The 72,089-nt window shown below is 34.8% G+C and overlaps 1 protein-coding gene across 1 annotated transcript; it reads left to right on the top strand.

The window, feature by feature from the left end:
• The first annotated feature begins 13,624 nt into the window (after window positions 1–13,624).
• On the top strand, window positions 13,625–49,343 carry LOC129227770 (flavin-containing monooxygenase 5-like). Its single transcript, XM_054862377.1, has 4 exons — window positions 13,625–14,399; window positions 44,955–45,228; window positions 46,990–47,271; window positions 48,845–49,343. The coding sequence occupies exons 1-4, from the start codon at window positions 13,773–13,775 to the stop codon at window positions 49,267–49,269; spliced, it is 1,608 nt and encodes a 535-aa protein (XP_054718352.1). The 5' UTR covers window positions 13,625–13,772; the 3' UTR covers window positions 49,270–49,343.
• Window positions 49,344–72,089: the final 22,746 nt, after the last annotated feature.

The raw sequence follows: 72,089 nt of genomic DNA, 5'->3' as shown, positions 1-72,089 counted from the left end.
GACCCTGCAGTTTCGCGCTTTTTGCACCCATCAGCCCGGAATTGGAATCGCAAGTGCTGGAAGCGAAAAATCTCTTAAGAAAGCCAAACAAAGGCAGAAATACTAAAAAAACACCGCCAGCTCGAGTTAATTCCATCCGAGGACTGTAGTTTCGCGCTTTTTGCACTCATCAGCCCGGAATTGGAATCGCAAGTGCTGAAGGCGAAAAATCTCTTAAGAGAGCCAAATAAAGGCAGAAATACTAAAAAAACACCGCCAGCTCAGTTATTCCATCCGAGGACTGTAGTTTCGCGCTTTTTGCACTCATCAGCCCGGAATTGGAATCGCAAGTGCTGGAGGCGAAAAATCTCTTAAGAGAGCCAAACAAACTGGTAGCTAATGCAGAATTAGCAAACCAGATCAGCGACCGCAGCAATGGTGCGGTTCAACTCAAAGATTGATGGCAAAGCTAAGGTGAAATACACAGCCAGCTCAGTCATTTCCAGCCGAGGACTGCAGTTTCGTGCTTATTGGCACTCATCAGCCCGGAATAGGAAATTGACTGAGCTGGAGATGGAAAAACCACTAAAGGAAGCCAAGAGTGCGAAACAAACTGGTAGCTAACGCACCCAATAAGCACGTGCCAATAAGCACGAAACTGCAGTCCTCGACTGGAAATGACTGAGCTGGCTGTGTATTTCACGTATTTCTGCTTTAGCCCTGGCTAATTGGCGGTAATTTACTGAATAAAGCTAAGGTATTTTGTAGTAAGTTACCGCCCTAAAGCCATGGCTAAGGCAGAAATACTTAAAATACACCGCCAGCTCAGTTATTCCATCCGAGGACTGCATTTCGTGCTTTTTAGCACTCATCAGCCCGGAATAGGAATCAAACTTACCGGGCTGCTGCTGGAGCGTAACTGGAGTTTTGTAACTTACTACAAAATACCTTAGCTTTGCCATCAATCTTTGAGTTGAACCGCACCATTGCTGTGATCGCTCATCTGGTTTGCTAATTCTGCATTAGCTACCAGTTTGTTTGGCTCTCTTGGCTCCCTTAAGAGATTTTTTGCCTCCAGCTCTTGTGATTCCTATTCCGGGCTAATGAGTGCTATAAAGCACGAAACTGCAGTCCTCGAATGGAATATCTGAGCTGGCGGTGTGTTTTAAGAACTTAAGAATTAATTTAGAATACTTTCATGGCCCAACATTTTTCTAAAGTCTTTTCACAGTCAAAGGTCCTGTCCACCTACGAAGCAACATGTATAGAACTCGGTCTTATAGTGGACGATAAACCTCGGAAATCTGAAGTTCAAACGTACAACTATGCAATACGTAGTACAACGTTACATACAGAAAGATTGTATTGTTCATTGAGAATTACGTGTTGATATCTCTTGATCAGAAAATGAGGTAAATCAATTTTTTTTTTCAAAAGTCATAAAAGCGAAACAAAATGCATGTATGTTGCTTACTACTAAATTTAAAATTAAAAAGTACCTGCATAATATTTATTCAAGATATACGGGTCAATCAATAAATAACGAGGTAGAGGCTGTAAAACGACTCTATTCGATATTCTTCAAAAATAGTGACTGAAATTGTTTAAACACTTATCCCTCTCGAAAATTAGTCGCATATTTTCGTGCCCATGAAAGTATTTCGGCTGCTGCTGGAGCCAATTACGCAAGCACTTCTGTTGTACTTCATCGTCCGAATGAAATCGTTGTCCGAAAAGTGCCATCTTGAGTTTCCCAAAGATGTGGGATCATATGGGGATAGATCTGGAATAAAAGGGGGGTGGTTTAAGACTTCCGACTTAAATTTCTGAAAAAGTTCCTCAGTTGCACTCTGTCTGTGGTCTAGCTATCGTGCAAGAAGATGACAGCACGTGAAAGTTTACTGAAACCACACACAGCCAATGCAGAAAAGGAACTTTTTCGGAAATTTAAGTGGAGAAATCTTGAATCCCCCCCCTTATAGTCCAGATATATCCCCATATGATCCCACATCTTTGAGGAATTCAAGAAGGCACTACGGGGACGACGATTTCATTCGGACGATGAAGTTAAGGAGTGCGTGCGTATTGGCTCTAACAGCCGCCAAAAGACTTTTATGAGCACAGAATTATGCGACTAATGTTCGAGAGGGATAAGTGTTTAAACAATTTCGGTTAGTATTTTTGATGAATGTCGAATAAAATCTGTTTTATAGCCTCTGCTTCGTTATTTATTGACTGACTCTAATAGAGAGTTTCTCAACCCGAGCAAAGTAGGAACGATCCGCTAGTAATAATAATTTTTACTAATAATAAAGCTGAAACTCTCTGTCTGTCAGGATCTCTGTGATGCGCATAGCGCCTAGACCGTTCTGCCGATTTTCACGAAATTTGGCATAAAGTTAGTTTGTAGCATGGGGGTGTGCACCTCGAAGCGATTTTTCGAGAATTCGATTTTGTTCTTTTTCTATTCCAATTTCAAGAATATTTTCCCGAGCAAAATTATCATAAGATGGACGAGTAAATTTCCAAGTTATCATAACGTGGAACCGTAACATGGGCAAGCCAATTGGCGAGAAAATTCACCATACATTATTTGTAAATATACAGGCGAACCAAAAGACCTTTTAATTTTCTATTACGGGCAAAGCCGTGCGGGTACCACTAGTAATAAATAAACTAAAAACATGCTACCTGCATGTTGCTGGTTGCTTATGTAAAAACATGCTACCTGCATGCTACACATGAATGGACAGAAATGTAATTCATTTTCATCGCCCGGTACTGAAAACATCTTTTTGCATTCTTCTCATTCGTTTATTCAGTGTACCCTATTCATGTTTTTGAAACCAAATTTTGGCAGCAAATAATGATTTTAGTCCTGTCTGATTTGTCAAAAAATATGCTTTCAAACTTACAGTAAGTACCAAAAAGTCATATTACGAGGGGATTTCAAAAAGATAGGCAACAAAAGCTCTGTGTGCGGATTATCTGTATGAATAAAACTAACACTGAAGAAAACGAAGAAGACTAGATGAGCTGCGCAAAGCCTTCGCTCTTTAATGCGGTAATTCAAAACTACGCTTCTTCTGAAGGCAGTTTTTCGAAAAACAGTAACAATGTGAATTAGTTGCTTATTTTTCGTCGATAGCGGTGAAAAAAAAATAAAATGATACCTTTCTTTTGTAATTTAAGAATTATTGAAGAAAACTAAAGCCCCCCCCCCCCCCCCGCCCAAAAAAAAACTTTAAAAAAAAGAAGCAACCAGCAACCTTTAGATATATTATTCATGACACTGCGATTTACCATGATAAAATAAACGGGCTTCAAATCTGCGAGGCAATAATTTCAGTCCGTTTCCATGACCTCATGCTGCCATCTAGTGATGAAACAACAAGTTAATTTTTAATTTATTATAGTAGAATGCAAAATTAGCGGAAAAAATATTGACTGGAATTTTGTTGAAACTACTTTTCGAGTACAAAAGTAGTCAATTAAGGAAGAAAGCTTCGTCTTTTTTTTTCAGCGAAGAGAGGAGACGGTATGTTAGTTTCAATCCGATTCCGCGACAAAAACTCGTGCTGTTGTTATCTGGTAGAACAACTTGTATTTTATTATAGTTGATTGCAAAATTGACGAAAAAATTATTTACTGAAACATTTTTTTTTTTTACAGCGAAAAAATGAGGACTTCTGTTAAAATCTAAAAAATTTGTTAGCTGATGTTTAAGCTCGTTCGAGATTTTTATAAATCATTACAAAATTAATGCTCAATTGTGACACAAGGATATTTATAAAACAAAGAATATAAATTTATGTACGTGTGTATATATGTATGTATGTTTCCTATACACAGGACGTGATTATTGCTGAAGGTCATGGCCTATGGCCCCCGTTCTTTAGGGGCTCCAAATGGCCCGAGAAGGAATGTAGGTGGGTTAGGGGGGGTTACAAACGCCAGAAACGATACTGATTAAATTTTAACTTTAGGATCGGAAAAGGGCGTTTTTCTTTTATATGAGGGAGAAAAAATGCTCGCAGAAACTAAAATAAAATATCCACAGAAACCACTCTAATTTTCTGCATCAAATTAAATTTGTTTCAATGTTCTAAGGTAATTGGAACATGAATTGTTATTATTATTATTTTTTTCAAGCCTGGCTTGTTAAACACGCGTCACTTGATGTAACTTTTATTTTCGAGGTAGACCGTGCAAAGTTGGGTGACGCAGCTAGGAAATACAAATCATTTTTAGAACCCGAAAGAGGTATTATCGATGAAATATAGCTTGTAATCCAAATGTCGTTGCTTTTCAGTGGGGGAGGGGCATTACCAAAATTTAAAATTAATGAAAATGGAAAATGAACACTTTTATTTTTCACTTTTCACTTTCTTGCACAATGAACAAATTTAGAAATAAATCATTAGAATGAAAACAATTACATTTTAGATTGTTCGTAGCTATGAAAAATATCAAACGTTGTAAAATGATCAACAAAAATTCATAACACAAAAATAATTTATTTCATGATAATTTAAAATTTTCTCTCAACATTAATTAAAAATAATATTAATAACACTACAAGGAAGATGCAGTGGAAATATAAAAACAAATAAGTTTTACTAAAAAGCATAGCTTTTAATAATGTAAATATCATAAAAAATATAAAGTTGGAATTTTTTCCTGAAAGTAAAAATGAAAATTAATTAATAAATAAGTATAAAATGATAAATTTGCAAAACCTCCTAGATCCGTGTTTTGAAGTCGTGAAGAAGTCTTTCTTTTTAATACAGAAAAGATGTGAGCAGAGACAATCGACTGCGGTGGAGTTTTTAAATCCGCAAGCTCACATCTTTTTTGAAAGGAAAAAGGGGTTCCTTGTAACTCCGAAACACGTTTTAACACACTTTCCTTTATTTAATTTTGGCTGTACATCGCGGTTTCACCCGCGTTAATAAGACAACAATATATTAAAAAACTATTTTAAGTATGTCATGCTATGACATAAAGTTACACCCTTGTCCATCGATATTTTCCGACAAATAAGAAAACCGAAAAACAAATTTCAATTAAAAATAATTGAAAACCCTTGATTTAAAAATTTACATGATATTATCGGTAACTTTAATAAAACAGAACGCTGGAACTCTCCCTGTCGATACCCGGATGCGAACCCGAGATAATTGCATCGTTGGCCAAGCGCCTAACAGATTGAGCTACAATCGTACATTAGATACAGCTTCATCAAGCAATAAGTAATGCATCATAAAATATTATCGATTTTATTTCCATTTATTGCTGCTCCACTCCTATTACTCATAGCGTGATGTTATATAACCTATAGCCTTCCTCAATAAATTGGATTTCAACACAAAAATAATTTTTCAATCCGAACCAGTAGTTCCTGAGATTAGCGCATTCAAACTAACAAACTCTACAGCCTTATATTATTGGTGTGACGATATTTACATTTTTAAAAGCTATGCTTTGCAGTAAAACGTATTTATTCATTTATATTTCTGCCGTGTGTGTGTGCATAATATTAATTTTCAATAGTCTAATGAGATAATTTTGAATTCTCATGAAAGAAATTCTTGTTGTTTATGGATTTTTGTTAATCATTTTACAACGTTTGATATTTTCCATTGCAGTATCATTGTTTCAACTTTACGAACAATCTAAAGTGTAATTGTTTCCATTTTGATGATATATTTCGATAATTGAACTTGTTAACGTATCGCTAGATGGCAGCCCTGGCGACGCGGAAAGAGACTGAAAATAAAGGTCCGTTTAGTATGGATTTTAATGCAGCAGTACAATTGTGGCTCAAAATACTGCCCCCCCCCCCCCCAACCACTATTCTTAGAAACTAGAAAATCGCCGTCAAGATATGACGGGTTAAAACTGCTTCTTCATTTGAACGAAGCCATTGCCTATTTGGTGATATTTTGATTGTTGAAATTGTAACTCTAACTCCAGTGGATCGCCCCTAAACTCTAGTAGGTAAAGTAGCGTTTATTGTTGACCATTTTTTCTTACTTCATTTCCCTGAAATAACAGTCTTACCAGTAAAACAGTTAAGTGACCGGATCGAGTTCAGCCTTGTCGCAATAAAGCCTTTCCCTGCATGTTAAACATCACCAAAACATATTGTCAAATTATCGTGCCGTGGCACGAGTTTCAATTGTTGACACACGCGGGTTACTCGATCATTGGCTGTTATATATATGAGGAATTGGATCAAAATTATTCCGAGAAAAAAAATCATTAAAAACGACAAAACCGATGTTGGGTTTTATCGAACCCACGATATTCGCGTTTTCAGCACGACGTTCTAACCGATCTAGCTGGTATCGTCTTTTATTAAAGCGATGCGTATTAAAAGACTATTTTTTTTCGAAAATCCGCCACAATGTGAGTGTCCTATATTTTTCGCCGAAAGCGATGAAAAAATTCTTAAAAATGAAACCTTACTTTTGAAATTAGTTTTATGTTCATGAAGTTATGGCGTTTTCACAAAACCCCAACAGGATTACAGAAGTCAGTTGATCCTGACCTCGCATCAACTGACTTCCATCTCTTTGGACCTTAAAAGAAACGCTTAGGAGATCAGCAGTTCAGAACCGATGTTGCAGTTCAGCAAGCCATCTTGATGTGGTTTCACATTCTTGACGATGATTTCCTCCAAGCCGGACCTCCTAGTGTTTGTTTAAAGATTAAAAAGGATGGAAATCACTTGGTGCGAGATCGGGACTGTAAGGAGGATGGTTCAATACAGCTCGACGGAAATACGTTATCACACTTCTTGTTTCATTGGCCGGACATGTGTCAGCATAGCCATCTTCTAACTCACATTTTGTTCAGTTAGCGGGTACCCAACTCCATCTGCAGGTACCCTTTGAAAGCTCTAATTGTCTTCGTTATCTTTAGCGTAATTTTTATTCATACTGGGAATTCGCACACCCGTCAGCGTTTGTGTTACCTTACTTTTTGAAATCCCTGCGTAAAAACGCTTCAATTAAATATTACTTGTTATTTGTAGCTAGTAAAGAAATGCCGCTATTTTACCTTACCAAATACCTGTTTTACGGAGTTGCAAAATAGCAAAAAGTATCGGTATTCTTTGGCTTGCTAAATTTCTGAAATGTTCAACCGGGGGACCGGAATACTCCCCCCTCCCCCCGCCAGCATAACGAATATTCAAAAAAGTACACACCCTCTGGTTGGTTTTTTAGAGCGTTTTAACGTTATTCTCTATGCTATGAATAAATGGTTACTAATTATGAGCCTAAACCAGGGGAAATAAATAATACATGACGCGAACAGATACATTTAAAAAAAAAATTCCCTACTTGTTATTATTTTTAAGTTACTTCACTAAGATGAAAAATTTTGAATAAGGAATTATCTTTGAAAAATAAAGATTGACAATTGGTTTTGCTTTGCTGTGTCTTTTATTGCTGGTTTTTTTTTTTTTTTTTTGAGCAAACACGATTGCGTATTGTCCTCACTTGACCGTCTTTGGCGTCCGGTTCCTTTTTCATCTTGAACCAGAGGCCTCTGCAGCACCACCGTCCACAGTCCTCTGCAGGTGCGGTTCCTCCGGTCCCGAGCTATTCGCTTCTCCTGGCCGGAGGCGTCCATGTACTATAACACACGCACGCTCACACACTCACACATATACTCACACAAGACTTCACACACATACACTCACACACCCCTACGTGCATACACACAGGTCTACGCATACACGCAAGCCTACACACAAACACAACTATGCACACGTAACCGCCCAGGAGGAGGGGCAGGCTTGGAGGGACAGGAGTCGTTTCTAGAAACAATATAACTCCAATGAGTACGGTCCTGTCGCAGTTCGTGATTGCGAAAAACATAATTTGAATTCAAAATTTCAGAATTCAATTTTTTTTTTTTTTTTTTTTTTGTTTCTGTGATTGGCACATGGCGAGTTGCGTCCTGCCTAAACGAGGACGTAAGGTTCGTTACCAAATGATTCAAAAAAGAAATGTTCTATCGAAGGAAGATCCCGTTTATGAAACAGTTATAGAACAGATTTAAATGATTTTAATGAATTTAAATTTTATAGAATGTTTTACGGTTTCATTTTTCTTCTTTGAAATGAATAGCATTTTTATTAATTTATTCATTTTTTTTTTAAATGTAAGACTTTTTTTCGTGATATCTTTTACTTACAACTAGAAAATCACCCGTCAAGATATGACGGGTGAAAATTTCTTCTACATTTGAGCGAAGACATTGCCTATTTGGTGATATTTTGATAGTTGAAATGGTAACCCCCAACTCCAGTGGATTAACCCTAAACTCCAGTAGGTAGCGTCCATTGTTGACAGTTTTTTCGTTTCTTCATTCCCCTGAAGTGACAGTCTCACCAGTAAAACAGTTAAGTGACCGGATCCAGTTCAACCTTGTCACAATAAAGCCTTTTCCTGCATGTTAAACATTACCAAAACATGTTATTAAATTTTCTTGCCGTGGCGCAAGTTTCATTGTTGAAACACGCGCGTTATTCGATCATCGGCTATCATATATATGAGGATTGCTTACATAATTTATACTTTTACGACTATCCCATATAATATGGTATAATATTTTTAAAAAATGCTATATATTAGTGTTCTTTTTGTATGGTATTGAGGACAAAACAGAAATTTTAAATGAAGGACCGAAACTGATGTAAAACAGTGGTGCTCAATCTTTTTTACCACCTAATATTAAAATAGTTCTCACGCGTGCGGGCCATAACACATATAAAATTTCAAATTGAAAAAAAAAAAAAAAAAAACTAAGGAAAGAAAATGACAAATCCAGAATTCTTGTTTTAAGTACTAGATGCTTATTTTATTACTGTCAACTAGCGATAACATGAAACCCTATAACTCGAATGTTTTTTATCTCAAAGTTTTCATTGGATCCAAAATTCTTGCAGCTGATCTTCCCACAAATCAAACTAAAGCTTGATCACGGAGAGATAGCGCCTTCAAGCGGAAACATCATTTGTGTCATTTGCAATAGGTTGTTCATTATTATTTTGTAATTGATAAGATCAGTGTGAACTACTCTTAGTATTTGCTTAGAGCAGGAATCAAAATGGTGGGAACAAGTCCATTCATTGGTTTAGCAAAAGCTAACCTAAAGACCCCAAGTCACGTGACTCAACAACGACAAATGGTTGGCATGTTTTGCGTGAAACTAGCGAAAGAAACTTGATTTCTTCCAATGCTTTGCTTTGAAATATATCACGTGACTTGGGGTCTTGGTTTCATGAATGAAAGTCTTCACTCCCTCCATTTTATCTCTTCTCAACGAGTATTTGGTGCTTTCTGCAGATTCTACTTGTAAGACATGGTACAAATCAAATTATGTTTTCTCTTCAAAGTTATTAGCCATCTCTCCGTGGTAAAACTTTACCAATAATTCAAATGCTTTTACTGGTCTCTTGAGATTTATCGAAGGTTTGACTGCATTTCCATTTTTTTTCCAGAACTCAGTATCTGAATATTAGGCTTCAAGTTTGGGACACTGGATATGATTGCGGTTTTCGATTTTCAACATTAAACAAAACAAAAGGCATTTTTCATGGGCTGCATGTAGACCACCACGGGCCGTAGTCTGGCCAATACTGATGTAAAATTATAACTTTTAGAAATTTGGAACTATCAACTACAGGGCATAGAAATTCGAAAAGAAGTAAAAAAAAGTTTCGGAACCTAGTTGCAATCTTTCATTCCAAAAGCTGAAACTACATAGTTATTTATTTTTTATTTATGTTTCAATGAGTTTTCATTAATAGCTTACATTTTTGAGCAATCACATTGCTTATTGTTCTCATTTGACTGTTTTTGGCGTTCCTATCATTTTATTTTCCCGCCAGCATCCTCTGCAGCATCACTGTCGACCGGTTTTTCACGATGCTGCTCCTCTAGCGAAAACCGTCTCCAGGTTGCATTCAAATCCTACACACACACACATACATAAAAACATACACACAAACCTACATACATACACACAAACACCTACACACATACACACACATACTCACACACACATACTCACACACACATACCCACACACTCATGCCTGCACACAGGCACCTACACACACACACACGCATGCATACACACCTATACACACATGTGTATGCATACCCACACACTCATGCCTGCACACAGATAGAAACACACACGCCTATATATACACACACACGCACACTCGTGATTGCGAAAAACATAATTTGAATTCCAAACGTCAAAATTCAAATTAATTTTAATTTTTTTCTTGCCTTTTTTCTTTTATTTTTCTTCTTTTCTCCGTGCATTTTAAGTCACGGTAAGTAAGGATATCAGATTTCGAAAACTTTTTCATTTTTCGGTACGTTGTAAACAGTTTTAGTTTTATGTGTAGTTACAGTACTTATACAAATATTTTTAACACAGTAACTATTTACTATAATAAAACTATAAAATCTCTCGGCAAGGTATGACGGGTGAAAATTGCTTCTACATTTGAACGAAGCAATTGCCTGTTAGGAGATATTTTACAGGGGAAATTTTACCCTAACTCCAGTGGATAAACCCTTAACTCCAGTTAGTAGCTTTTATTCTTGACTGCTTTTTCGTTTCTTCACTCTCCTAAAATGAGTTTTACCAGTAAAACAGTTAAGTGACCGGATCCAGTTCAGCCTTGTCAAAATAAAGCATTTTCATGCCATGTGAAACATTGACAAAAAAAATATTATCAAATTATTATGCTGTGGCGCGAGTTTCATTGCTGGTGGCGTCAGGAGCGTTACTCGGTCATTCGCTATCACATATATATATATATATATATATATATATATATATATATATATATATATATATATATATATATATATATATATATACTAGCAAAAATACCCAGCGTTGCCTAGGTCAGAAATAAATGTAAGAAACAATCGCTACTTCCTTTCGTTTTCTGTTTTAACTGAAAGAACTCAAAACATATCACTTTGACGTGATTAAAAGTCGAGCTTCTTCCTTACCCATTAAAGTAAAATAGCAAAAAGTATAAAGAACGAATGAATATTCATTTAGAAACGAAAGCACGAATTTAAGCATATAAAAATTTGAAGAATTTCCAAAATATGAACTAACAAAAACAAAGATCACTGAAAAAACCGTGCGCTTTATTTAATTAAATAGTACACACTCAAAAGAAGAAAAAAAAGCTTTCTACTATGTTTCTTTAAGGATGCAAAAAGTAGTGTTTCCAAATGTTTAAACGACTTTAAACTCATGTCTACTCCGGAGAAGCCTTGATTAAAAAATTTCATTATGATTACTTTTATTATTGCTGTTGTTAGGCAACGAATTTTTGTAACAATGGGTTTTATATTCGCAACTTCAAAGCTCGAAAACGCCACCTTGCGGTGATTACCAATACTAAAGAAAAAGGTAAAACATTCCATTCCACGAGTTTTCTTTGGGGTAAATTTCCGACTTCAAGCAGTTTGAGGTGTAATGTAATTTCAGAAGAATAAAAAAGAAAGCTTCGCACAAATACGATGAAAAAGTACTGTCATTCACTAAACGTCAAAGCAAGTTATAAGTTATGGCATTTGTTTGTTTCATCTTTTTTCATCCGCCATTAGACAGTGGCTGCTGCGCCCCCTATAATTTATTGGAATTGTGAATTTAATTATTTAATGGGGAAATGATATGAAATTTACTGTTTTCCACCATAACTTTTTATAACTAAGTTTTTAAGGAATAAATTACAGCCTATGTTGATCCCTCATAATGTATCTATCTATGGTGAAAAAATGGTTAAAATCCGTCCAGTAGTTTTGAAGTTTACCCCAGACATCCGGACAGAGATTAGCCCTTAATGTATAAAGATGAGGATGCAATTCCTAAGAAAGCAATGTCATGCTTGCTCCAGAGAGGCCTTGATTCAAAATTTACATTATGATTACTTTTAATATTGCTGTTGTTAGGCAACAAATTTTCGAAACAATGGGTTTAATCTTTAATCATTTGATGTGGAAATTACATGACATTTACTGTTTTCGATCACGACGTTTTTCGACTAAGTTTTTTAGTGATAAATTATAGCCTAAGTTGTTCCCCGATTATGTAGCTATCTATGGTGAAAAAATGGTTAAAATCCCTCCAGTAGTTTTGAAGTTTACCCCGAACATCCGGACAGAGATTAGCCCTTTATGTATAAAGATAAGGATTCATGTCGCTTAGTTTTTCATAAAGCAGCTTTTGGATTTCCTTCAGTATCTAATTCTCCAAAGTTGAAGATCAATTAACGTCAACGGAATAAGACTGTATAACCAAACAGAAAACTTTCATCATGTAACAAAAGAATGAACTCTGAAATCTAATATATGAAGAAGAAAAAAAATTAAAGATGTAGTTTTTTAGTTCTTTTAGTATGCGGTGGGGAGTGAGGAGGGGTTGTAATGTTGATCCAATTTCTTGAGATAAAAGTGGTAAGCATTTTAGAAAAATTCACTTTGATTTTAATTTTACCTTATTTTTTCTTATTTCTATTGTTCTTAAATTAGTTTAAAAAAATAATCATGTTTAAATGAAATAAAACATTCAAAAAGGAAGAAAAGAAAAAATAAAGTTCTTCAATTGTTTTTTTTTTTTTTTCTTATCATCAAAATAGGGTTGACAAAATATGTTTGAATAACTACGAATAGCAAAGTAAATTGTGAACACTTTCATAACAAGAAAAAACTACTTTTTAAGTATCTAGTAAATTGATGTTAAACATCAATTCAGTGGGGAAAAAAATGTTTGACAATATTCCATGTTCTTCAAACTTTTTCTAATACAGGACATATTTTCGTTGTAAAACGTGTCGCAGTAATCAAGTTACGTTTCGATTCAATTTTTTTTTTTTTAAATAACAAGCATTTTACAATTTTAAAATCCAAAAGCATTTATTTAACATTAGAAAAATATTTGTTGAAAGTCCTTAACTAAGCCACTATCTTGTTGATAATTCACATTAAAAGTACGCTAGATTAAATTTTCTAAAAGAATTTGAGTCGCCAATAAAAGCGAAAGTCAGTAAATAAAAATTTAACTACAATACAATCACATATTTTTAATTCTATGAGCAGTACATCATATAGATGAAATTTTAAAGCTGAACGTGTAAAAAATTTGCACACAATTTAATTACAGTAAAATAATTAAATAACAACCAAAAAAAAAGAAAAAATTATTATTGTTTTAATTTTAACCGATCCTGTTATAAATTTGCATAAACGTTGCTACATTATTCAAATTCGTTTTTTATAGATGTTCCTGCATTATTTTGGGAAAACTTTCCTTCCATATTTCAATAGATTTCATTTGTTAGAAATAATAATAATTTTTCCCTTTTCCTTTGTTTATTCAGACGCATGACACAATTGTAATTTCAAGCATCCTTTGTTGTCTGCCTCACGTCACGCAGAAACATTTGGCGATAGTTCTTGGCGCGATGTTTTTCCCACCTGTTCTTCCAAGCAACCCTTCCACCTGAGGCACCAGTTTTAAATCCGGAGGATGATCAAAGCGAAATCTTTCACAGTTCGCATCGTTTGAGGAACACGCAAAGAATCTTCTCTAGTTTGCGCATGATGTTCTTATAGTTCCGTTTTTTTTTAATGAACGGAATATCATACCAGGATTAAGCTTGACTACTTCTACAATTAAAATCTGTACTGAGTGTTTTATTTTTAGAAAATTAAGACAGAAATATCGTCTGCTGCAATGAGCAAGAGGATATGCATCGTAGGGGGTGGTGCCAGCGGACTTACTGCCATTAAAGCATGTATAGAACAAGGTCTAACACCTGTTTGCTACGAATGGACAAAAAATGTTGGTGGGTTATGGCGTTATCGCGAAGAAGACATTGAAGGTTTAGCCTCTGTGATGCGGTCCACCATCATTAACAGCAGTAAAGAACTTAGCGCCTTTAGTGACTTCCCACCCCCAACGGAATACCCAAATTACATGCATAATTCCAAAATGATAAAGTACCTGGAAATGTACGCGAAGAATTTCGACCTTGTTCGATACATTCATTTCGAACATAAAGTAGACAATATCGAGCAGTCCCCGGACTTCGACTATTCCGGAAGGTGGGTAGTGTCCGTCCAGAAAGCTGGAGCTCAGGAAACATTCCAGGAAATGTTCGATGGAGTGATGGTGTGTGCAGGTCATCATGTGTTCCCCATAGTCCCGAAGTTCCCGGGACAGGATTTGTTCCAAGGTCGGATTATCCACACGCATTCGTACAAGAAGCCCAACGGCTATGACGATAAAAAAGTTCTGGTGGTTGGTGTTGGAAATTCAGGTGGTGATGTCGCAGTGGAATTGAGCAATATTGCTTCACAGGTAAGCATAGTTTATATTGGCTTTTACCATTATTGACTCAGAAGCTTTTCTTTAAAATGTAAATTTTGATGTCAGTTTTCAACCCCTTCATTTGAAGTTATGAAAAAATTAACCAAAAATGTTTATTGGGTAAGAAAGTGTACTATGGTTAAGAGAATTTAATACACAAAATTTCAAGTTTGTGGGCGAAAAATTACGAGCTATGATATGTCACATTTTCCGGACGTACATTTTTTAAATTAAAATTTCAGGTTAAAAACCGATGAAACCTAAATCTTCATTGTAAAATATTCTCCAAACAATAATGAAACATAATGTAAGCATTTGAAATGATTCATTTGATTTTTTCTTCAAAAAAAAAAAAAAGAAAAACCCTCGCCTTTATGATGAGAATCTATGGTTGGAAAAACCCCAGTCCCAATATCTTGATCTCTATTTGTTAGTGTTGTTAATCTCAAAACGGAAAAATTCTTCCACAGATAATAAGCAGAACGTAAAGAGTTGATTACAAAAAAAAAGAAAAAAAAAGTTTAGTGTCGTAGTTCGTTTAAAGTAGATAAAAGATAAGGAGCTGTTTAAATTTCATATCCGGTAAATTGAACACCAGGTCTGAGGTGGTTCATCGAGTGTACATAACTTCAAGCAAAAACTGAACTATTTACACGTAACTACTATTTAGTTAGTTGCCTTAACTAGCAAACGTTTTGCCAAACATGGACAAAACCATAAATTTAGTGTGGAAAAAATAACTATGGATTTAGTACATTTTCTTTCAACAGTCTCACAAAAAAATCTTCCCAAGATTTGACGCACATTCTACAGCTCTTTAAAGCTTTAAAAGGAACCTCGCGCATTTCAGTGTTTATGGAGTTAAACTCTTAATATTTTGTGACGTGATTTGGCAGAAAGCTTACCTAAAATTTTAACGAGAAAACATATTACAGTTAAACAGCAGGATTTCAACAAAGTAAACCAGTTAATTCAGTAAATCCAAAAACTGGTTTAGGCAAAAATATCGAAGAGATTAATGCAGTTTCTTTAACGCGGAGAGATCTTCAGACGGAAAAACAATTCTCTCTTCGTACGAGTATATTCTGCTGGAAAATTACGTAGCAGCTGAGAGATGGTTACATATCATTTTTCCATGAATGGAAATTGTTCTTTGTCTCCAGAATTTTCTAAAACTCAATCCGTAGAAGTTTTCTTTTAGCAATTCCAAAATGGATAATTCAATTTTTCAGTTTCGTAAAAGGGATATTTTGAATGAAGTGATTTTTCTTCTGAATAAAGGGGGGGATGGCTATCAAACTTTTAACTCCTCGAACCATTCTAAATCATATCTAATTTTGAAATCATTAAAATTTATGGAATTTTTAAGACAAATGTGAAAGAGGAAAATTGTTTGCTATTTCTAGACGGTCATATGCTGAAAAACCGGCCTTACAATACAAATTGCCATAACCACGCGCTTAAACCTTAAGTGGTGAGAGGATTTTTTGTGTGTGTAACGCAAGTGGTGGGGTGCATGCAACTATGATGTGGTGCACTGTGATTTGGTGCCGAAACGAGATTCCAAGGTTGCTTTTCTGGAAAAATCAATTTTCCTTTCGCATTAAATTGATCGCGATTTAGAATTCAATTGGCCTTTTTTATGTTACAAAATTTAAAATAACTCCCATATAAATTCATATATGCAACTCTAAAAAAGTTTTTAAATACAAAATTCCCATTCGTCTGGGATGTAAGATCTCGGCAGTTAAATGTTACGGCTGTGAGCTCCAAGGACAGGGGCGCCTCGATGGAAGGTCACGGGAGGCGACTGTGACCTCTCAAAATAAATTTGCCTAATTTGGAAAATTTTGCTGACGATTCAGCAAATTTTGAGACAACTTGCAATATTGCGATTATATTTTTAATGCCTGATGTTTTTTCTCATATGTAATGTAGATGTGGTACGTGTGCATGATCATATTTTATCATTCGGTAGAATACAAAATTTCTTTCGGTAAATTGGAAATTTCCCCTTCCCAAAAATGCAAGCACTAGAAAGAATTCAAATTCAAGGAAGACCCCTATTCAGAAGTCTTCTCTTTAATGTAGTGTTTTCGAAACTCTCTTGAGCAAGTTAAGGATGTTCTGTTGTTGGGTTCTGTTTCTCTCTCTAATTCTAGAATAGTTAATTCTCCTCCTCATTTGCGTATACTAAGAGAATCGGGTAATTTGTTCGTTGTTGATTAAGCAAAGCTAAATTTCCCAAGTTGATTTGTAACCTGCCACAAGAAACCTTCTCTACCAGTATATTAAGATGTATGTAAACCACAATCCTAGTTCCGTCAACTAGAAGATTTTGGTAGTCTTAACTGAAGAACTTTTAGGCAACTCTCCACAACGTTTTTAAGTATAAACTGCTTATGGTATATAACTTAAGATTAGCGGTGCCCAACTTTTTTTTACTACTCATATGCAAATTATTCTCGCGTGCCAAAATATAGAAAAATTCAAAATATTTTTAAATTTTATTTAAATAACATGTAAAACATAAGAGAACACATTACAAACCAATAATTGTTATCAGTATCCATACTTATTTTGTTAATCGACGACAAATTTCTGAATATTAGTCTCCAAATTTGACATTGTGACTAATCGTGTTTCAATATTTGTAACATTGAGCCGAAGAGACTACATGTAGCCCGTTAGCCGTAGGTTGGACACCACTTCTTTAGATAACGGAACGTGATTTAAGCTTAAAGTTACATACTTTACGTTTCGTAATTTAGCATACCGAATCTAATGACTTGACATCTTAATTTCATGTCCTGAGCTGAAGTAATTTAACATTTAAATTTTAACTAAAAATGTTTATATTGTTCTGATTGCGAATTAAGAATGCATTATCTAAATTCATTCTTGTAGGTAATGAAAGTGTTTTACAGCACTTGACACGGGCAATTTAAAAATTCGTCAATTTTCAGATTAATCTTCGTTCTGTCTAAGCGAAAATACCAAATGACTATTGGAAAATTTGCGAATTCGCCCCTGTATTAAGTCATGGATACAAACATTAAAAATGTTTTAATGCATAATTCCAATTCCGTGTGAGATCCAGAGACAGGGGAGCCCTTCATGGGAGGTCACTGCGACCTTTCAAAGCATTTCCTTATTCTTCAAATTTGGAAAGGGTACCAAAACATTAAGATTAATATATATATATACAGTGACCGCCGCTTATTAAAATCACATTCGTTCTCAGGACATTTGATTTTATAAAGTGGCTGATTTTATAAGCCGGCATACCTACATTTAAAAAAAATGAAATTTTGAAAACGAAATGAATTACGTCATTTGTTTTTGTTTGAAGTATTTCAAAATACAGTTGTCATTTTAACTAAACATGAGTTTTTTTTTTTTAAAACAAGAGTCTCAAAATATTGGCGTATTGCAGTTTGTTTAACACAATTGGAGAATAAAGATTCAATATCGTTTGAGAATTTACTAAATGTCTTGTAACATACAACATTATATTTTCTTCTTTGCTCTAAAGAGCATCATATATCATCAAGCGCTTTTCTCACATCCATTGAAGAGGCAAATTTGGCGCTGAGATTTCCTAATCTTCTGAGACCATAATTTCTTCACTTCTTGGAGTTTCTTTATCAACGTTTGATGTCCAAAATTTTGAATTTATAAAACGGCCATGGTGATTTTATTAAACGATGGTTTTAACATGTTTTGGTATTGCAATGATTCTGTTCTTCCAGCTTTGATTTTTAAAAGCGGCTGATTTTATAATCCAGTGATTTTATTAGTGGCGGGTACTATAGTGTTTCTTAATGATGGTCTAATGCCCTATTTTGCCTGTTTCTATACTAGATCATAAAAGAAGCAATGAAACCCCGTTTTTAACTTCCTTAAATCTATTTCTCATGTACGAGGCCAGGGAAAGGGGAGTTGACAAACTAAGACCCTTGGCCAAGCTTAGTATGTAAAATCTTAAAGGACAATGACGCACATGTGTTCCCGAAGTTTAAATTCTATTTTTTAAATAATGGAACACAAATAATTTAAATTGCTAATTTAATTGTTATTGAAGCAACATAATCTTTACTATTCATTAAAAAGTATGTATTTTTAAAAATCTTACTATAATTTTAGTTGAAAAATCTCGCAAATGAAATACGTAGATTGAAAACATGGCATGGTGTACTGTCATGTTTCTTTTATTCAAGATTGCTTTTTAATGGAAGATTAAATGAAAATAATCCTTTTAAATCGTCCTTACTACAGTCAATTCGCAACTACTAGCGCAATCTAGCGGGACCGAAGAAAATCTTAGACTTATCGGAAGGTCGACTTGCCGTTGGTTTCGGTTTACAAAGTTTTGGTAAGGAAGAGATAATACATTAAAAGTGCAGATAATCGATAATTTCAGGGCGTATAAATTATTTCGTAAGCAGAAAATGTCCCAATTTAGTTTAAAACATTATGAACAAAAATCAAAATACTTTCAATTCGTATTTCATTTTTCAACACTAATTCGCAATTTGAAGTTGCAATTAACATTTTTTTGTGATTCATTCAACAGAAAACTTTCACATATCATCCTCATCAGCCTGTTCTCCGTTTTATACAAACTCTTAGTTACAATACACGCTGCTTTAATGAAATTTTATTAAGTCGGAGTAAGTGCATTTTCTTTCATAAACTTCCTTAGTAGTTATTTCAATTTCAATAATTTCAGACCAGTTGTGTGTTTCATTGAAAAAGTTTCGTAGTTTTGCAAACAGTTTCGTACTGATGCTTCATTTTCGTCACTACGTGCAAACGAAAGAACTCATAAGCCACTTTTATTGAGAACTACTTCAAAAGGTGTCCTTTTAGCTTTAGGAGTGGATTGTGCAGGAATTGGAAGAGAAAGTAAAAAAAAATGTTGTCATGTTTACTTTTAATTTCTGATATTTTAGCTATCAAATTTCTAGTCATCTTTTGAAAAAGAAACTTTGAGTACATACTTTAGCATCATTGAGATATGACGGACAATTAACATGAGATTGAAGGCAAAAGGGTCGGGACCTAATTAAAAAAAATAGTAAGATTCAAGTTATCGGACTGCATCGGATTCTATTTTTGTGTTGAATAATAACATTTTGGAAAACTGTAGTAGCTTTGCTTCTGTAATGTACCATAAAGATACATGTCCTGTCCATTTACACAATCTACTGAACACTCTTTCACAAAACTTGACATTTACTTCGCCATTTAATATTTCGATGGACAAAAAATGTCCATGCTTTAGGCTCTTTAGGGCAGCGTTTCTTACATTGTGTTCCGCAGAGCTCCAGGGTTCCATGAAGTCAATGAAGGGTTCCGCATTCTTTTAGTCAACATATTCATTTAAATATTCAATTGAAATAAGTTCTGAAGGAGGCAATCAATCAGTATTTTTCGAATAAGCAGCAGTGAAAACATCAAAATGCATCGGGGCTATAGAGAACACAATTCTTGTGACTGACCTGTAATATATTAGTACAAGTACAAGAATAAATTTTCATTAAAATGACATTTAGTTAAAATTTAGAAATGTTACTTTTTGATGAAAAGCATTTGGAATATTTTTAGTTTTTATAGCAAGCAAGTAAGCCATTTTCGAATGCTGCGTTCGAACTGTACTATTGAAGATTAACTAGGGGTTCTGTGAAAAAAGTGAATATTAAAGGGTTTTACTTATCGAAGAAATTAAGAAACGCTGCTCTACGGTAAGGCTTATGATTTCTCAATATTGTTAATATATGAGATGCAAGAATCGTAATGATCAACCACTGTTTTCGTCGGAGAAAACTCTGGTAGAGCTGGTGCCGGAAGCGGTTTACCAAATATGGATATGTTACGATAAATTATGCTGATTGTAAACGCGCAGTTGACGATTAAAATTTTAAATAATTATTTCCTGAAATGTTAATACTAAATTAGCATATTCTTTCAGACCCGGTGATCTAGCTTTCAATGAAATAAATAAAGATAGGGAACAAAGATTCGGAAGCAAAACGTAAACAAGTTTTGAAAATAATTATACTATGCTTTGACAGAATGGGATAATAAAAATAAGTGCCCATCTGTTCATTAATTATGAACGTCTTTGTAGGGGTGGGGAAAGGAGATGAAAATTTATATTTCATGAACGAGGTCTGCATATATTTTAACTTCGTATTCGTGCAATAAAAAATTTTAGCCCATTTTATTTTTTTCGCGGTACCATATTTTAATATTTCGCTATAGCATCCAAATACAAAGTTAAAAGACAATTAGTCATCTAAATCAACACTATAATTCAAAGTATTCGCTTTGAAAAAAGATTTTAGAATTTGCAAAATAAGCATAATTTGAAACTAAAAATAATCCTTTGACACTCAGCGAAAGGGTAAATTATTTTCACTGAAAATTTGAGTCGGGGTTGCATTGGGTTTCTTATTTAGTCCCCTCAAAGGTAATTTCAATTTAAGGCAGAGTGCAGTTAAATCAGTTTCTTGGGGGGGGGGGAGGTAATTTGTGAAAATTGACAAAACGTCATTTATGCTACCGCTTTGTTTAACCCTCTTTTGGTGCATGATCTCAGAAGTAGAGAAACAAAGTTTACGCTGTTTTAGAAACAAAATTACAAGATTTTTTAAAAAAATAACTTTGTTTTTCCAAAACTAAAAATATAATATTTATAAAATTTCAAAAAGGGAATTTTTTTAAATTTGTATTTGATAATTCAATAAATGAAATTAAACTCGGGAATGATTATGTCCCGTACTGGTTCTTAAAAGTTAATGTAATTTTATCTTTTTTAAGTTAATTTTGAGAACTTAAAATAGAAAATGATCCTTATGAGACAAATTTGATAATTTGTATCTCAATACACTTAAAGTTGCCTCAAAACTCAGCAGTGAGTTGCAACACCCACTTTGTAAAAAGTTGCAAGAAGTTACATTTGGCTAAAGTTACCTCGACTAATGTTTGGTTATATTTATTTTGTTTTTCTTAAACATTATGTATATTTTCAATCAAGTCATCTGTTGTTCCGGGTTTCTTAGTTGGATGGCGTTGGAAAATCACTTCACATCTCCCACCAAAACCGAGAAGGTCTTGTTAATATTCGAGGTAGAAGTGGAGGAGTTGTCTTCAGTAGTCTTAAACATTATGTAATATCAGTCCTTGTTCAATTAGTGTTGTAATGCTGTAGTTGCCTTTTCCAACTGCGTCGGAAATCACACTAGTGGTCCATTAATCCTCGCGTACGAAGTTCTATCCTTAACCTCCAACGAGGTCTTGGCTGTGGCCATAAAAATGCGGATGTTCATTACTTCGCGTCAAGGCTAAAAAAAGAAGAAAAAAAACCATTGCGATTGAATATTTACGATTCAGCTACGAAGTCAGTTCTGGGACGTCAGTGTTTTCCATTGTGTACCTCAATTTTACGGGAAATTAACCATGGAGGATTGGAGAGTGGATTTCAACTAGCGTTAATCGAGTTAAGAGAAATGACTAAGTTGAATGCATGGGGTGGATTTCTTTCGTTGAAATAGACTTCGACTTGTGGCTATGTCATCTAGAATTTTTTTGTTTCAAATGGCGAGGAAAGGACCACAGAAGTCGGCGGGAACTGAAAAACCGAAACAGAAAATAAAGAAAAAATGACGTCGCTTAGTCAATCTTATGTCTGGTGATTTGCCATACTTTCGACAACGAAAGAAAGGCAGGGAGACAACGAAAGAAGCATGGCGTGGTCATGTCCATTTCCTTATTAGGCACACAAAAGACAAAAGGATCAGGTGCCAAAGTTAATTTGGAGCTTCTTTCGAAGACAATCGTGCGCAGACAAGAGTCATTGTATTGTTACCGATTTTATTTGCTACACATGTCATTTAAACTAGAGTTGAAATTTTTACCTATCCGTGTGAAAACATTTACCTCGTTCAAGAAGGACATTTTATAGATGCCCGTCATGTGAATTTTTCCCAGGAGTGGGAGTAAAGGGTTTTTATACGCAATGCATATTCAATCCATAAAACAATTCAAACCACTCCCACAAATATTTAAATACACCGATGAAGCCAGGCAGGTTCAATTATCCTGATAATCCCCCCTAAATGAATGTCCTGATTACTCTAAGTTAATTTTGTGAGTACTTTTGTTATTTGCTGATTTTTCTCACAGGTTTATTTGCTTATCTAATGTATAATGCTCATATATATAATAGCCAATGATCGAGTAACGCTCCTGACGTCATCGACAATGAAACTCGCGCCACGACATGATAATTTGATAATGTTTTGGTAATTTTTGACATGTAAGGAGAGGCTTTGTTGGGACAAGGCCGAACTGGATCCGGTCACTTAACTGTTTTAATGGTAAGACTGTGTCATTTCAGGGGAATAAAGAAAGGGAAAAAGGGATCAATAATGAACGCTATCTACTGGAGTTTAGGGTTAAAATTTCAGCTATCAAAACATCACCAAACAGGCAATTGCTTCGTTCAAATGTAGAAGCAATTTTCGCCCGTCATATCTTGACTGTCGATTTTCTAGTAATTACAGTAGTTAACTTTAACTTTGACTATTTTAAGTAATTACTAGATTTTACAACTTTCTTCTGATCCTTGAATATAGTTTTTGTATAAACACTACCGATTGGCAACCTTTTTTTTGACTGGGGCCACAGGTCAAAAGGCCCTTGAGAAACGATGGATTCACAGTCGCTTCGAACTTAAATTTTTGAGACGGGGAAGTCTGTTTACCGCATAACATTTCAAATTTTACCGAATGATAAAATACGAGCAATCACACATACTTGACATCCAATGTCAAGATGCATTAGGCATCGTAAAAAACAAAACATAAAAAGAAACAATATTCCAACAGTCTCCAAATTTGCCGAGTGAGAGTTTCTGGGTGCCCCTGGATGGATTACAAAATTATTTGCAAAATATTATATTTGCCAAAAAGCAATAACTTCGCCAATTTCGATCAGTTTCTGATTCGAATCCTTGAGTCGCAAAGCACGTTCAGCACACCCCATCTCCCTCTTCGCCACGTTCAGAAGAGCTTTCGGCCCCAAGTGACCCACATCTTCTCGGGGAACACTTTCTGACCCATTTACTCCCGGGGCACGAGCGCGGATGCTTCTACTGTTTCGTCATAGGTTTGTTTTTGCTGGAATCCGTTTTGGTTCGTTAGAACTCGGCACGCTGGCTTTTGTTTGGAAATTACTTTTCTTCTAAATGAAATCGACGACGTTTGTCTACTTGCGCGTTTTGAGCCCCCTCCCCTTTTATTTTTAAAGTTAAAAGCAGAGTAATTGCATTTTTCAAGAAGTTTGGAAACTGAAAATGAACTAGTTTGTTTGAAAAACACTTCTGTAACATTTTATTAAAAGTACTAACTATTTGTAATTTTTTTCCGGAACTTACCAAAAACTTAAATTGCTAATCGGAAAACAAATCATGTAACTTAATAGAACACACTAACTTATTACAGAATTAGAATTTTTAATGTACATGCTTTAAAAACGGTTTTCTTTCTATGAAGAAGTCAAGAAATTAGGGAATATTTGAAGATTTTTTTATCTCTGAATTGCTTTTTATTTTTCTGTAGTCTCTGTTTTATGACTAGTCTTGATTGATGCAAGCTGTAGTTTTTATTTATGCAACTAAAACGAGATATGTCTGACTTGACTTTAAGGATTCGGTTCAAATAAAATTTCCAAGAAATTGGAGATTAAAGACAAATGAAAATATCAATATCAAAACGACTTTCTACAAATTATCTTCGTTGTGCTATATCTTTGTTAGTTTTTGTGAGTTTCATATTTCATTTCAAGGAAGAGACAAATGAATTTTGCATTAACTCATAGTTACTTCTTGAAATTACGCCAGAATTCTCAAGTCATTTAGCAGGAACGAAAACAAAATGAAACAATCAAATGTTTTTAATTTTTCTTCATATCTGAAGCGGTATTCTTTTAATAAAAAAAATCTCTAAAAATGATTGCCAGGTTAATTTCCAGAGTGTTTCAAAAGAATATGTGACATGGTTTCCAACCAACCTATTTCGTGAACTGTTAGTAAAAAAAAAATATTTAAAATTAATATCATTTTTTTCTTAAGTTGCGTCATACTCTGCAAGTTTTTATTACCGATGCACTATGCATGTATCAACTACAAGCTAATTCAACTCTTAACATGGACAGACTGGGTCCCGCAAGAGGGCGCCGGCCTTGGCCTCTAAAGGGCGCAAAAAAGGTGGGAAAAAAGTGCAGAAGTTAAAAAAAAAAGGTGTAATAAAAAGGGGGAAACAAAGAAAAAGTAAAGGGAAAACGATGGTACAAACGTTTAAGAGTAAAAAAAATTTTGAAAAAAAAAAAATAGAACCGACTTCAAAATTGCTCTAAAAAGTGAAAAATAATTTTATTCTTTAAACACCATCGATAATACTTTTAAACATAATTTTTGAAGTTGGCGCAAAAACGATCGATAAAATCATTCACAGCCATAACTCAACTACAAGTATAAATTTAACCAGGTCCAGTTTCTTCACTACCAAATGCATTACGCATTGATGACAGCATATTTGAGTAACGATTAAATGTTTCGTTCCTAACTTTGGATGATTTTTTGATAAAAATATGAGCGAAGCATGGTTACAATGGATTTTACTTTTTGTTTTTGCGCCAACTTCAAAAATTATGTTTAAAAGTATTATCGATGGTGTTTAAAGAATAAAATTATTTTTCACTTTTTAGAGCAATTTTGAAGTCGGTTCTATTTTTTTTTCAAAATTTTTTTATTTCATTCTTTTTAGTGTAAATGTAGATATTTCAGTAAAAGTAAGAAGTTACTTAGTAAGAAGTTCGGCCCTATATCACTACATTGCTTTAGAAAAGCCTTTATTCAAAATTATCATTACAATTACTATTAATGTTACTCTTAGATGGCACCAAACTTTTATAACAATGAGTTTCATATTGTCGCGTAGATGAAGATAGCGAAGACAATGTGATAGCCAAATGACGCGAATACTCAAGCGTTAGTCTCAACTCGAGATCTTTATTCTGAACCACGAAGGAACGTTACATCTCCTTATATACAACTTGAGAAAGTGCTGGAACTTTCCAGACTTGGAAAGATACAGAAATTAATAGAACATTCGAGAAAATACGGGAAACAGTAGAAACGAAATTTTAGTAAAATTCACTTTGGGTCGGGATTTGAACCCGGGGCGCTCGTGTGGGAGGCGAGAATTCTACCACTGAGCCGCCGTTATCCACGAATGAAAAGTGCGAACTTCACTACAATATTATAGGGAAATTGCATAAAATTTACTGTTTTTTGCCCATAACTTTTTTCTAAAGAACAAATATGGTCAAACAAAGTAATGGGACCTAAGTTGAGCCATCCCCTATCCATCAAAAAAAGAATCATCAAAATCGGTTCACTAGGTGAGACGCTATGAGTGGACAAACAAAAAAAAACATACATACGGTATGAACTGATAACCGCCTCCTTTTTGAAGTCGGTTAAAAAGAAAATAAAGGGGAGTCGCAGAGGTTTGTGACAGCAAAAAAAATAATAAACAAGGAAGTTGCTCCAAAAAATAAGGTAAATAAAATTTTAAAAATAAGGAAATTTGCACCAAAGAATTTTAAAAATACGATATTTTTTAACAAATTGAAAAAAAAAACGAGAGGCTTAAGCTTGAGGGCGCAAGAGCGCATTGCCGGGAGGGTGCATCGGCAGGCGGGCCCGTCTGCCCCTGACTCTTAATAACCCTCTTTAGCCCCTGAAGAGGTTTAAAATGGACCTAACAAAACCTTTTACCTCCTTTTTCTGATTCCTTATAACAGTGAAGTTAAACGATGTCCATGACTTTAGATTCCAAAATAGTTCACTAGAAAAGTCTTCAAGAACATCTCGCTTGTCCTTGTCTGAAAGCGGCTTGGATATTAATGTTTGATCTTGTTGGTTGATTCGAAGGTTGAACAGTTGGGTTGGGGAGGGGAGGTTAATGTTGACGGGTGTAAGTTATTAAGGACTTGTGGATTCAAAATTATCTGGATAGTGTCGGTTGGTCTTAGTGACCGAACAGACTTTGAAAATTTTAAAACGCAACTTTAGGTTATTTTTAGAGACGTTATGGTGAGAGGTGTATTTTAGAAATTTACCTCTTGGAAATTTCGAAATTGAAATAACATAATTTCCAGTTATATTTGATGGTAACTTTTGAAAATGCGCGAGGCTCAGGGTCCCTCCCCCAGAAGTATTTTGAAATCGAAGTCTTAAAAGCGCATTTTAGACAATCTTTGACGCTAAAGGAAGGACCAGAGCTTGGGGGATGTCCCCAGGAACTATTTGATGTTGAAGTTTCAAAAGCGCAATTTTAGATTATAGCTTAAGACGTTATGGGAGGTAAGAAAATCACCAAAATTGAAAGCCTAATATGCTTTACTAGGCTTTTTGGTGACGTTAGCTGAAGGGAGATGGTTCTGTTTACGCAACGGAAATTTTTCTTCTTTGAGGAAATTTTAAGCTATCGTTTACAAATTTTGGAAAAGGGCAGGATATTCGCGAGCTCTCCCTGCGAAAAACATTTTAAAGCTATATTAGTCTATGTTGTTAGGCGATGGAAAGGTGGGAAGTTTCCTACTAGAAGTTGTTTGAAATTGAATTCCTCAAAAAAGCCATCAACTATAGCAGTAGGACTCGCTTTAGAATCTGGGACTTGCCCCATGAAATATTCCGAAATTAAAGGCCAATAAGCGCAATTTTAGGCTCTTTCGTCTCGTCAAGAAGGGTTATAAGATGCTTTTGGATCAGCGCTTAGGCACCTTGACTTGGCCGAACATTTCGGGATGGGTCCGGCACAGTGGCCCCTTCTTCAGGCTACACCACTGCACCCGAGAGAATTAAATCACGCTCCGAAAGGTACCTAGGTGCTCGCCCACGGAAATTTTTAGAAACGAGAAAAGCATTTTAAAGTGTATGAAGTACGAAATTAAAAGCCTAACAGCGTAACGTTTGTTTTTATGAGCTAATGGGGGTACAGTGCGCAACAGTGGCGCACTCAGAAATTTCTCAAGAGGGGTCCAGGATCGTAGGTCTACCATTGTCATATACTTCAACTCGCATCCAAACATTCTTTTGATTTTGTCGAAACAAAAAACATTAAAACAAAATTATTCAATAATTACTTAGAATTAGTTAATAAATAAATATATGAATAATAAATACTTAATTAAAAATAACAAAGTACGAAAATGAATGTGTTTACTCTTTTCGTAGTTAAAAATAAATCAACGAAGCAAAACCATCCTTCTAGAAAAATTTATATGTTCATATATACGGTTCGAATTTGTAAGGAAAGAAAATAAATTTTATTTAATCTGAAATTGTTTCCTTAGCTTGGAATAATTTTACGTACTATATAGTCGAATAAAAAAAAGACCTAATTGACTATATAGGATTATATTCAATTAAAAAACTCAAGGGCAATGGGAGGGGTGAACCCCTGGGCCCTCCCTTTGAGCGCGCCACTGGTGAGCACGCCAATGGCTTATTTTAAACAGCGCAGTGCTCACGTTTGCGTCTGTAGTAAGATAGTTTAAAAGCTTTCGAACGCAAACTCCACCTTTTCCTTCCGTACACTGTTAAAACTACAGGTTGCATTCGGCACCTTTCAGGGGCGAAACGCTTGTTCACCAGCGGCACCCAATACGGAGCCGAAATTTCACCTCTAACTAGGGTGAAAAACAGGCACCTTTCAAAAAGTAGGCAGCCGGGGTGAAAAGAATGAACCTTCGGAGAGAGAAATGGCACCTTTACTGTAGATCCTCCCCCCCCCTCCCCCGTATTGTGTGCGTTTTTGAATACAGTTGTGTATTTTTCTTTTTTTAATAGTTTTGTTTTGATTCATGATAGTCTACGTTTTGCACACTTTTCACATTGCATGAATTCAGTACTGGAAATGATTAAAACTTGTAATTACAGCATTTGACCATATTTCAGAGTTTTCAACATAGTTAAGAAGTGCTCATTGCTTTAATTCATCTGATCATTCTCTACATCAGTGTTTCTCAACCTCTTTTGACCCACGGGTCGGTAAAAACAAATGAAAAACATTGCGGACCTGTGAAATTTTTATCCTTTTCTTAAAAATAAATAAAATAATAATAATTATAATAACTCTCGGGGCGGTAAAAAACTTGTGAAAAAATTCTGCGTACTGATGAGTTTTTTTTTTTTTTTGTTTTACAAAGTAATATTAAAGATGAATAAAACAATAAATATCTACAGACTTTATTTGGTATCAAAGAGTTGTCACAAATATATTTAAAGTTAAAGACGAGTAATTATTTGAATAATCATAGTTAAGTTAATGATCATTTGTGAGAAATAACCGCACCGAAAGTAAAGTGTAGGTGTACTTATGAATTATTTACATGAACAGCCAAAAATATTCTGGGATATTAAAGTTACGATAAAACAAAATCGTTTCTCAAAGGTTCAACATTTCAATCAAAATAACAATAAAATAAAATGCGCATAAAAATTTTTCGACAGTTAAAAATTTAAAGAAACTCCTAACACTATCGAATAACCGCTAACAGGAAATGATTCAAACACTTGAACGAAAAAGCAAAAGAAAAAGATAGACGGAGAGAGATTTCTTTTTTATTTTTTGCACTCGCTACACGAAGCACAAGAATCATTTTTATTTAGGTTCTCACTTGTTGGTTATTGAAAATATCATTGCGGTTACTATTTCGGTGATTAAATGTTGCTTATCGAGTATTCAAGAAAATAATGATAGATACATTTAGTAGCGTTTTGTGTGAATGATGGAATTTTCACGATAGTAACGGTAACCTGAAAATAAACAACTAACGGTATTACGGTATCGTAACGGACTAACGGTAACTGAAAAGCATTAAACGTACTTTTAACTATGTTTGAAAGCCCTAAAAGCTACAAAGTGGTCAAAAGCTGTACTTACTTGTTATTTTAAAGAATTATCCTACAAAAGTTGAGATTTAATCCAATAGTGTACTTCATTCAATGTGAAAGACGTAGAAGCCACGCGTAGTGCAACCTATCATTCGTCCGCCATATTGAAGTGGTTGAATGGTGAATGTATGCCGGAAGCGCATGCGCCAGCAAGTCATTTAGCGATTGCTTGCTGTTTTGGCACCCCTGTCTACGACTGTCTGCTACTTTCGCACCTCTGCTTTACTTCCTGGCCAATATGGCACCCTTGGTCACCATGCTTTCACCTTAGGGGGAATATATTCACTCGTCTGGACCCTCTAGTTATAACAGTGTATGGTAATTGCAATACTGGTATACCTATATGTCGAATACCGGTATTTAGAGTTGATTTACAATTTTGAAATAACGGCATTTGTTGAAAGTAGTAAAAAGTTTTAATTAAGGAGTTTTCAATTTAACATATTAGAAATCTAATGCTACTTAAATTAAGCTTCAAATTTATTCTTTCTCGATGAGATGGTACCGAAATCAATCTATAAATTAATAAAATTTATTTTATAAAAACACAAATTAATAGAATATCTTTAAAAAAAAAGCAGTTGTATCCGTAATAAACTACTACGGAAAGATTGGTGCCATTGCCCCGAAAGGTTGGACTTAACAGATAAGACAACAAAAGATTTACAGCACATAGAGGAAACACCCAGGGCACCGGCGGGAATCAAACCCGCAACCTCCGGCTTGTGAAGTGAAACTTTTGCCATGGAGCCACAGAAGCTCGTAAAAGTAGTACCATGTTTTTATTTCTTTCCTTTTGATCACTCACTTGCCTTTTTATAAAATTTAATTTCAAGAGAAATTGCAAGTGTATTTATGCTATGAATAATTTAATCCAGCTGTCAATTGCAGCAGTACTTTAAAAAATATTTATTTAAACTGCCTTGAATATTTGTCAACTATGGGCAACTTTTAATGATCAATTTTCACATTTTATACTAACAAGAAAAATTTGGTATTGTGTTGTCATCAGTATTGGTGCGCTGTACTGTCTCGCTATTCAGGTGTTTATTTGGCGGGACTGTTTTGCGTCTGCACAGTGGGAATAACAGGTACTACCATAAATTTAAAAATAAGTTCTATTTATGAAAGCAAATTTTTCACCTGATATTATTAGAACTAATTTTATTTGCAGCAAATTACATGATTATGAAGAATATTTAACATAATAAAAGGAACTAACAAGATTAAATTAAGTTTTTATGGCAAATTTTAAGCCAAAGGTTTTATAAAAAGGACACAAACCTGTCCAGATCAGAAGGACATTGTTGGAAATGTTGTTAATACTGGAAGAGAGCAGTCTCTCGAAGAAAAATTAAAGCTAGCTGCAAATTACAAAAAAGCCATACTCAAAATAAATGAAACACACACGTTTTGAAAGATGTATCCAAAATCGGCACGCAAGAGACTGAATTATTTGAAGATGAACGACTAACCAACGCAATTAGAGCAGGTGTATCGCATATTATTAACTAACAGCGAGAACTCAGAAAGGGTATTTTAAACCGCGGGAAGTGTATGCACTAAAATGAGTTCTAGGCTAAGTGACAATTCAATAGATGCTTTATGCTTCTTGCAATTGCCGATTTCTAATGAGAACATTTACTCACAATAAATTTTCGTAATTATAATACAGTAGACCCTCGTTTTACGCGGGGATTACGTTCCACGGAAATGCCGCGTAAATCGAAACCGCGTAAATTAAGACAATATTAGTGTTAAAAGAGAAGTTAGGTTCCATAGGTTTAGAAAGAAAACCTTCATTCTAGTGATTAACAGTATAATAAGTTTTATGTGTACTTTTATTGATTTCTATGCACAACATGCATAAAGAACCTAAATTTGCTTCATGTTCTGTTAATAAAAAGGAGCTGGCTATGATCGTCTTTTGGCAGTCATTAAGAATTTCTCTGTAGTTCTTTGCAGACAATTAACGCATCCATTTCCATGATAGAATCTTCCTTCACTAACAAATCAGAAACATCATTTCTATTCTCTACGAGTGGATCAAAATTCTCAATGTGAACGTTTTTGGTTGTGAGTTATCGATGTCGGTATCCTCGTTGGTTTTATCCTCATTTGTCACTCCTAAAAACTCTTCTTCCAGTGAGCTCTAAACTGTGTGCCGACTCTGAACTGTGCGAGTTTAATAACTTTACTTCGGGAAAGAGTCTAGAACCAATCGCATAAAATGTCTCCAGTGGCCAAGCTGGATTGATAGCACGCCAAAATGTAGTTTATTATCTGTAATCTTTAGGAGTTTGGATTTTCAAAAAGGGGAAAGTTTTATCTTATTGCATTGCCGCATCCGCGTAAAACCGAAACTCATCCGCGTAAAATAAAGGTGTCAAATCTTAAACCGCGTAAAATCGAAATTGCGTAAAACGAGGGTCTACTGTACTTTTTTCACAAAAGTATGAATGATGACAAAAAATAACGCGTTTTGATAAGTTAAGATTTTTCAAATTCCGGTATTAATATCGGTATTCCACTAATACCAAATACCGGTATTGCAATCCCTACTTGCGTAAATTAATCAACGTATTAAAAAACTTCAAATGGCGTTGCAACGATTAAGTGTGTGACAAAAACTTCCGATTTAAATATTATTAAAAATTAGCGTAAAATTATGTCAAATCAAATTTTATAGATATTAAGATTTTGTTGTTTTATTTCAACTTAAACTCCCCGCCTCGAAAAAAAAAAACTTTAAAAAGCTGCATCGTTTTCAGAATTCTTTTTTTTAGAGATTATAGTACACGGCTCCGCTATGCCAGTATTTTTTTCCCCAAATATTTTCCGTAAAAAAATTTTACTGATTGTGATAACTGCAAAGCTGGTGAAATTGACACAGCTGTGAACCTACTACTTTGGTGCTGTGCCGAGTTAGATTACTGGCATGTGTCACGTTCAACAACTTGTCACGTGAACGTGCTGAAATTCATAACAATAGGTTTCCGTCGGCACTGATGTTAAAAGGAAAATTTTTAGAGAAGTAATTTTCAATACACGTGTTTAATTTCAAGTAACAACTAGATTCATTGTGTTTTTGAGAACGAACAATAGGTTCTGGCTTTGACAATTCTTAAACTTTCGTTCTTATCTGTTTTCTATAATCTCGAGGGCAAAATTGATATGAACGTAATTCCATTTTCCCTTCAGTTCTTGGAACAATTGTTCGAAAACAAAATGATGTTCCTCTAAGACACAAAGTATGCTATCTTTTGATCAGTCGGGTTTTAGTCCATCAAAGCCACTTGATGTGGTTTTCGTATGCAAATGTTAGATACATCGGGCAATTTATTCTTTTTAAATCGATTTTTCTTCAATTCCATAGTTACTAGTTACACAATGTGTAGCTAGAATGAATGTTGTTTGACAATTACGTTAATAATACATTTATAAGTCACTTTTTTTTATGAATTTCTCAGCTGTACGTCTATTTTCAAAAGTCTGGCGAAGGAATCTACAAATATTAACTTCTTTAAAAAGGGGAAAAAGCTCCTTTTATAAGTCTGAAATTAACGATATAATGAAAAATGATAAAAATTGATAGATTTGTATTTAAAGAAAAATTGCCTTAGGAAGTGGGTTTTAAAGTTTTTCTTTCATGAAAACTGATATGGAGCTTCGAATACGGAGGGAGTCGACTGGAGTCAGCTGTCTAGTTTGAGGTAGTGTCCTGAATTTTTTTTAAAGAACGTCTTTTAATGAGTGATGACGAACAATTAAATTGCCTTTTTTTTTTTTTATAAAGTTCGCTTTCAAAATGCTGCTCATTTAACCTGACGCCCCCCCCCCCCCTTTTTTTATGCACCAGCCGCCTAGGGGATTCAAGGTACATATTCTGGTATAAGACACGACTCGGCCGGCAGACAACTTCCAATGCGCAATTCTTCTTTTTCTCGGATTGCGCATGCGCATTAATTTGTCCACCAGTAGGGTCTATGCAATCATGCAAGCAATTATTTGAAAATTTAATTATTTCTAAATATTTGATTGCTATACAAAATTTTTCTTCCGTTTTATATCAACAAATAAACATTTAAACTGTTAAAATATGAGTAAGGCAGTTTCAAATTGAAAGACTCAATTCTTTCTTGAATGACAGAGTACAATATCCGGCATTTTTTCAAAGTTCTTTTTCTCTTCTGTTAAAACGAAAGTACTTATGGTTTGACCCAATTTCTAATGCAAATTTTAAATAGAAGCCTCAGAATTTTATTTGCCTAGCTCATAACAAAACGGTTCGACAAAGCATCTAATAATGTCCTAAAATATTCGAATTTTTAAGCGAATAAAGACTGCTGTAAATATTCGTCAATTGTTTCTGCGCTTCCTCTTCGCCTCGCTAGAGTAAGCATGCGGAAAAGTATCTGCAGACGAGAATATCTAGGGCACAAAGCTTCGGGGCGGCCTTCGCCTTGCCGATCTATTCCACAGGTAGATGACCTTTTAGTGTCTTATCCATCGCCTTAGTGAAAGCTTATTCCCAAATCTTTCAAAAAGATTTTTTTTAATGTAAACAAGTTATCAAATTACCCCTTCTTTAGCCTACTTTTCCATTAAAAGTCGGAGAAAGAAAGCATCATGAAAGAAGGATTAATGTATCTTAAAAATATTGCAGAAAACAAAGTCAAATAAATAAGTAAATAAATATCGAAAAATTGGAAAGTAGGGTATTGAGATGGGAGAAAATGTCTGTCTCCCCCCCCCCCCCCCGTAATAACTTTTGAGTGAATAGTCAAATTCGAACAAATTTTATTTTGTTCGAAAGATCTCGGCGAGGACATTTCATCATTCCCGTATTTCATATTTTGATTTGAACAATTTTTCGTTCAGTTTTGAACAGTTCAAATCTCTTAACGTTACCGCCTACGGGGAAACTGAAAATCAATATGGATTCCGAACTTAAAGGCGGATTTACTTCAAAAAAAATTTGTTGGAATTAGTTCTTGACCGACCTACTCCCGACACAGACTCCAAGAATTTTGGGACACTTGAATCCGACTTCTGTGCCCGAAAATTAGCCGGGCTCCGATTTGACTTTGACTCTGAAAATTTGGCAAAAATGTATACACGGAGAAAAAAAACTCACTCCACCTTTTGTATCAAAAAATAAGTCCAACTCCGACTCTGCAAACATTGGCAGAGTTTGCGGACTTCAAGGGAAAATGACATATTCCAACTCAGAGTCTTCGAACTTAAAACTTTCGGTTCTCGAACCTGAGTGTTTTGTCCCAAAATCAGATAGACTCCGTAGCCATGGTTTTTGCAGTGAAATAATTGTTGTTAGTATGATTAGTATTTACTTTCACTCTAAAGTTTTATGTATTCAGTTTTTGGCGGAGAAATTCAGAATACTTTATTGTGCGTCTACATAAAGATGTGCGCAGACTATTTTTTTTTTTCGACAACGAGAATTATTTCTCAGAGTTGATATTTTATTGTTTTTATTTTAGTACATTACATTTTCAAAATTATTTTTTAGCAACAAGGGAAAAACACTTTTTTTTTTCTTCTTATGTGATGTATTTATTTTTCGAGCATTTAATTTTAATTCTTTTTAAAGCAATTAGATTTTTTTAATGGAGAAAATGTATTAGCTGCTTCATTTAAAAGGTGCTACTCTACGCATCAAATTCTTTAGATGATCGAGGCATATTTTATTTCTAGAAAATGGCTTAAAATATTAAAAAAATATGTTTGAAATAATTTGAGATTTAGCTAATTTTGAGAATATTGATCAGATACTGAAAGTCGATATTGGTATACGGGAAAGTAGGCTCGTTTAGTTCTAGACGGAACTTCTTGTTACTAACCGTTTACTGGTACGACATCCCGGTTTACTGATAACCTATACTAATATAATCTATACTAATATTATAGAGACTGAATTTTTGTGTGTTTATATATTCGAGGTAATCTCCGGAACCATTGCACCTATTTGAAAAATTATTTCAATTTATGAAAGGTGCATTCTTACTGAGTGAAAGTCTATAAATTATGCACAAATGTGTTTAAACTAATTTTTTTTAACCAATAGTTTGTCTCCGCTAACAGTTTGTTTCGTGCTGCTTTATTTTTATACACGTAAAAAAAATCAGATTGTCACGAATTGGAAACAAATAAGTGGTTGAAGATTCTCTTTGAACTAAATGCAGAGGGATGGACACACGTGAACGAAAAAAAGGTTTCAATGTCAGCAGTAAGAACCACTGAAACCTTTACATTTAAAGCCTCAGAGGATACAGTGTTAATCATTCTATTAGCCTTGGACATTGCAAAGCTTTTAGAGTCAAAGAATGTTCAAGGCGGTACTCTAATAACTTCATTTTGAAACTTTAATTTGTTCTATGTATGCAATGGAAATGGACCCTCAAGTAAAATTAATATGGACTAATATGATTTAAAGTATTCTTACTAGACCCGCAACAGTTTAGTCAGCTCATGTTTCTCGAATTCCCCCAACCCATGGTCCTTGCACATTTCAATTTCCAATATAAGTAATTGTAATTTTTAATTTCTTATACCATCACTATCATCAAAACTGAAGGTCAAACGAACAATTACGCGCAGTTCGACGTTATATTTAGGAAGATTATATTGTTCGCGAAGAAAAAAAGGTTGGTCTCTTTTGATTAAAAAAAATGAAGTGAATCAATTTCTTTTAAAATCTCAAAGGAAAAAGAAACGGAACAAATAATGTAGTATACCATGACATTTTAAAACAAAACAAATCTGCATAACATTTATGCAAGACAGGTAATTTTTCAACTCGAACAAGTTCGGAACGGGCCTGTAGTAAGATAACATTAGAAAACAGTTATTAGGTAATTGTTAATTAAATTCACTTCATAAATAAAATATTTTATTAATATAGAAATAATTAAATAATAGGAATTTGATCGGCTCTCATCAAGACTGGATTTGAAAGTAGTTAACACATTTAAACTTTAAAAAAATAATTGAGCGGTTTTTAGAAAAGCTTGAAGAAAACTTTCTTGATCTGTTTCCATGCATAACTCATTTTCTTCGCTGCAATGAAGATACAAGTAAGAAAGATATTTAGGTTTAATATACATTTAAAATTCAATCAAGTTTAAAATAATTTCTTGAATTAAATAGCTGTAAATATTTCCGTACGCCTTGGTATCGTAATAAAATGCGACATTGAGAAAACAATTAATCGTAAAGTAAGTTTTGAACTTCTACATTTTGTTTTTGAGAACTGGCTTAACCGTATATGCATGCGATGAAATTTATGACTCCTAATTTGGTATAATTCAGCTCAATCTGGACTTAAAACGGTATTTTTCAGAGTAAAACCCAATTTAAATTAATATTGCTGCCTGAAAAGTTTACATGTGACAAAATGATTAGAACACGGCTGCAACCAGAACATTTTTCTAGAGTGGGTTTTGGTCTATAAAATAAACACCTGAAATGTATGACAGATAAGCGCGTTAAAGTTTAAAGCATCGCTTAAATATCCTCCCCCCCCCCCCCCTTCCTCCTCTCGTTTCACTCATGGTACAGGCAAATTAAGTAAAACTTAAACTAACATTACCTGCTAAAAAAAAACTATTTTTGCTTGGGATACATACAGTAAATGGTACACAAAGTGGTGCATAGGTCGGAAAAAAGAGAATCCCTGATTTAGTGGGTTTGTTCCCTTTTGTACTTTATTCTCTCTCATTCACCATTTTTTAAATATTCACTGCAGTTTTGGTTCTGTATACTTTCGTCTCTCGACGCTTTCAAAACACAACTTGCACAATCATCCAAGAATTATATGCTCATTGACCTTTTGAGTGCTCTTTCTAGCTTTAACTCGCTCCCAACGTATCCCGCGATTACCGGGGAAAACGTAAATTTAACAATTTTGTTCAATACGCCATTTCCACCAGCAAGAGTTTACGTTCATATAGAATCTTATCCAGCTTTATTCATTGTTAAAATGTAGGTAATATATTTTCTGCAGTATAGATGGACAGCTAATTATTGCTCAAAATACACACCTCCGATTGCATTTGCGTAGACTTGCTTGTTGCAAGTTTGTTCCTTTTCCAAAAAAAATACGAAAGAAAGAAATGAAGTTGGAGGGTGGGGGGAATTAAACTAGAGTTTAGCACAATCAATGTGGTCTTATTAAGCGTAATATCTTATTCAACTTTTTAATACAATAAGACCTAGTTTTTCTGGACTGGAATCAAAGGCAATCCGGGTAGAATGGAATACAAGCAAAACAAAGCAGACGCAACTTTTATTACAGTACTTGTGGTACCCGACTTTGCCCGTAATAGAAAAATTAAAAGGTCTTTTGGTTCGTCTGTATGTTTACAAATGTATGGTGAATTTTCTCGCCAATTGGCTTGTACCCATGTTACGGTTCCACGTTATGATAATTTCGTAATTTACTCGTCCATCTTATAATATTTTTGTTCTTAAAATTGAAATAGAAAAAGAACCACATCGAATTTTCGAAAAATCGCTTCGAGGTGCACACCCCCATGCTACAAACTTTGTGCCAAATTTCATGAAAATCGGCAGAACGGTCTAGGTGCTATGCGCGTCAGAGATCCAGACATCCTCCGGACAGAGAGACTTTCAGCTTTATTAGTAAAAGAAAAAAACAAGGATTTTTAACAATTACATAGGATTATTTTGCACAATCCATACTTCATTTATTAATCAATCAAGTACTTTTATCATTTTTGTTCAACTAGCTGTAGTAGTGTCAGACTGGAGCGCCAAGGACACCTTGATAATAATTTATTTCACAATCTATGCAGAAGTTAGAGATTTAACAAAAATAAAAATCAAACGTTTGGCGCACTTATAGTTCAAATATTTTAATTTTTATCCGTGCGAGCATACTTTTTTTTATAAACTCTACAATTTCGGCTCGGATTAACAGAGGACCCGGATATACAAGGTTCTACTTTTATTTTAAAAAGATGTCATTCGCTCAAAGCATCAGTAGGATATTTCACCCTTATTCCTGGGATTAGATATCTTACTGTTGCTCAGAGTCGACTACGCATTTTTTTTCGTGATTGTTTATTAAAATATGCGTATTTTGAAACATCTTCACGAAAAAGAAAATTGAGCAGTCTGTGGGTCAAAGCGGCAAAAAGAACTACACCCAGGAGACTTAAGAGGCCCCATAAATAGAGGGTTAATTAGCAGCAAAAAAGACGATTCGAAGCTTGAAAATTTTCACGAATCCAACTTTTTTATACATTAGATTCATAATGGGGAAAATAAGATTATTGCTGTATCAGTTGCAATTCTAGTAAAGACTTTCGATGAAATTCTCGTACCGGTCGAAATTTTTTCGATGTAGCTTTCGACCAGTCACGAGGACAAATCTCATCATGTTCACCAATCAGAAGTTAAGTACAAGGCATGTGGGAATCTAGCTGTATGTACTGGAGTAGGTTTGTCATTTAATTTGCCACAGATAAAGTTCTCTTCCAAAACGTAAGAGTTCGCGCCAGCCACCTGAAATTTAAAAAAATAAAATACATAAAAAAGCAGGGCTAAGAATACATTAAAAGCACACTATGGATAAAATCTACGTATGAATCTTTTTATACGTATAAACTCAGTGGTGCCAAACCTACGGTCTGCAGAGTCGATCCGTGTGGCCCATTAGGTATGTTACAAATCGAAAAGCACGATTAGCGCCTATACCACAAATCAGGTGCCAAATAGTCAGAAATTGGTTTCTGAAAATCATACATTTAATAAAATGTAAAGTAACTCATAACAGTAATTATTTGAAGTTTTCCTTCCTTTTCCAATGTTTTAGAAAAGAGTGAAATCTTTTGAAATTTTATGTGTTCTAGCCCGCGAGAATTATTTTAATGAGGTGCGGCCCTCGCGTAGAAAAAAATCAATGGACACCACTGATGTAACCAAAACTGTAACACTAATCCTGCTTCAAATTAATTAAATTTTCACTCGAAATGATTAAACAAAACGATTAAAATTGTCCTACCGTTTTGGCTGCTTTGTATCTCATGGTTGTAAGTTTTAACCCCACATCAACGTGTTGCAATAGCTGCCCGTGACAATAGTGCCACACACACAAAAAAAAGCGTTGGAGAAAATCAAGATTTATCTTAAAGTGATTTATCCTTCAACGCTACCACACGCACACAGTGTTGCCAGATTTAAGAACAGTAAATACGAGACAGGCTTCGAGGAGTGAAAGGGGGGGGGGATATTTTTGAGGTTGAGGGTAACCATTGGTTATGTATTTTTACGGAGTGATAAACAACCATGTTATAATAGCTTTCCATAGATTTCTCTTAGTATGTTTATGGGTGAGCACATTTGTGAAGGAACTCTAACTCAAAGAATAAAGCAAGCAACAGAACGAAGTTCAGTAAACATTACGACGTTGATAGGAACAGGTGCTAATTATTTTTTTACTTGCGTTCGCTATAAGTTAAAAGGTGCAATCGAAAAATTTTCCTGTTAAATGTGACTACTTTATCTGAAATAGTAATGAAATTAATCGTTCAGCAAAAGTTGTTTTTTAGTGCCATACCAGCCAATCGAGAAATCTGAATGAGTAAAATAATTTTAATACATCATTTGCCACTTATCGACTTCATTCATATCTTTTTGTGCAACTAAGCTGTTAAGCACTTCTTTATTGATGAAAACTCGTCGTACAGATCATCTACTGATACTTTATTTTCAATATGTAACTGTTTTACAATAGCTGACAAGACAACTACTTCATCCATAAAAGCCATTTTTCTTAAAACAAAAAGGGGATTTTTATCTATGAAATCAAACTACTTTCTCATGTAATTCACAGCTATTTCAAAAAATGTCTGGTATCTCTGTCAGATATTGTATTTTTCTACCGTCTAGATGTTTTAAGGTTTTAGTGACGAACGATTTATAAAATTTATCTTCAAATCTGCTCTCTAGCTGTTTTACCGAATGTGTCACAATATCATTAAGTTATCAGCTGCAGTTGTAGATTCATTTTGAAGATTTTACGGGTAACTTAAAAAACGGGGGACACATTACTAAGAAAATGGAAAACTAATGCAAACGTATTGGTTTCAGATGTTTGAGCTTGCAACTTTCTTCACTTGAAAGCAATTTTCTGAGGGGCTTAAGGATGGATTCTCCCTCGCTTATAAAATAATTCATGAGATAAGGCCAAGATTAAATGAGTCGATCTACAACAGGAGCTAAACTTAGCCCTCGTGTCGGGATATGTTTTAGTAGCTTTTTAAACTCTAGGTTAGCAAACTTAAACTCATTCAGGTCATCCCGCTTAGTTGCAGATCTTGAAAAATGTGAATAAATTTTTTAAACAATAGTTTTGACATCAATTTCTAAAGCGACAACAGCATGGCGAAATACAGTGTTAACTATATGAGCTAAACACCCTGACTTAAAGTAAATTTTTCTTTTGCTCTCTAAGTAGGGTATATACTGACTTATTTCTTTCAAAATTGACGATGGTACTGTTGGCTGAAAATGATGAAACTGATCGTAAAGCAAAGTCTGACTCAATCAAGGCTTTAGTAAGTGTCAAGCAGTTTACTATAGAGTCCGCCGTCTCGGAACTTTTTGCTCTTTAATTTTCTAATTGCTGTTTATTAACCTTTTTTTTAAATTTTTTTTCCCTTAAAATGTCTCGTTTTGTACAATATTGTTATTAGCTAGAATACGGGACTTTAGCCGTCCCGTATGGAAGTTCCCCGGGACACGGGACAATTTCTCAAAATACGGGACTGTCCCTTGAAATCCGGGACGTCTGGCAACCCTGCACGCACATCTCACAGCACTTTTATGATACGTTTACTGCTTGGTTTTTGTAGTCGAAATCAATAGTGAACATTTAATGTCACTACATCATTTAAAGCCATCACACGTCAATTAGCTTCGTACGAGTTTCATGGCAAGAAATAGCATTAAATTTAAACTTTAAATCAATTAATAAGATTTTTTCAAATTTTTGATATGTGCTACTTCTCTTGCCAGCAAACGAAATGTTATGCATTCGCTTGTGTACACTGCTAAAAATTCAGGAAGATTTTCTGGTAATTGTTACTGTAAAATTGCATCGCCGACGCATCGCTGATTTTTACGGTAATTTATACCGGAGAAATAAGCGATCCCAGCGCCAACTGGTTGCTGTGGCCTACCGAGGAAACCGTAAAATTTTACAGTAACACTTGATTTTTACGGTAATAGTTCCTGGCAACATGGATGCCAGTAACAAGTACCGTAAATTTTCCGGAAAATTTTTAACAGTGTAGACACATCTCAGCATAGCAATACAAGACTATAATCTGGTATAGACAGGATTATCATTTCGAATTGTTCCTTGGGTGAGGGGGTTGCAACTCAATGCAAATTTTAACGTAAAACAAAACCACGTCCACTTATATGTACACACATTTTTTACGAGGGAGGGGGGAGACAATTGACCCCTGACCAGTTTTATAGAAAACACAATACAATATTTGCGACATGGGTTAATTTTATTTTCTGAAAACAGGTACTCCAAAGATTTAAATCAATGACAAAACAAATTACAACTTATTAAAAGCAAGAATTACTTTTGACTTCACTTACGAGTACTCATCTACTTTAGTAATGTTTTCGTTTTTCTTTAGCACAGAGTAGAATCTTCAAAGTTGCCAATGTGGAACGCGATCGCGTCTTGCATACAAAGCATCCAAATGCGGAAATTCTGTTGTCATGAGTTTCACCGAAGAAATTCTATTTTTTTACGTAAAATCAGACAGATTTAATCTCATGACATTATTTAAGAAGTAACTTTTAGCCAGATGACTGGTCTAGTTTTCTATTTGATTTAATGTTATTTTAATGCTTTATCTTTGATTTGAAGATTGTTATTGATTTTCAACAAAATGTTGGATGTCTAAATATCGATAAGTGCACATTATTATGCATTGAAGACGCGATTCATAGCAACTCTGAAGCAAGTGGCTGCTTCTTTTTCCTCCTCCAAAAAGGCAGTTTTAGCTGTTTTTATTATTTGAAAATTTACTGTAGCAAAGTTCGAATTTTTTAAATTCGATTATTCTTTGTTCAATAAGATTTTTTCCTTAAATCGAATTTTTATTTTCAAAACAGATTTCAAGTATTTAAGTTACTGATAATTTTATATTTATAAAAATTGGATGATAACTGGATTTTTATTTTTATTTTAAGTTATTTTCAAGTCGGTGATAAATTTTTAAACAACAGGTATGAAAAAATAAGATTTTAATTCTGTCTTTGAAAGTTCTGGAAATGTTTTAAAACTGAGATTTGAATGAATATATCAATGTAGTTTACTGATAAAATTCAGATTTCGCTAAGCATTCCGTAAATTTTAACACTCAAAAGTCAAATATTTAATATGTGGTGTGAAACTAGACTTGGTTTTCTTTTGAATACTGTTTTAAAGTTCATATTTTGTTCTCATGACCGTGTAAAAATATATAAATTGAATAATACTTTTCATAGGCAATTTTGTCTATAAAAAAAATTACAATTTTTATTTCTTCATTTTCATTGCTAAAAATAACATATTGCAAGATCCTAAAAGTCTTGAAGTGTTTATTTAGTACAAATAAGTGACAGAGAAAGGTGGCTTTTCTTGCTGATGTTGCAAATTTAACATATTTTGTATTTAAAAGAACTTTTTAAAAGTATACAATGAAATTGAAAAAAAAAATGTGTGAAATCAATGGTATAAAAGGAAAGAAACACTTGATTTTAAATTTGTGCTTGATTTTTAAAAACGTTCATTTAAATCGAGATGATTTAAATGTGTTTTCAAGCTGGACCTCCAGCGGCGCCGACACTTTAGTTGAAATAGAGGGGGGGGGGGAGTGGAGCGACGGCATCTCTTTTCGACTTGACAATGAGATGCAATGCAATTGTTAGCTGTTTCCTGATACTCAACCTTATTAAATTAAATTCATGCCAGTTAATCTTGTAGCACTCCCAACAATTTCTGATTTTTCATTTTACTCAGCATGGTGCTGAAAAAGATGTGCTTGATTGCAAATGGGTTAATCAGTTTCCAATGGAATAAGAAAAGAGTTTTAACAGCGTGAAATGGGGTAGTTTCCAAAAGTTTAAGTGGTTTTTTTCTGAAAGAGAATGCTTAAAAACATAGGATCTGACCATTTTTTAAATTCGTTTAAGTTTAATGTTTAAAAAAAAAACTTGAATCGAAGTGCTTTCATTGCTTCTGCCGATGATATCACAAATGATGAAATTCCATTCAGTGTTGCCATTCACAGTGCAAAATATTTAGTTCGCATCTTTAATCAAGTGTATTGGCAACGATATGGTTGATAGCAAGCGTACAGTGCAATATCCAATTCGCTTCTTGATTATCATAACGTGGAAACGTGGTAGAAAGATGCGCCAAATTGCATCATTTGTGACGTCATAAAGACCACGCCTTGTTTGAAAAATCCGACATTTAAAAAAAATAATTAAAAAAACTGCTGGGAAAATGAAAGTATTTTCAGAGTCCGTTTTTTTGCTCATTCTATCCATTTCAATGACTAAAAGTAGTACTTTTGACTGAAGTAAACCACCCCATTGTTGAAACCGTGCCCTTATTTTCCTGAACTATTATTGGTAGCTTAGGCAGGATTTCATTTCGGAGAGGTTCAATAAAATTTGCACTAACTTAAATTAGTTTCTACATGTCGACTAGGGTGGTTCGAAAAAATAGATTTCCTTATTTCGGAATCGCGTTAACTCTCGAAAGTTGTTGTTTGGTATCCTCAACTAGGGAAAAATAATAAAAAAAAATTCTATACTGACGTCTTCAGTTCGCGCATGAGGCTGAAAATTTGAAAAAATATGCTAAAATTTGAAATTTTCCGAAAATATTTAGTTTCTGTATTTTTCCATAATGAAACAGCCATAAATGTCAGTATGTAGCGTAGTTTGAACCTAAAAATATTTTACAGATTTTACATAAGATCTGTAGTTCGCGCACAAGCCTTAGATTGGGCAGGAGATTTTAGCCTTATTTAAGGCGCATGCACAAACGAAAGATCTCATGTAAAAGCTAAAAAATATTTTTTAAAGTTCAAACAACGCCATATACTGACAGTTGCGTTATAAAAATTTTAAAAAATAGAATTTTAGCATTTTTCCAAGTTTTCAGCCTCATGCGCGAACTGTCAAATTAGAATATTTCCCCCCTTCCCCATTTGACGATACCAAACCACAGCTTTTTAGAGGCAACGCGATTCCGAAATTAAAAAAATCTATTTTTTCGAACCTCCCTAATGTATATACGAAGAAAATTATGTCTGAAAAAATTAACATCACTTTTGAATTGTTCTTACACATCTCGGGGAGGGTCCAAACCCCATGGTCTGTCCCTTTTGAGTACGCCATTGACTGGTACGTATTCGAATGTACTTATCGGAGCCTCTTGTTCTTATTTACAGGTCTACCTGAGTACCCGCAGAGGAGCATGGGTAATTCATAGAGTCGGTCCTAGGGGCAGACCTTTCGATCTGTACATGATGAAAAGGTTCCTGAATGTCTTCTTCAACCACCTGCCTTATCCTCTCGTCTGCTACATAGCGGAGAGTTCCATAAACAGCAGGGTGGACCACGAGTTGTACCGGATGAAACCACAGCATCACATCTTGGGTCAACACCCCATGGTCAATGATGCTTTGCCCAACAGAATCCTTAGTGGTACAGTTCAAGTCAAAGGTCAGAATACTTTGTACTTATATTGGAATGTAAAATTCTGCCATAAACACCTATAATACAAATCTACATTGACAGGACAAATTATTATTCATGGATACGAATAAAAAAGCACGAGGGGCAGTCAATAAATGATGTCGCACTCTTAACATTTTTAACCCTTTCTCTCCCCCAGGTAAAGTGTCCCACTTCACCTTACTCCCTGCCCTGCCTTTATCACTTGTCACTATTTTGCGGTAACATATTTATGAAAGAAAATGTGATATCACTTATATCAGTCTCCCTTGTCACATACTGTCAAAATTTCACTAACTCCCTCCCTCTCCAAGAATGTTATCATTTGTGGAGGCCCCTTAGTACAAAAGATATTGAAGGCATGACTTTTCTTTTGCATAGTGTGTGAACTTGCTCCATTTAGACATTCTGCTCTAGATATCTCGCGTAATTAGCAAAGAATGTCCCTTTGAACAGGTTTTTTCGGCTCTCCTTAAGCTTTCAAAATCTTTATGCGCAACATAAATCTTCTGTTGGTACCCTCCCCCGAACCCTAATGAAGACGAAATATTTCCAATTATTATCCAAAATCGGGATATTCAAGTCAAAAATTTAGAAGTCGGAAAAAAGAATTTTTGGCAAGTATCGTCAACTTTTTCGACTAGTATGCTTAGTCTTTATACTTTTCCTTTGTGTTAGTACATATGTTCTACGTATTTTTTTCGTTTAACTTAACAAACTTGAGGAACGCAGGTACAGTGCCCTGCCGTTCTCGAGAGTAATATTTACGTATTGTAAAAATCAATAATGAATTGTCGATAAGTTTTAATTTACTTACGTTTGAGGGTTCAGTATTAAATAACTTTAAAATACCTGTGCAACACTTAACTAATTAAGCAAAAACAGCCTCATGTTGCTATGTTTTTTCTCCTAAAATCTATTTACTTGAAATTTTGCAAAAGTTCATTGTGTGATGTTGCGAGCTATACTAGGGGTACCCAAATTTGGTACCGTGGCACACTGGGGTGCCGCGAAGCGTCCGTATTTTCAATATATGTGTAAACGAGATCGTGTGGGTGACATGGGAAAATTTGTATACTTCAAAGGTTGCCGCGAATGAGAAGTTTGGGAACTCCTGAGCTGTACCATTAAATAGGGCAAAAACTCATTAGTTTTAGAGGTATCAAGATGCCTATCAAAAGTCCTTGCTTCTCGTCGATCAAAGGCTATCCACGCAAGTTGAGCAAGAGTCGAAAAAAGTGGTTTTGTTCTCCAGATTTTATAATCCATAAACTAACACTGAACTAGCGATTTTAGGTTTTAACATAGCCTCATATATAGAATAGCCGATGATCGAGTAACTCGCGAGCTTCAACAATGAAAGTCGCTCCATGGCATGATAATTTGATAATATGTTTTGGCAATGTTTAACATGCAGGGAGGCTTTATTGTGACATGGCTAAACTCGATCCGGTAACTTAACTGTGTTACTGGCAAGTCTTTCATTTTAGGAGAACGAAGAAACCAAAAACATTAACGCTATGTAATGCAGTTTAGGGTTAATCCGCTGGAGTTAGGGTTAAAATTTCAACTATCAAATTATTACTAAACAGGCAATGGCTTCGTTCAAATGTGGAAACAATTTTCACCCGTCATACCATGACGGGCAATTTTGTAGTAATATATTTTCAATATTTGATATTGTAACGTTGCTTGAAATATATTCTACGATGATAAAACTAAAATTTAATCAGGTTTCTTTATTTTTAGGAGACATAAAAGAATTCACAGCCAAAGGTGTCATATTTGAAGGAGAAAACGAAGAAGTTGCAGTAGACGAAGTTGTTTTGGCAACTGGATACAAAATCCACTTTCCATACCTGAGCAAAGACATTGTCTGGGTGGAAGATAATGAAGTGGAACTCTTCAAATTTGCCTTCCCGCCCAAGCTGAAGCACAAGTCTCTTGTCCTGATTGGACTCGGACAGCCTGTAGGACCACTGATGCCTATTTCGGAACTGCAGTCCCGAGTGTTTGCTCTGCACATGACTGGTAAAAACTTTTCTCAGTCTTCAACGAGATGTTCCGTTCCTGTCACATTTAGTTAATTCGTTTGAAAATATGCAGAGTTTTTCATATTAGGTAAACGAAAGCACAATGAATTGTGGAAACTTTAGTTATCCGAAGTTTTTGTAGATGTTCCATGTGGGGCTCTCCTGTGACACGATTAATATCTTTGGTCAGGGGCGTGCACAGGGGAACACCTGTTGGCCCAAGCCTGAAGGTGGCCCAATATTTTTAAAACTAGGGGTGAAATATAGGGGTAAATCTGGAGGGGATTTTGTAACATTTGTCACTATTAAATGAATAAATAAAAGTTCAACTGTATGTTGCTAGGGTGTTAGTAAGGTATGTTAAAGGAATTTTAATCACGTTTTGGATACCTTTCGACCAGACATCATTGCTCAGTACCCCCTAGCTTCCCCAGCATGGAGGACATGGCATAACACTGCACCTAATTCATATACCGAGTCTCAGAAACTTACGGCCCGCCAAATGATTCACTTAAGTTTCCGTAAATAAGGTATACTACGTCAAAATAAATTAGAAAACATAAATATGAAATAAACGCTTGAAGAATATTCAAAACTAAATGAAATTGGTTACAAAGCTGCTACAACAACATAAATGTTATTCTTTAAACAAAACTAAAACATAATTTCTACTATAAATCTAGAAATTTCGCTACCTTGATCTATAACTCATTGATAGATGTATCGTAGAAACGAAACATAGAATGTTCTCTTCCATGTTTGTTCACTCGGCTTTTTCCTCCCCGAAAACATGCAGAAATATTAGCCTTAGTCTACTGTTTTGTGAAAAACTATTTGAAAAAAACAATCTGAACAATTACGATATTAAAGAGAAAAACCAGCGTAAATAAAGCACAAATTCTGAAGAAAATACAGCATATAGCTATTTCAAGGCTACAATTTAGCTTCATCGGAGCTCTCTCGCGACCTTTGGTTGTGTTGCTGAACTTTTTGCACTGATGAAGCCCTGTAGCCTTGAAATAGCTATATGCTGTATTTTCTTCAGAATTTGTGAAAGTTGGTTTTTCATCTTAATCATATTGTCGAACAAAGCTTATAATTTTTCATTTAATTACGGTACTGTTTAGCAGAAAGTTAAATTTATAAAATTTTTCAAACCGTTCCAGGGAGAAAATAGGACCGCTTCAATCGACTTCTTGAAAGCTTTTTTTCAAGTTGAGAAGTTGTGGATTGATTCAGTTATTCCTTGATTGCCAATTATTTAAAACTTGTTTTGAATTTTTTTCAAAATTACTTTTTAGGGTTGGGTGGAGGGAGTATATATTGTTTCATAGTTTGTTTTTATACTCATTGTATCCTATCATTGGCGAGGTGAAACATCACCGTACTAGAGTACGGTGTAAAGGTACTCTAGTGTGGTGATGGGTGAAATGGGTATGACTGTTAAAACTCCCATTTTATTGGGAAAACATGAATTGATTTCGTCTCACTTCTCACGAACCTTTAAACTATTTTGCAGTTAAGTCAACTCTTTTAAATGTTCAAGCCTATAAACTTTTCCGAAATTGCAGGTAAAATAAAGCTTCCTTCAGAAGACGAGATGATGGCAGACATCAAGCGCAAAGACATCGAAATGAGAAAGAGATATTTCTCTGGTCCAAGACATACCATCCAAGTCGACTGGATCAACTACATGGACGAGCTTGCTCAACTGGCTGGAGTACAACCAGACCTCTTCTCTATGTTCTTCAACGACCCAATACTGTTCTACAAGAGCTTCTTTGGACCTACTTTGCCGTACCAGTACAGACTACAAGGCCCCAATAGCTGGCCTGGTGCGAGGCAAGCCATCCTGTCTGCTGATGAAAGGATAGAAGGCGCTTTGGCAACTAGATGTCTTCCTAAAAGCAAAGGAGATGAATTCAATTTGTACAAGTTCCTCATGGCATGTCTGGCAATAACATTCTTAGCTATGGTACTGGCCACAGTTGCATGAGACTTTATTGGAATATTTATAATGGACAAATATTTTAATTGTCGTATGCTTTTAATCGCTGCAATCTTTGCAAAAACTTTACTTGTATATACATATATATATGCTGTGAATATTTTAATAAAATTATAGTCTTTGTTTAATGACATTTTCGTGATTAACTTTGAAATTAAGCTCTTTAGAGGTGCTTAAAGTTCTCGTTTAATCTGAAGTTATTGAAGTAATGGTCCAAAAATACATTTCTTGCATAAGCCCTTAACATTCTTTTAAGAGTCTTGAAGCATACCGCAGATTTCGTGGAGAATATCAGAAATTCGTTCCCTGGTAAATGAAGAAACTTCAAATTGATCATCATTTCTTTTATAAAGGATCGACCACACCTTTTGGGAATGTTTAAGAGACACATGATGTTAAAGGGCAGTACATGGAAAAAGTTGTAACTGTCCAACCACGGATTGCATGGAATTTTCAAACGTCCAGATAAGACGAATCTATGTGAATGAAGGGGAAAAGTAAAAATTTGATGCGCGTATTCTGCTCATTTGAATAAGACTCTGCTTCTGCAAAAGCTGACATCGGTAAAAAATAATAGATTCGTCCATTTCCGGCTGTAAAACGGATGTTTGTCCTTCCATACAATCCGTGGTCAGACAGTACATTGTAACACCTTGAGAAAAAATCACAAAGCTGGCAAAATAAAAGTAATCCGTAAGCAGTAAACTAAGATAAATGCTTTTTCGGCACATTCAGCAAACAAAAAAAAAGCTTTGCAATTTGAAACTGGGAAATCAGTAAATATTAAGAAAACAATGAGTTAGTTGAAGAAAAAAATTTAGATACGGAAACCAAAACATTGACTGTTTATAAAAATTACAAAATACCAAACATACATTATGTATGTAACATGCCCTATTATGAGGTAAGTTGTTACAAACTACATGAATGTGTATGGTTTTAACAGATTAAATTATCGTTATGAACTATCTTTTTTACTTTCTCACAGCTCATATTGCCTGTGAATGTTGCCCTTTAGTGGTTGAAACAGACCTAAGTTATTCAAAAATAGTCTTAGGAAATGAAAATACAAGACATAATCACAATACATCAGGGCTAAAATAAATTAAACAGTTAAATAACTTTCTGACACATCCGAAGTAATATATTTCATGGCTTAGTTCATTTGTTTGATAGACTTGTTTTTTGAGAAATCACAAATTACTATCCTCACTTTACCAAAGTTGATGTTGCTCCTGATTTTCAGATTGCTCTGACGATAAGAATAAGTTAACTTGTTTTAAAATTTATTAAGAAGACAGATTTTTTGTCGCAATGGTTACAAATCGTTTTCGTTCAGTCAAGGGCTTGACTTGGGCAAATTTTACTTTTAAAAAGGAGGTTGCAAAATTAAGTTTTTTCAAGAAAATCATCATAGATGAACTTAAAGTAAAACGCCATCCACAAATAAAATTACCAGATTACTAATTCCCATCAAAATTGTTAAGAAATAAAAATGCATAACGTTTTAAATTGTAAGTAATATTCATGGCTGATATCCACCAGTGCACTTATAAAATCTTTATTACCGCATCCTAATTGCAATTTTTTTTTAAATGGATATGCCTCGTAAAACCTATTCTAGAATATCAGTCACAATATGACGAGTGTAGATTTTTTGGTCATTTCCATTCCATTTGCAGAAATAGGAAATTCAATGAGTGGGGTCCTATCTCAATTCGTGATTTCAAAAAATACAATTTGAATTCAAGACTATTAAATTCAAATCGATGTTGGATGTTCATTTATTTTCATGTTAATGCAACTAATAGTCCTATTTACATTCAATTTAACATATTTAAAATTTAATGTTAAATAATCTTGATTTTGGTAAAGTTTGTCGAGCAAAATAAGCTATTTGTTTTGACTAGTTTGGCGGGAAAAGGCTTGATAATAATCTGTGACATACATATGACGGAGGAATGCAATGACGGATACAAGGGAGGGGCGATTGCCCCTCCCTTGAGGGATGACGCCCCAGCAATTTCCGAATGGAGGTTTTAAAACGAAAGCGTAGGCCACCTTTGATCTGACCTTAAGGAAAGGAATCGGGTTCGAATCACCCTCCCGGAAACTTTTTGGAATTGAAGTAAGAAAGTCACTTTTAGACCATCTTTGGTGATAGAAAAATCAGTTTGGAGGCCTTCATCCAGGCATTTTTCAAAATTTAAGTTTTAAAGACGCGATTGTAGACATCTCAGGTAGTGTTAGGGGAAGGAATGTGTTCAGTTTCCAAAAATTATCGGAGGAAGGACACTGAAGTTTCAAAAAGCGCAATTCTTTTAACTGCTTTCGATGATATTAAGGGAAGCAGGTTTCGAAACATTCCTCCGGAAATATTACGAAATTGAATTTCTGAGACGTAATTCTAGAATACTTCTATCGACGGAAAAGGAAATTAATAGGTTCGGGGACTTCCTTGGGCTAATCTTCATAATTGAGTTGTTTTGCATAAAAATGATGTGGCACCCCCCCCCCCCCCCCCCGCGTCAGGTGTAAATCAGATACGAAGTTAGAGGAAAGATAAAAAAATAATCGCCCCCCTCCTTGAAAAATTTCTGGATCTGCCCTTAGAGGAATGCCACCCTTATTCGGGATTTGATTAGTTTTCGTGGTTTATTATCGAGTACAAATTTCTTTTCGCTGAAATTTATCTTGGTACCTTGATACAATAAAACTAGTAAAATTATAACTTTGAACAGATTTGCGATAGGATACATTCAGAATTCAGGTTTTAAAAGTTTTTTATTTTAATAGCTCAAAAAATGTTGGATATAAGATAAATATAGTAAACTTTAAAATATTTTCATGAAAACATTCTTAGTATTTATTTCTAAAAAAACAAACTGTACAACAACTATCCTCGGTCTCCCCTGCTTTAACCCAGACTCTTCGAAAGTGTTTACAAAGGAATCCCTTAAGATTACTTGCAGTTTCCATCAACACACGTTACAGAAAAGAAACTCCTCCGTCCAGTTCGTGAGAATTGCATAACTTGCTTATGTGGTACGAAGCTGTTGCATCATATGACATAACGCCAGCTGAAGATGACCGAATGCCCTTGTCCTACTCGTTCTAGGTCAGGTCAAACATTCTCACTAACATGTAGAAAGTGCCATTACGGGGAGGTTCTACGAGGTTAATGGGTGAAAGGAGTCGTACTATCAGATGTTGACCAATCCCAATGGAGTGGATTCATATGATTTGATCCAGGACTCTAAAGGGCTTTAGGAAAAAAAATGTTTCCAGTAGTTCTATGAAAAGGAACTGAGGGGCCATAAATTAATTACGTAAGGGCTCCGAGGGGGGGGGGGGTGAAAAATCGCTACATACCCTTACTTTGGGGGGGGGGGCAAACCCAGTCTTACGTAATATTTTCCAAGTCGATATTTTACATTAGAAATCACGTGGTCAAGTGGTTGGCAGTACTTCACTTGCTTCTGGAGGGTCAAAAACATATTAGGATAAGCTGGTTTTTTATTTGTTTTACGAAGAATGAATGGTGTAAAATATAATAAAATAATCGCACTATGTATATGGTATGTTTCATTTTTAATTAGTATCGCATAATATACAAAGAAATGTCGAAAAAACATTTAGTCTAGATTCTAGGAAATATTTCCTTACACAAAAAGGTTTAATTTAATACTAGTGAATTTAACAAAGATTCCAGTGAGGTAAGATTCGTTATTTTTGAAAAATGAAATGGAATCTTACGCAAGAATAGAAGGGGGAATCTTATGTACCCTTACATGGGGGGAGGCGGGCAAAATTTGGATTTCATTCTTGTCAAAATCCTAATTACGTAATTAATGAATGGCCTCTAACGTTGACCAGCTTGAGTTCTCTTCCCTAACAAAGTTGAAGTTTTGCTCAAAAAAAAAAAAATAAATAAATAAATAAATACATAATAAATGAAAGTTCTACAATAACTTTATTTATTTATCTTGATTACGAGAACATTAGATTGCCGAAGTGTGAGTTTCAAAGAACGAGAACAATGCTTTGTTGAACATTTTCAAAATTATCTTCGAACTTCAGAATACAGTAAACTCTCGATTATCCGCGGAATAAGGTGGCACGGTAACCGCGGATAATCCGAATAATAGGTAAGAAACGATACTTGTGCGTACAATAGCTGAAAAATATTAATAACACTCACACATACATTTAAATTTATAACTAAAAACATTGCTACATTGCATCTACTTGCATTGAATATAAAAAATATGTGAGATCTAAAAGCAAACAATAATACAATAATAAGTTTTTTTTAAATGTGAAAAGACCCGCTGTTAAACCGAACCGCGGATAATCCGACCGCCGATAATCGGAAGTTTACTGTATTTAAAAATGCGTTCAGAAATTGATAAGTGCTACATATATATTTTAAACCTTCCAGAAAGTTGAAAATTTGCAAAAAATTAATAGCCCGGGGATGGTACATTTCGAGGTTAAGGATTCAGGAATAATGATGTCGATGTTTCCGAAGCATTGATATTTTTACCATCGATGTATTAAGGTCGATGTCTTCGTAACATTTGTACTGTGCTTTCGATATTTTTTTTCAAATGGCGATGTTTCAAACTGGCGAAAAAAAAGAAAAACATAGTTATGAAAATGTAGTTATGATGAATGTTAAGCTGACATGTAACGCTAAAGTGTCGGCGATTTAGGATAATATAGTAAGCATTTTGTTGAATTTTGTTCTGTAAAACTACTAGAGTAATAATTTAAGAAGTGAGAAGACAAAAGCAGTTCTGGAGTTGAGTCCTAAAAGGGGTATAAAATACGCTCTGGAAGTTTTTATGTGAAAGCTAACTAATTTCACCCACAATTTCGAGTGAGTTGTGTTCGAGTGAGCGTTCACAATGCTGCCAGGTTAGGTTTGCCCCAACTGTAGTAGACAGGGCCCGTTAAAGATATCTGGGGGTCCTAGGCCAAATGCTCTTTCGGGGGCCTCTTCAAAGTCAAAACTCATAATTTTAGCCTTTGGCTAAAACAGTTTTCGTTATTTGGGGAGGGAAACCTAGGTCACGGCCTAGTATGTCATTTCAGTAATTAGGGTTTGCTCTAGAAGCTAGAAGTTAGTAACTGGTATATTTTTAATTGTTAAATAATTTGGTTGACTATGTTCCAGAACGGCAACCTTAGTTGTGAATGAGTAAAAAAAATATTGTTTGGGAGGAGGGGTGCTAACAAACTCGAGTTCCTGGAAACTTTAAACAGCAATTATTGGTCTATTGAGCGCAAGGGCGCCCATATGCAAAATTTTAAGGAGGGGCTCAGATATTTTTCCCATGGGTTCAGCAGGATATGTTCCCCATAGAAACCGATTTCAGTACAGATTAGAGTTATTAAAATTTGACATTTTTAATAACTTGTTCATTAATTTCTGGAGAAGAAATGTTTTTACATTTTCGCAAAGAAAAAAGTACTAAAAACAGGAAAGTTCTAATTTCGAAGGGGGGCTTGAGCCCCCCCCCCCCTTATACCCCCTTATATGGGCGCCCTTGTAAGCGTCATAAAAGTTCTTTTTAAATATTTGTATTCATTTAACACAACTCGATGTTTCTTTTTCGAACATCTATGTTTTCAGACGTTCGAAGTGCCATCTGTCGTTGTTTTCAATTATCAAAGCTAAAAACAAAAAAGTGAAACGGCTAAAAAAGATATTTTAACAGGCTTTTTTTTTTTTTTCATTTTGGAAAAAAAAAACCACATACACGCACACACACACACACACACACACACAATTATTATTGCAGCCCTGTCTTTAGAGCGGAAGGAAAGGAGGAAATAATTTCTGATGCATAACACTCTGGGATAACTAATCGAAGTTAAGATAAAACGATGTAGATCCAAAAAAAAAAAAAATTGAATGATGCCAGTTGTTTTTTCTACTGCATCACACTGAAATTCCTCTTTGATTCCACTTCTGAACGCTCGTCCGTGCGCAAGATTTTAAAAAAGGGCGCTTTCAAAAAAATGTCAACGGTAACGATGTCAAGGAAACAGATAACAGACCAATCCTGGCTGTAGTTGTACCACGGAGAGATGGCAGATGAACTGAAAGTAGAAACAGATTACTTCATTTTGTAATAGGTAAGATCTGCGGGGACGCGTAAGCATTAAAGGTTTTTCTGTGCGCGCGCTTTCGCTGATCGTACCGTTTTCTAAATGAAGTGTTCTATTTACACTTATAGGTTATCCGTCATTTTTCGGTGGCACAACTATAACTGTGTCCCAGCAGGGATGTGGCGAAGGGGACAAAATGTCTCATAACCATAGGTTTTGAGCAGTATTGCCAATTTTAGTATTTTTATACACATGTGTAACGACACTGTTGTGACACCACCACTTCCCTCAGAAGTGGTTTGTATTAACGCTGTAATGTTTTCGGTTTGATGAAGACTGAATTCTTTTTTTTTCTTCTTCTTCTTTCTTTCTTTCTTTTTTTTTCTTCTCCAATGGAATATTTTTTAATATCCCACCTTCCAGACATTCCAAAAAAGTAGGGAAAGCGAACAAATACTTTTCATACATCATCCGATAAAGTTTATTTACATTATGAAATAATAAATAGTTTTCAAAGAGGAATTTGACGAGCATGCAAAATGTTCAATAAGTGCACTGTGCTTCATAAGAAACTCAAAATTTTGTTCAAAAAGTGAGAAGTAAAAAACATTAAAAAAAATTCAAATTAAGCCGATAAAAAGAAATTTGGAGAGCTCTCATTTTGTTCAGAGAGAAAAGCTCACGTCACATATTTTGTATTTTTATTTACGCGGCCCCCATTTTCCCTTAATCACTCATACAAAACTACAACATTGCTTACAATTTGCAAAAAAATGCCTCCCTCCCCCCTTTTTCAACAGTAGCTCCCTCTCTCTCAGGGTAGGCGTTTCAGAACTTTCCAGAATATAAACTCAGTTAAAGAACTATAAAGCCTAGAAAATACCAAACGTTTCTAAAAGCTGAGGAAGGGACAGTTGTAACCCACTGATCGCTCAAATTAGACGGGCAGCACCTCCGTCCTAAATTTGCCAATAGCCTGCCTGACCTTTCAAAAAATAAAATTTTGCGAATTGAATTCTGCAGTTGTTTTCTAATTAGAAGAAAGAGCAAAAAAAAAAAAAAACTTTATCTGCCAAATTAAGCGATGAAGAGAAAGGTTGGACATTTCCCTTATTTTAACGATAGAATTTTGAATTTTGAAGTAGGGAAACATCTGCAAAGTAAAATTGAGGGGCAAAGTAAAATGGTGAAATATTTACTCTGCTTTTAGCTCCACCTATCTGGTATTATTGAAAACTATATAGTACCATATGTAGTCTGTTCCAGTCAGGAAAAAAATACTTCCAAAGATTAAAGCATTTAGTAATACAGGCAATTTTAAAAAGTTGATATTCATATTCCAATATTTTGTTGTAAGACAAAAAAAAAAAAAAAATGTTACTATAAAATGATAAAGTTCTTGTAATTAACATTTTAAATATTAACTTAGACCTCTTAATATTCAATGCAATATTAATTTAATTTGTATTAAGTTTATTTGTATTTTAAATAAATTGCACAATTTGTGAAGTACATACGGGGCAAAGTGAAATAATTTGTTTCATTTTTTAATAATTAATTCATTCACATTCTTCATTTAGTAATTCTCTTGTTTATTCATTTACTCATAAATTTTCTTATTCATTCATTCTTTTACTCGCTCATTTATTTTTCTTCATAGATTATTTGATTTATTTATTTAATTATTCGTTTATTAGTTCATTATCTTTTCATTTATTCATTCAACTTTTTATTTACTGATTCTTTTGATCAAAAATATGTTTTACAATCGAATAGAAAATATTTCATAAAAAATATTTTATTTTTCACTTTGCTTCATGAAAAATAAAAGTGAACATTTTCCATTTTTTTAAGACTCAAATTGACTGCCAAAAATTTAAAATTAAAAAAAAGCTGTTTTTGCGCAAGTTTTATTGTTAAATACAATGTTCTTTCTTTATGTACTGTAATTTTCAAAACCAATTTCCGATTTGTTCATTTTGAAAAAAAACTCAGTCTTCTTAACCATTTCACTTTGCCCCGCATTCCCCTACTTAAATTGAACACAATTACAAGAGCTCAGTTCTCCTGCTAACCATGCAAGAATATCATGATTTTCAATCTATTTTCCATCCTCGTCACCAGATGGCAAGCTGATACCTGAAATCGCAAGTCTCTAGGGAAGGGAAATTCCCGTTTTTGTTTGCAAACTGTCATCTGTATTTTGCGGACTAGTGGCACGAATTGTGAACTCAATTATTTTGCGATTTTTATGCTTGTTCATTATTCGCTCGACAGTTGGAAACTGAAGCTTCATCATGAATTTTAATGTAAGTTATCAAACTTTTTATTGGTCAATATTTCTACTTGCCGCTTTTCAGGTTGTTGTTATTTTTTAACCAACCTTAAAAAGGAAAGAAGGCTGAAAACATATACAGTTTAACTCTCTTAATACGACTATGTTTAATACGAAATCACGGCTAAAACGAATATTTTGTTTGTTAAGTTTGGTTTCCTATCTAATTACATGAAGAATTTCACGAATAATATGTACTCTAAATTGAAAGTGTTATCGGCTAAAACGAACAAAAGTTTCCGACCCTACTTAAAACGTTCCTGGTTGAATCCTGTAATTTTCTTTTTTAGATATTATTCATCATTTTGTTAGGTAGTAGAAGTCCCATTGTGTATCGAGAGGAAAATATTAAATATTTTGAATAGAAAATCATGCTCGTACATTTGTTTACCTGTGAATATTTTAACTCACTCGGAGATAAAATTGCTTCTCTTCCATTGTAGACTACAACCATTGAGATGAGATAAATGGAGGGAGTGAAGATCTTCATTCATAAATCCATGACCCCAAGTCACGTGACAGCTTTTACACGCAAAACGTAACAACTATTCGTCGTTGTTGATTCTCGTGACTTGGGGTCTGGTGGGCATTGCCGGATTGAGGGGAGGGCAGGCGGGGCTACTGCCCCGGGGCCTCAACAACAAAGGAGCCCCCACAATAAAATTTTTACAAAATATCCCGACTTTCACGGGTTGAAAATATCGGATACATACATACATACATATATATATATATATATATATATATATATATATATATATATATATATATATATATATATATATATCAAAATATTCGGATATATATATCGAAGTATCTGATAGTTCGAAAATATGATGATCTTTTCGAACCATGATTAGTGGCCTCCACACTTCCAAATCCGGCCCTGCTGGTGGGTCAGCTTTTGCTAAGCCAATAATTGCACTTATTCCTCCATTTACTAATTTCCAGGGCCTAATTACCAAATAGGCCATGGCATAGTGGCATAGAGCCCCCGCTCTTAAGGGGCACCCAAATGGCTAAAATTGTTTTTACGCAATGGCTAAAATTGTAAGGTTTAATTACTTAGGGGCGCCAAAAATGCGTTTGGCGTAGGGCTAAGGCCGTATCCAGAATTTTTTTGGGGGAGGGGCCCGGTTTCGCACATTGCCCAAGCACACACACATACACACAATATTTTTATGCGTGTATGTGTAGACACACATACACGCATAAAAATATTTAACACAGAAGTAAAAGTTCTAAACTCACTTATAGAACCGTATATGTCTTTTTTACTGACACAACTGTCATGTTTTTGTCTCGTTTTTTAATGCTCTCGCTATTTTTATTTTTATTTTATTCACTTTGTAGTGGCAAGAGAGTGGCCCTTTAAGTGGAATGTAGAATATCTTTTATTTCAGTGGGTACTGGGGATTAAAAATTTTTTTAAAATAGATATACAGATCTGTATTTTGAGGCCTTATATGGGGATAATTGAGACTACAGAAATATGAAGAAAAATAAGCAAACAAAACCTTTTAAAAGTTATGCATTCTTTTGCTAGTCAAGACCAATCAAAATAAAAATTGCTTGTTCGACAAATCGTTGACATAATCGACAGAGAAGAAAAGTGATGCGCGTCGTCATCTACTCATATTGGATTTTAGTGTAATTTGTTCTTGTTCATTGCCCCTCCCCCCATTTCATCAAATGCCCTTTTGTAAAAATTGTACAAAATGCTTTAAAAGAAATTGGTGTAGAGATTCAGAAAATAAGTAATGAAAGAGTAATATTCTGGCCATTCGGACAATTAATTCCTTATTTTCTTGATAAAAGAAAAATGAAGTACTTTTCGAGGAATTTCAAAATCTAAAATAATTTTCAAAGACTCCAGAACACTTGAAATTATTTAAAGCACTATATTTGCACTTTCCAGAAATTGATTGTACAGTCTTACAAAATGATTATTACTTTGAAAGACACACCTGTTTTAAGTTGAAAATAAATGAAACGAAATATATCTCTCAAAACAAATAATTTTTTCTCCATTCACAATTCACAAGTAGTGCAGAAAATGAAATAGAGTAACGTTATATTTGTAATAAGTGTAAAGAATATAAGTTTTTTTTGTGTAAGTGTTATATTTTTTTCTCATGCTTAAGATATTAACAGTATGCAGTAGAAGTTAACAGTATGCAGTTTGATAAAAACAAGCAATAACAAAAGAACTTCCAAAATAATGAATTCGGTATTAAATACATGGAAAGACATGAAACATATGAGTCACAAACATTTATCTTGAGAAATATGCTACAAAAACGCGAGAATCATGATTTTTGCATTTTTGACGCAGAATGTAATCAAGGATCTGAATTAGGTACATTTTGGTAACCAGATACTAGCCTAATCGGAAACCAGGGACCCGGCCCTTGGGGAGTCCCCAGCTCGAAATCGACATAGTGTAAGTTTTATATGAGTTTTGGGCAGGGCTGTGGAGTCGGAGTCGGACTGATTTTGGGGTAAAGGAGTCAGAGTCGGAGTTGTTAGAAAAAAAGCCGACTCCGACTCTGGGCTTCTTTTTTTCTTTCCTTTTCACTGACTCTCCTTGCATTTTTTAAAAACTGACTAATAATCGTTTCGATCACATGTATAAAAAGATACTAATGAGAAAATAATTGCCATTATGGCAATCAGCTAGCTTGAGTGCTTACCGAACTTTCTGTAGCCGTCCCCTAGTTTGCTTGCTTTTTAACTTAACCAATAGCAACTGTCAGCAAACGGTTTGTTGCCTAACATATTCAAGTAATCACTTTCAAATAAAAATAGAAATATAGTGTTTTGTTCGATCTCAGTTATAAAATAGTAAAAGAAACGTGACAAATTAGTAAGTCGAGGCCCGTAGCTAAGGTTGAAACGTTTAAGGGTGATCAGCAATTTCAAAAAAGTTCTGGCGCGAAAGCACGAATCCAAAAGATCCGATGAAATAATCTAATGTTTTTTTCTTTATTAAGACTATTTCTATAAGCTTGGTTCTCACTAAAAAGTATGGAACAAAATAAGTGTAAATGATTTCTTGATTACAACAATCAATAATCGCAGTTAATCTTAAAATCTTCATATTAAGGTTAGTTCTAAAGCAGCCAATAAAATTTAAATTAAAAATTTAGCGAAGAAGAAATATAGGTATAGTAAAAGCTATTCGTACAAATTGTATACCGCCGCATTTTGTGTAAAATTAGCTCCTGACGCATATGTGCCCTATTTTCGTTGAAATTTTATTGATGAAATATAATTTTAAATATATTCGCGAAAATTTTCAGAATTAAAATACAGTGAAGCACCGTTTATACGTTTCTCTTTTATACGTTTTTATCAATTATACGTTTTTAAAATTGGTCCCTGCAAAGTCTAATACACATTAACCTATACCTATTATACGTTTTTTCGTTTGTACGCTTTTTTCATACAGTCCCTTCAAAAACGTATAAACGGTGCTTATTTATATTTTTTATGAACTCTGAAATTAACTTTGAGTGTCATCTACGAGATGGGTGTCACCCGGGATAAACCACCCCCTCTCAAGAACTTGGATTTAGAAAAAAAACTTTTTTTCTCTCTAAGTTACAGCTTTCAAAAATTGAAAGCACACGATTTGATCAGTACCTATTTGTTAAACATTAAAGTGCGAGCATATTGGCGAGGTACGAAATTATCATAACGTGGAACCGTAACATGGGTACAAGCCAATTGGCGAGAAAATTCACCATACATTATTTGTAAATATACAGGCGAACCAAAAGACCTTTTATTTTTTCTATTTCGGACAAAGCCGTGCGGGTACCACTAGTTTTGAATAAAGGCAAACTTATATTGCTGTGAACTATATATTACTTGGCGAAAATATTAATATTTAAATGGTTTTCGATGCATTGATTTTTTTTAATTTTAATTTGTTTTTTTTATTATTACACCGTTGATACTACTTTTTAAAACAGAATTTTTGAAGTCGGCGAAAAACGATAGGTAAAATGATGATCCAAATTCAATAACAAATATAAATTTTAATGGACCCGGATTCTTCACTGGCAATCGCATAGGTTACATTGACAAAAACACATTTGTGTACTATAACGGTGTAAATTTTTCATTCTTAATTTCGAGTGGTTGTTCTGAAACATATAAACGAAATATGGGTTAGGTTACTCATCATTTCACCCATCCTTGTTCACCAACTTCAAAAATTATGTTTCAGAGTTAGTACCGATGGTGTTCCAAGAATAAAATCAATTTTTACTTTTCAATGCTATTTCCAGCTGCAGTTTTGAAGTCGGTTCTATTTTTTTTCTCCAAAAATCTATACTAATATTATAAAGAGAGAGAGCGGATTTTTCTGTGTTTATATGTTCGAGGTAATCTCCAAAACCACTGCAACGATTTGAAAAATTCTTTCGCTATATGAAAGTTGCATTCTTACTGAGTGACATAGGCTATAATTTATGCATACATGTAGTCATACTATTTTTTTTTAATCAGTAGTTTGTCTTCGCTACCAGTTTCTCTTTTTTGTGGCAAAAGGTAAAATTTGTGAATGAAGCGGACACTCAATCGGAGACTTTTGTTTACCACCGTAGCAGAGAATCAACGAACTATTAAAATATGATTGGTACATGAAAATCAGGAAATTATATTAATGTTGATCGGCATACTTGGTGGAACTGGAAAAAAATTAATAAATTCAACACTGTCCAAAAATTAATCAACAGGCTTTTGAGATGTTTTTTTGTACGGAACTTCCGGGAATTCACTTAGAGGTATAAAAACTGACCATTCCACGTTTAAACTACATTGAATACCTCCTCCAAAAAGTCTACGTATGTTTAACAGCAAAAAACGGGCAATTGGGAGAATTCCTTCAATAGGGTACTCATCAGGACTTCTCTTCAAGCTTTTAAAACTAAAGGCGATATCCCAATAATTTTATTGCACAACTTTAATGTGTCTAATCTTTTCAATTGAGTTCAACCCCAATTAAATTCAAAAAAGTAATATGATTTCGAGTATTGTTCTTACAGCACCAGCAGCAGATCAGTTGGCTCATAATCATTGCATCCCCATGGTCCCTGTACATTTCCTTTTGCAACTTCAGTGGTTACAATATCCAATGAAAATTTCTTATACCATCACCATCATCAAACGTACAACTATATGATACGTAGTGCAACGTTACATACGGGAAGATTGTATTGTTCAATGGGAATTACATGTTGGTATCTCTTGATCTGGAAATGAGATAAATCATTTTGTTTCAAGCCTCATAAAAGCGAAAAAATAATAATAATAATGCGTACTGTTCATTTTCAAATTAAATAATACCTTTATGATATTTGTTTAAGATAGATAGTTTTTTTTTTTAACCCGAACTAGGTCGGGACGGGCCTCTAGTATTTTTATGTTTCAAAACTATCTTTACAAGTGTTTAAACTACTGTATTAGGATTGGCAATAATGTTTAAACCAAGGCCTCCCCTGGGGAGGTGTTCCCCACCCCCCTCCCCATCCCCTTCGCTGCGCCACTGGGTATCATCGTAAACTACAGGGTGTCCTTAAATAGACTGATCGTTTTCAAAAATTTATAACAGGGAAACGGTTAATGATTAAAAAAATAGTTCCAGTCGGAAATTCATATGGCGGGCTGTAATTTTTTTTTCTCCCAGAGTTTCAAATTTTAGTTCAAAATTTTTTCAACAGATGGCGCTGCAGATTGTAAGCCCGAAAATCAAAGAAAGGTACTAAATTACATTATGAGGGCCGTGGTAGCCTGATCGGTAAGGCATTGGACTCGGGGCCGGAGGGTCTCGGGTTCGATCCTCGCTGGTCGAAGACCCACCGTCGTCATTAAAGGGGACTGGGCGACGTTAAATATACTCGTGGTCTCAATGTCCTCCAAGTAAAACGATACCTCTGGGGGTGCTAGCACCAGGTAGCTATTAGCTCTTGGACTAGTTCTAAATTCTCATTAACTGTTCGATCCGGTGATGGTGCTGCCATCTATCGGTATATAAAATAATGGAGGCAAGGCACTTAGTATGCAGTCCTCGACATAAATACAGTTGAAGTCAGTTGTGACTCTTAATAGGATAGGATAGGAAATTACATTATACGTTTGCGAAAAAATTTTTAATGAACAAAATTACATAACAATATTTTCAAAATGTTTACTGTCAGCTGCAACCGCATGTCACAATCGGAGGAAAAATCGGTAAATTACAATTCTTCATTTTTGACTTATGGGCTTACAATCTGAAGCGCCACCATTTTCCGGTTATAAATTTTTGAAAACAGTCAGTCTATTTCAGGACACCCTGTAGTTTACGATGGTACCCAGTGGCGCAGCGAAGGGGTGGGGGGGGGGGGGAACATTCCCCAGGAGGCCTTGGCTTTAACATTATTACAATCCTAATACAGTAGTTTCAACACTTGTAAAAATAGTTTTGAGCAAAAAAAAAACCCTCCCCAGAGGTAATTCTGGCTGCGCTAGTGATGGTACCCATCTGTTGCATTTTTTCATTCCACGTTATAAACGGGTGATGTAGTCAGATTTAGGGGGTCATTCCCCTCCCCCCCCCCCAACCTGCTGGAAAAATCCGAAATGACGGACCTGGATGTAGTTGTATTCAAGCTCGTGTTTTAGACTCTCCTTGCATTAAAGAAACAATGTAGTTGTTCATTTTGTTATTTTTTCCTATAAAATGTATAAAGTTTGTACCTTAGAGCAGGAATATATATGGAGGGAGCAAGTCCAATCAGTGGCTAAGCAAAAGCTGAGGACACTACTCCAAGTCACGTGACCGAACAACGACGAATGTTTGGCACGTTTTGCGTGAAACTAGGGAAAGAAACCTCATTTCTTTCAATGATTTGCTTTAAAAGCTATCACATGACTTGGGGTCTGTGGTTCAGGAAGAAAATCTTCACTCCCTCCATTTTATCTCTTCTCAATTGTTGGTCTATACCTGCCCCCCCCCCCCCTCGAGCCAAAGTGATGTCTCCTTACAACAACAGCTGTATATTTTATGGTAAAATAAATCAAACATTCTTGCATTTATGAATTATGCACTAATACTGACACAAATTGGTGCCTCGTTTTAAGTATTCAGAACATTTTTTTTTAGTGACAGAAATTATTAATTAAATTTCTACTTGGTTTGTTAAAAGTCTTGACGTACCTAGGGGTTGGCAAGAGTGACTCTCGCCAGGGCCACAACAGCAAAATCGGAGGCAATTTTCCAAGATTACGCCAATTTTTTTTAATAATTTTTACGTCAAGCATTATGATAATTTCTCGGCGAAAAAATTCGTAAGAATAGAGCTAGAAGGAGAAAAAAGAAGTCCCCAATGCTTAAAAATAAAAAAAGGAAGAATTTTGCATACATGGAGCATTTAATGGGTCAGCTTAATCTACACAACAGTAGCGTATCTGAAAGTGTTGATGAATGGCTTTCCACCCCAGATAAACCCCTCATCCCCTCCCCTTTTTTGAGAAAGGGGCGACTTTTTAACTCGATTTCGAAAGATATTTGAAACTTTCCTCAAATAAGATACATAAATGCATTCTATTATCAATTACATTTTAAATGGGGGAAAAGCTCCCCTCACAAATATTGCCAGACATGGTCTAAACATGGTCTGCGTTTTTAAAATGACTAATTACAAAACTTGCGGAGGGAGCGTTTCTCCTCTCTCTTCCGCTAACAACATTAAAGACTTAAGTTTTTAATTGGGCCGTGGTAGCCCGATCGGTAGAGTGTCGGATTCGGGGCCGGAGGGTCCTGAGTTCGAACCTCGATGGTCGAAGACCCACCGTCGTCATTAAAGGGGACTGAGCGACGTTAAATATGCTCGTGGTCTCAATGTCCTCCAAGTGAAACGATACCTCTGGGGGTGCTAGCACCAGGTAGCTATTAGCTCCTGGACTAGTTCTAAATTCTCATTAACTGTTCGATCCGGTGATGGTGCTGCCATCTATCGGTATATAAAATAATGGAGGCAAGGCACTTAGTATGCAGTCCTCGTCATAAATACAGTTGTGGTCAGTTGTGACTCTGAATAGGAATAGGAAGTTTTTAATTCAATTTCGAAAACTTTCAGAAGGAGAGTCATTGAAAATTCCTCTCCCTCATCATCGAAGATCGCCTTAAATTACGTTTCTGGCGACTCAATTTCAATAAATTTCCGCAGAGGGCCTTGAATTTCTCCTCCTCCTAACATCAAATTGCATTTTTCGAACTATAATTTCGACATATTTTTGGTTAACAATCCTCAATTTGGGGGTATCCCCTCTTCTTAAAATGATCGAAGATAATCGACAATTTTTCTATTTCGAAAAATTACCGGGGGAAGGCCGCAAACTTCTCCTCTCCAAACACCTAACATTACCAAAGATGGTCCAAAAAATAGGTTTATAAGATTGCAATATAGTTAATAAAATTATTAACTACATGAATGATAACTTTTTAGACTGTATAAACAGAATTAAGCTGCTAATAATCCTTAAAATATACACACAATTTAAATGGTTAGAATAAATATTTAATTAAATTAAAAGTTTGGTTATATCATATCTGGATGTCCCTTTCAGTAGACAAAACCGCACAAGTTTAGATATTCTGCTTTTTAGACTGTTTAACTTTTTAAAAACCATTCCGCATGTGTGTCCCCTTGTTTCAGAATTAATTTTATTAACTATCAAATGCTTATTTCTTGTCAAAAAAAAGAAAAATATCATTTGAAAAATATTGAACTAATATCACTGAGGGTATTTGCATCTTTAAAATAATTTTTAGTTTTTTTTTATTACCTATTATTTTAAATTAATTTATTTATGTTTTTGAACCTTCTTTTTAAAGTTTGAAATGCGAAAACCTAACTATTTTTATTATGTCCGTTCTCTCATTACTTTGTTTCTGAGCTATACATTTGCATCGTGTTTTCTACACTGCAAAAAAAAAAAATCCGGAACCGTTTCTGAGTAGTATATCGGGCAGCTGCGGTTCATGAAATTTTCAAAAAGGTTTCTGAGTATTTCGGAATCCGCCTTCTGTAATTTACAAAAACGTCTCCGAGTATTTCGAATCCTCTTTTTGTAATTTTCCAAAACGTTTCCGAGTGGGTCGGAAACGTTTTCGGAAAACACACCCGAGTCGGTATGGCAAGAGAGAGAGAAAGAATGCTAAAATTGGGAATTTTCTGCCTAAAGAGAAGAATAATACGAATGAAATTGAAATTGAAAGTGTGTTTTTGTTTCAGATAAAAGCTTTGATTGAGCGCTTGTGGAAACTAACCCCTCAAGTGTCATATTCCAAAACAGCTGAGCGCGCAGAGGAGTGCTACCGAAAATTCAAGGAAGATTCAAGTATTCTGAAAAGATATATAACTAGAAAGAAAGATAATGCTGAAAATGTGAATACTCGTACACTGCCGAAAGCCAGAAATATTTCTAATGAAACTAAAAGTGCGTTTTTGTTACAGGTGAAAGCTTTGATTAAGGGCGTGTCAAAAATAACGCCTCGAGTGTCATGCTCCAAAATAGCTGAGCGCGCAGAGGAGTTCCACCGAAGATTCAAGGAAGATTCGAGTATTCCAAAAAGTCATATGGCTAAAGAGAAATGGAACAATAATTGTTATAAAACTGCAAGTGCGTTACAGTTAAAAGCTTTCATTGAGGAATTAAGGAAAATAACCACTCAAAAGTCTTACTCCGAAATAACTGAGCGCTCAGAGGAGTTATACCAAAAATTCGAGGAAGATTTAAGTATTCCAAAAAGTCTTATGGCTAGAGAGAAAGAGAACAATTATTCCTATAAAATTGAAAGTGCGTATTTGTTACAGGTAAAAGCTTTGATTGAGGGCTTGTCGAAAACAACTCCTCGAGTGTCATACTCTGAAAAAGTTGAGCACGCAGAGGAGTTGCAACGAAAATTAACTGATTCAGATATTCCAAAAAGTCTTATGGTTCGAGAGATAGAGAACAATAATACTAATGAAACTGAAAAAGCACTTTCGTTACAAGTAAAAGCTTTGATTGAGGACTTAAAGAATATAACTCCTCAAGTGTCTTATTCCGAAGCAGCTGAGCGCTCAGAGAAGTTCCCCACAAAGTTCAAGGAAGATTCAAGTATTCTGAAACGTTATATGGCTAGTGAGAGAGAGAGCAATAATACTAAGAAAACTGAACGTGCGTTTTTGTTACAGATAAAGGCTTTGATTGAGCACTTGTTGAAAATGATCCCTCGACTGTCCTATTCCGACACAGTTGAGTACGCAAAGAAGTTCCGCCGACTATTCAAGGTTGTGAAATTTTTAATGATGTTTTGGGATGCGTACAATATGCGTAGACTTGAATCATCAGTGGAAAAGTTGATCGAGCTATTGCAATCTATCTTGGAAGACATATAAGAGTGACATTTTAGTCCAGTCAATGAAGGTAAAAAAAAAGGCTTTGTCGCAACTAATTTAGGGAAAGCTGAATTTTTGCAGGATGTTAGCAAATAAAGTATACACTAAAAAAATACAAAGTCCCGACCCCCACCCCTCTTGCTTTCTCCCCCACCCCCCTCCGAAACATTGCAAGAGCAGTACTATGATTATACATTTTTCGTTTCTAACAAAACTAATTAGGGGAAAGCTGAATTTTGGCAGGATGTTTGTACATAAGGTACACACTAAAAAGCCACAAAGTCCCGACCCCCACACCCCTCTCGCTTTCTCCCCCATCCCCCTCCGAAACATTGCAATAGCAGTAATATGATTATACGCTTTTTGTGTCACAACTAATTAGGGGAAAGCTGAATTTTGGCAGTGCGTTAGTAAATAAAGAAAACACTAAAAACACACAAAGTCCCGTCACCTACCCCTCTTACCCCCCCCCCCCTCTCCGAAACACTTAGACCATCAAGAGTAGTACTATGATTATTCGCTTTTCTTTTCGCAACTAATTAAGAGAAAGCTGAAATTTTTCACGATGTTAGTACATAAAGTGTACACTAAAATCTAGACAGTCCCAACCCCAACCCCTCTTGCTTCCCCCCCTCTCCTTCCGAAACATTGCACACTGATCAGTTCAGTACTATGATTATACGCGTACAGCTTGAAAATTTATGATGTTACCAGGGCGTTCCTTTTTTTATTTCACTCCTAACAATATTATAAACCAGTGGTGCCCAATCTAAGGGCCAGGTGCCGTATCCGGCCCGCGAAGCTGATCCGTGTTGCCCGTTGTTTTGTGAAATGTTACAACTCGAAGAGCACGATTAATGACAATGTTACAAATTGTTAGCCAGTTATTTAGAAATTGGTTTCTGAAAACATTGTTCGGGACCACTGTTATACACAAATTATGAAACATACACTTTTTTATGTAGTTAGCTCAGTTTCACCATTTTACCAACTTAATCATATACAGAAATCTCACAACAAAAACCAAAAAGTAACTTCAAAAAATTAATAGCTTTTTATCATTACGTCTTGAAAAGAAATGTTTTGAACGAAATTTATAGATAATAATATGATAATAGTCATTTTCTTGAAATGGGTCAACAATCTAATGACGTTCACTTAAAGTTTTTACTACCATAATGGAATTATTTTTTGCAAAAGTTTATAATTCGTTTGTGTCGGCGATAGTCCACAAAATAATGTTAATGCTTGGCTAACTATTTAATTTTTAAATAAATCAGGAATAGTATATTTGAACTGATTATTTTCTCGCAGCGGATATTATTAACGTTTCATATTACTTTTTGTTTTTATTTTTAAGTCTTATATCAGGGGCCATCTTCTAATATTTCGTTGGTTTGGTCCGAAATATTGTTACAATGCATTCCACTGCAGTGTCCACACATACACGTGCAATCGAACCTAGCTTTACGACAGATAAAGTTTGAAACACATAACCTTTTCAATTGCAAGATACTAATTGGAGAAGTTCACTTGAAGCAGAGGTAATCTTCATGAACTTAGGAATCAGTCTGTTGCATGAAGTATAATGCCAACCCCACTCTTCTAGGGGAAGTTTAAAACCTAACCAAGTTTGAATCTGGTGTTGACCCTAAAAACTCTCAGGTGGAAGCCTTAAAAAGATGTTGACGAGTGACGTCTGAAGTTGGTGAAAGTTTTGATAAATCAAAAGTGGACTTAAGGGACATTTTTGTGATTACTTGCTTTTCACAAACCTTTATTCAAACTTGGTTAGGTTTTAAACTTCCAGCAGAAGAATGGGTTTGGAAATATATTTCAAGCAACAGACTAATTCCTAAGATCATGACAATACAATAACCTCTCTGCTCCAAGTGAAATTCTCCTACTAATATCTTGCAACTGTAAAACATTGTGTTACAAACTGTAGCTGTCGTAAAACTGGGTTCGATTGTACGTCGATGTGTGGACACTGTAGTGGAATGCATTGTAACAATATTTCAAATCAAGCCAACAAACTGTTAAATGACCCCTTATAAAAGAAAAATTGTAGTTATAATAACTTGATGCCTTTTTTTTTTTTTTGAATGTAACCTGTTCAGTTGCTGCATAGCCCTCGAGTTGTAACATTTCGCAAAATAACGGTTCACACTGATCAGTTTCATGGGTCGGATGTGACCCGTGGGACGTAGGTTGGGCACCACTGGTTTATAATATTGCAAGAAGTGAAATAAAAAAAGGAATATCCAGTATCATCATTAGTTTTCGAGCTGTAAGCGTATAATCATAACACTGCAATTGAAATGTTTCGAACGGGGCGGGGGGGGGGAGAGAAGCAATAGAGGTAGGGACTTTGTGTTTTTAGTGTATACTTAGTATACCAACATCTTTAAAAAAAATCAGCTTTCTCCTATTTAGTTGGAACACGAAAAGCGTTTATCATAGTACTGCTCTTGCAATGTTTCGGAGGGGGTGGGGAGGAAAGCAAGAGGGGTGGGGATCTGGGCTTTGTACTTTTTTAAAGAATTCATTACTAACATCCTGCCAAAATTCAGCTTTCTCTTCATTAATTGTGACACGAAAAGCGTACAATCATAGTACTGTTCTTGCAGTGTCTCGGAGGGGGTGAGGGAGGGGTGGAGAAAGAGTGGTGGGGGTCGAGACTTTTTACTTTTTTAAAGAATACATTATGTACTAACATCCTGCCAAAATTCAGCTTTCCCCTAATTAGTTGCGACACAAAAAGCGTATAATCATAGTACCGCTATTGCAATGTATCGGAGGGGGTGGGGGGAAAGCAAAAGAGGTGGGAGTTGGGACTTTGTGGCTTTTTAGTGTGTACCTTATGTACAAACATCCTGCCAAAATTCAGCTTTCCCCTAATTAGTTGCGACACGAAAAGCGTATAATCATAGTACTGCTCTTGCAATGTTTCGGAGGGGGTGGGGGAGAAAGCAAGAGGGGTGGTGTTCGGGACTTTGTATTTTTTTAGTGTATACTTTATGTACTAACAACCTGCAAAAATTTAGCTTTCCCTAAATTTGTTGCGACACGAAACCTTTATTCACTGGGCTATTTGCGTTCTGATATTCGTAGACATCAACGTTATTTTTAAACTGGTTTTCTGCTCAGCAAAAAAATCAGCAACTGTTGGAATCTACCGCCTGTTACGAAATATGTTACAAAAGTACTCTTTCTGTAGGAAAAGGAACAAATACAGCAACGTCTTCTCTTTCAAAAAAATTTTACTTTTGATTCTTTGAATAAAATCTGTATTTTGATTAGCATTATGTGAGCACTGTGTCAGCAATATATCCGTTGCTGTCATTTGGACTAAAGAACCTGCTTTTCGTAAAAGAAATTAATGGGAATGGGTGTACAATTAAAGCACTTCTCATAGGTGCCTTTGTGCGAAGAGAATGAGAAATTAACTGATCCCAAAACCAATTGGAACAGTTTATTTTTAAATGTTATTATCGATATGTTTATATTTCTATTAAATTTAAACATATTTTTTAATGCACTTATCTATCTCACTGAGGGTATTTGCATCTTTCAAATATTTTTATTATTATTATTATTTATTCATTTATTTTTGAACCTTCTTTTTAAAGTTTCAAATGCAAAAACCTAACAATTTTTACAATGCTCGACCTGATAACCTTGTTTCCAAACTATACTTTTGCATCATGTTTTTCTATGATAAGAAGACTGTGTTAATTTTTCAGATTTGTTGATTGCCATAGTTATCAACTGCGCCAACCAGAGTGCCCTATTTTTTGTAAGGATATCCTAAAATATGGATTTCCTTAGGGACACCCAAAATCAGGATCACAGTTCATTATCATAAATTCCATAACTGGTGGTACATTAAGTGTAACTGAATTCCAGTCAATTCAAAG

The sequence above is a fragment of the Uloborus diversus genome, chromosome 8 (genome assembly GCF_026930045.1).
Source record: "Uloborus diversus isolate 005 chromosome 8, Udiv.v.3.1, whole genome shotgun sequence".
Lineage (NCBI taxonomy): Eukaryota > Metazoa > Arthropoda > Arachnida > Araneae > Uloboridae > Uloborus > Uloborus diversus.
The sequence above is the reverse complement of the archived record's forward strand: the minus strand, read 5'-3'. Positions and strand labels throughout refer to the sequence as shown.

Bases quoted from the DNA above. Each gene is read 5' to 3' on its own strand.
- LOC129227770 (XM_054862377.1), top strand. From the start codon at position 13,773: ATGAGCAAGAGGATATGCATCGTAGGGGGTGGTGCCAGCGGACTTACT. The intron at 14,400-44,954 runs GTAAGCATAGTT...TCTTATTTACAG, and splicing joins TGAGCAATATTGCTTCACAG to GTCTACCTGAGTACCCGCAG. The intron at 45,229-46,989 runs GTCAGAATACTT...CTTTATTTTTAG, and splicing joins TGGTACAGTTCAAGTCAAAG to GAGACATAAAAGAATTCACA.